Source organism: Lycium ferocissimum, chromosome 4 (genome assembly GCF_029784015.1).
Source record: "Lycium ferocissimum isolate CSIRO_LF1 chromosome 4, AGI_CSIRO_Lferr_CH_V1, whole genome shotgun sequence".
Lineage (NCBI taxonomy): Eukaryota > Viridiplantae > Streptophyta > Magnoliopsida > Solanales > Solanaceae > Lycium > Lycium ferocissimum.
In genome coordinates, this window is record NC_081345.1 from 14007312 (window position 1) to 14079400 (window position 72089).

Consider the following 72089-nt stretch of genomic DNA (forward strand, 5'->3'; position numbering starts at 1 on the left):
GGCAGAGAGAACTATTCAAACTTTGGAAGATATGTTGTGTGCTTGTGCAATCGATTTATAAGGAAGTTGAGATGAACACCTACCTCTGGTGGAATTCGCTTACAATAATAGCTATCAGGCGAGTATTCAGATGGCTCCTTATGAGGCTCTTTCTAGGAGGCGTTGTCGGTCTCCAATTGGTTGGTTTGAACCAACGAAAGTAGAGTTGTTGGGTCCCGATTCAGTTCATGAGGCGATTGAAAAGGTAAATCTTATTGTGCAGTGACTAAAAATCGCTCAGAGTAGACAAAAGTCTTATATGGACATGAGGCGTAGGAAATTGGAATTTGTTGTTGGTGATAAGGTTTTCTTGAAAGTGTCACCTATGAAGGGGGTAATGCGTTTTGGCAGAAAGGGCAAGCTTAGTCCTCGCTATATTGGTCCTTACGAGATTACAAAAAGGGTTGGGAAGGTAGCTTATGAGTTGAGATTACCAGCTGAGATATCCATGGTTCATCTGGTGTTTCACATTTCGATGTTGAGATTGTACAAACCTGATCCTTCCCATGTGTTTCACCATGAAGTTATTGAAATTGATGAAGCTCTGTCTTATGAAAAAAAACCAGTTCGGATTTTAGATCGCCAAGTTAGAAGGTTGAGAACAAAGGATGTTGCATCGGTTAAAGTTTTGTGGCGAAACTATAATACTGAGGAAGCTACTTGGGAAGCAGAGGAGGACATGAAGAAGAGATATCCTTACTTGTTTCCTATGGAAGGTAAGATCTAGCATATTAAATCCTTCATAGATGAATCGTTGTATTGTTTGAAACAACTTGTGGTTTAGTGAATTCTTTCTAGGCCATGATTCTCATTCAAGGACGAATAATCTTAAGGGGGGATAATGTAACACTCTGTAAATTTGTGAATGTATTAAATGAGAAGTAATGTGACATTTTAGGCATATGAAGTCCTATCAATATGAGTTTGGCTGGAAATAGTTGATTTAAGATCAATACCAAATAGTGAAGTTCGTAAGAGTTCTCAAGCTCGTCTAAATTTCAGTAGGTCTAACTTCTAAGCCAGTTTCCTGAAAATAGGTTGAGAAATTGGGAAAACTTCCTAAATCAAAGTTTTAGATCTTTGAAATACCTTTCCAACGGTAGGTTACCCAACTCCAACAGAGCTCTGTACTAGGCGTTATGCCCATTTTACTGAACATCATCTGTGTACTGCGAAAAATAGGCGTGTGTGTAAAATTTTGGCGGCGTGTGCCAAATATTCAAGAAACTCAAAATTTTGACGCTGTCTAAATGGATACACTGTGTACGCCGCCCTGGGCGACGCCCCAGGCGGCGCACCAACCCATTTTACCCCTGAAGCGACTTTTCCTGAATTTTATAAAGGCCTAACTTCGTTATATTCATTCCCACTTCGTTTTGGCCGACATCCTGAAGCAAAAAAACCCTAAAACATTTCCAAAACATATAAGGTATGTTCTTGATCAATTTCCATCATTTCAACATCAAATTAACACTAGTTCATCTCCCAAAAACCCTAGATTCTTGAACCCAAGAAAGAGAAGAAGAAAGGGACGTTTGAAGAAGTTAATATAAGGTAAGATCCCTGACTTTTGTGATGTTATTAAAAGGGTTTTAGACTAGTGTAGGTTGTCCTATGAGATTAGAATCCATGATTGATTCATGAAGTGTTCAAGAACACGTTCTAGTCATGAAAACCCTAGCTTTCGTTGGTAAAAAGGATTTATGGGTGGAAATAGGTTAGAGTTCTAATCTCTCCTATCTAAAACTATTGTAGAATAATTGTTGGATTGTGGGAAGTACGCTTGAGCGGGAATTAAGGTATGCCTCTTTTTGGAAACTTGTTTTGGATGTATATTTTTTTTTTTTTTAAGGTTCTTTATTGAATAAAGGGTGAACTTTTCAGGCTTTTGAACTCTATTCCTTGCCTTGATTATGGTTGGTGTGCGTGAGGGGGCAAACCCACACTAAACCTTGATTGTATTATCCTCCATATACGTATATGAAATCATAATCGTTTTTTTTCTTCTATAAGAGATAATCAATAATGATTGCTAAGGATTGGTATTAATGTTTTCATGATGAATTATGACATTGAAATCTTGGTTAAAGAAGTGTAAACGTTTTCAAGACATTCATTGAAATGATTTATCTTTACGATATGGCATAATGAAATTTAATGCTAATTGATGGTGTGACATACTTTGAGACAAATTGTGAATCGGCTTCTATGCTATGAACTTTGTTGTTGTGTTTGGGCCTAGCTACTCGGGAGGAAAGGTAGCCACTATGGATCTTAGTGTGGTAATTGCCTAGCCATTCGGGAGAAAGAGTGGCCACTACCAGGTTCGCTACCTTGAGTGCGGTTAATGCCTAGCTATTTGGGAGGAAGGATAGCCACCGAGAATTCCATATTCCGGTGTGGTGCGCTGTGACAAGGGAACCTCTACGGTCACCCCTTCAACGTGCTTGATTCTTGGGCCTGTATTGGCATGTGTCATATTCTTATTCTTTCATGGCACTGTTGTTGACAATCTTGATCAATTGTAAAAGGCATATTTAAAAGTTGTAATTGACAAGAGGCTTCCTAATTGGTTTTGATAATGCTTTTTGAGATACACCCGTTGAATAACTGTTTTTACACTGATTTCATACGATTTTTAGAACTGACTTCTTTACTTATTATTGTACTCTATTTTCGTATTACTTGTTGTCCCCGAGGCACTCACTGAGTACGAAGTACTCAGACATACCATTGTTGTTTTTTATGGTATGTTAGGTAACGGAGAAGAGCAGATTCTTGATACTTCAGGCGCTTAGGAAGGACTTGCTGTTGCTGCTGATTTGGTGAGCCCACACGATCATTCGTGGGACACCCTATTTATTTGTTTATTCATTATTAGTTTTCCGGGCTGCGTCCCGACGAGTCAAACTATTATTCCTTTATCTTAGAAGCTCCATAGTATACATTCTTATGGGTAGTTGTTGAGTTATTGATTAAGTCTCGGGCACGTTATTACGTTTGACTAAGTATTTGAGGAATAAAGACTTCCACTGATTTAATTCATATATTCATGATTTGTTATATTTATTTTATAAACTGTTAGAGGCGAATATTGAACTTGGTGGGTTCAAATATTGTTATTGCATCTTTTAGGTTCTTCCGATGTTGTTTATGACGTCGGATGCCAGTCACGTCTAGGGTGGGTTTTGGGCGTGACAGTTATCCTCTATATACGTATATGAAATCATAATCGTTTTCTTCCATAAGAGATGGTCAATAAGGATGGCTAAGGGTTGGTAATAATGTTTTCATATTGAACTATGACATTGAAATCTTGGTTAAAGAAGTGTAAACGTTTTCAAGAAGTTCTTTGAAATAGTTTATCTTTACGATATGGCATAATGAACGTTAATGCTAATTGATGGTGTGACTACTTTGAGACAAATTGTGAATCGGCTTCTATGCTATGGATTTTATTGTTGTGTCTAGCCTAGCTACTCGGGAGGAAGGGTAGCCACTATGGATCCTAGTGTGGTAATTGCCTAGCCATTCGGGAGGAAGAGTGGCCACTACCGGGTTTGCTACCCAGAAGGTGGTTAATGCCTAGCTATTCGGGAGGAAGGATAGCCACCGAGACTTCCATATTCCGGTGTGGTGCGCTGTGACAAGGAAACCTCTACGATCACCCCTTCGATGTGCTTGATTCTTGGGCATGTATTGGCATGTGTGATATTCTTATTCTTTCATGGCACTGTTATTGACAATCTTGATCAATTGTAAAAGGCATATTTGAAAGTTGTAATTGACAAGAGGATTCCTAATCGCTTTGATAATGCTTATTGAGATACACCAGTTGAATAAATATTTTTACACTGATTTCATACGGTTTTTAGAACTGACTTCTGTGTGTATTATTGTACCTTATTTTCATATTACTTGTTGTCCCCGAGGCATTCACTGAGTACGAAGTACTCAGGCATACCATTATTGTTTTTTATGGTAGGTTAGGTAATGGTGAAGAGCAGGTTCTTGATACTCCGGGCGTTTAGAAAGGACTTGCGGTTGCTGCTGATTTGGTCAGCCCATATCATTCATTCGTGGGACACCCTATTTATTTAATTCCATTTACTTATATTAGTTTCCGGGCTGCGTCCCGATGAGTTAGATATTTATTCCTTATTTTTAGAAGCTCCTTAGTATACATTCGAATATGGGTAGAAGAAGAGTTGTTGTTTAACTCTTTCGGGCACACTATCATGTTTTGGTTGAATTATTTAAATTATAAAGACTTCCGCTGATTTAATTCATATATTCATGATTTGTTACATTTATTTTATAAATTATTGGAGGCGAATATTAAACTTAGCGGGTTCAAGTGTTTTTATTGTGTCGTTTAGGTTCTTCCAATGTTGTTCATGACGTCGGATGCCGGTCACGTCTAGAGTGGATTTTGGGGCGTGACAGCAAGTATGAGGATCCCATGTTAGTTCATTATCGAGGTACTTTCCCTTAGAACAAAAAGTCGCCATTTGAGACTTCTGCAGATGGAGTTCTCAGATATCGAGGCAGATTATGTGTTTCTGATGTTGCAGAATTGCGCAGCCTGATTTTAAGAGAAGCCCATTTTTCCCGTTATTCTGTTCATCTGGGAGTAATAAAGATGTATTATGATATTAAGTCCATTTATTGGTGGGCCGGAATGAAGAAAGACATAGCAGAGTTCGTAGCTCAATGTCCTAACTGTCAGTAGGTAAAGATCGAGCATCAGAAGCCCGGTGGATTATTGCAAGCTATTGAGATTCTGACTTAGAAATGAGAAGTAATTAATATGGATTTCATTACAGGCTTGCCTCGTTCTTCTCTAAGTATGATTCTATATGGGTAATTGTGGATAGACTTACAAAGTCGGCTCATTTTTACGCCTGTCAGGACTACGTACTCAGTTGGAGATTATGCAAAGCTTTATATTAAGAAGATAGTAAATCTCCATGGTGTTCTGGTAGCCATTATCTCTAACAGGGGTGCTATCTTCTGGAAGTCCTTCCAAGAGGGTTTGGGGATTCAGGTAAATCTTAGTACAGCATTTCACCGCCACACTGATGGACAAGCTGAGTGTACCATTCAGACTCTTGAGGATATGCTACGGGCATGTGTGTTAGAATTTGGAGGTATTTGGGATGATCACTTACCGCTTATTGAGTTCTCTTACAACAACAGTTATCATTCCAGTATCCAGATGGCCCCGTATGAGGCTTTTATATTGGGGAAAGTGTAGATCACCAATTGGATGGTTCGAAGTAGGGGAGACTAAGTTAGTAGGGCCAGAATTGATCCAATAGGCCGTGGAGAAGGTCAAGTTTATTCAGGACCGATTATTGACAGCCCAAAGTCGACAGAAGTCTTATGCAGACAATCTCCGACGACACCTAGAGTTGTGAGTTGATGATTGGGTATTCTTGAAGGTGTCACCTATGAAAGGCGTCATGAGATTTGGTAAGAAAGGTAAGCTTAGCCCTCGGTACATTGGGCCTTATAGGATTGTTCGCAGAATGGGCCAGGTGGCCTATGAGTTAGATCTACCTTCAGATTTAGAGTCAGTCCATCCGGTTTTCCATGTATCAATACTTCGCAAGTGTATTGGAGATCCTTCTATATTTATACCCGTAAATAATGTTCAAGTTACCGACAATCATCTTACGAAGAGGTTCCCATTGCTATTCTAGATAGACAAGTTGGAGATTGAGGACTAAAGATGTAGCTTCAGTGAAGGTCCTTTGAAGGAATAGGAATAAAGAAGAAATGACTTGGGAAGCTAAAGAAGATATGAGGTCCAGGTATCCACACTTGTTTCTATTCCCAGAGGAGGTTTAGACAGAGACACGATTGTCTTCAGGTGCGTAATGTTTTCTTTTTATGATTTCTTGGTCGTGTAGGGCCATTATTATTAATATTATTGTGGCCCTGTGAGGAATTCTATATTTTGGGTTGTTGTGACAGGATGATAGTGGTATATTTACAGGGAAAACTCTGACAAAATTTTTGTAGGATCCCTAAGAGTCTAACATTCGAGGACGAATGTTCTTAAGGGGGGGAAGATGTAACACCTTGAAAAATTTCACGACGTTTGCATTGTAAGTAAACTAACGTAAGACTAAAGTGGACATGAATCCCTTACAAGGTTAAGTAGGGTATCTAATAATTTTAAGTATGTACCTTAAGGTTTTGGAGTTAAATGAATCAGCGGAAGTAAGTTCGTTGAAGGTTAGGATTGGTTTCATGTTTTTTGGAAGATTTTGTGTCATTTGAGCACATTGCTTAGAATTACCTTGATAGAGAGTTATAGGGCTCCTTAGATAGTTAATTAAGATTTATACAAGTGCCAAGAAGGTCCCATAAGGATTGGAGGTCAAACGAATCGAAAAGAACGCATTTTCGCGAAAATTGGAATTTTTGGGCAGTATGTGGCTGCAAACTAAGTTTTTTGTGCAGCATACTGGCTGCAAACTCCCAATTTTGGGGCAACTCACTGCCCAAAACCACCCAAAGGAGAAGAGGGGAGATGGCGCCGCAAGTTGTAACTTGCAGGGACGTATCTCCATCGTAAGTCGAGGCGGAGGGGCGGTTTTAAGTTCCAAAAGATCCCATTTTTCACACCCACTTTCCACACTTCTCTCCCCACATTATTAGAGAGTTATTGAAGGTTCTCTAACATTCCAAAACCTTCCACACCATCAAAAGAGAAGATCAAACATTAAAACCCCTAGAAAATCCATGGAAGATGATTTGGGGTTTTACTCAATGTTCTTGCTTCTACTCAATGTTGTGATGAACTTGGTCTTGGAAGAAGTTGAGTGAGGTGAAGTTTTTCTATTATAAGGTATGTTATTCATATTATTTATATGATTAAGTTGGTTTAAAGGTTTAGCAAGTCTTGGGAAGGAAAAGAATCATAGTGGAGAAGTCACAAAGTATTGAATTGAAGTTGATGTCTATGAGGTCAATTTAAAAAGGGGATTTTGGATCAATTTAAGTTTAGTTTGAAGGAAACTCTTAATTATGGAATTGTTGATGTTATTATTGTCGTTTGGGAGTTGTTTTGGAATTTGGCGGAAGTAGACAAAATAAGGGAAGTGCTGCTCAAATTCCGCTAGCTCACTAGTTACTCTAGTTCGAACTTATGAGTGTTTTCAAGACTTAACTCTAGTATGAATCCTCATGAATGTAGATTTGCGAGCTTGGGAGGAGAAACACTAAGTAGTTAGGGAAATGAAAAGTTATGTTAAGGCTAACCCTTTCCTTCTTATGGCATGATCACTTCTATACGAACATATATACAAATGTCCTCTATGATGACTATTTCTAGAAAAGCTAAAGCTTATGATTCTTGAGGTCCATATGATATTGTTTATAATTTTCCCATAATTATTGATCTTTCTCATATGATTATTGATTTTATTTATTGTTGTTGATCTCATCTTATGTAATGTGTTCCTCCAAGGTGAGATATAGCGAAGATGATGATTCCATAATGGCAATCGAAGGTTTACCGACCTTACGTCACTCCGATAGAGTCAAAGCTTTTATTTGGGCTCTCATGCATACTTTATATATATGTATGTATTTTCTCACACCGCGCCGTGCTATAGTCGGCCGGGGAGGCATGTAGATGTGCACACCACTGCAGTGGGAAGGTTATGATATTATCCAGGACCCGGGATGCCCCGGGCGCGGGATGATGATAATACCGAGCCTAAATGGCCGGACAGGATACTATATATATGTATGTATTAAAATGTTTTTCTTTAAAAGCTAAGCATGCATAACATCCGCCTTAAGAGGCATTCAGAGGTACAGATTGATCTCTTTATCTTATGTTGTCTTCATACTTTCCTTATCTTATTACTCATGCCTTACATACTCGGTAAATTATTCGTACTGACATCCTTTTTGTTGTGGACGCTAGTTCATGCCCATAGGTAGACAGGGAGACAGACCAGACCCGTAGGCTGCTTCATCAGCGATTGTACAGGAGCGCTCCATTTGTTTCGGAACTACGGTTCAGCTGGTATTATTCTTTTGTGTATATGTATGGGCATGGCGGGGTCCTGTCCCGCCTTTATGATGTTATGCACTCCATGTAGAGGCTCGTAGACAGATATATATATAGTTAGATGCTCTATAACTTTATCGGTTCTTAGTTTGTATATCATTTTTGGCAACCTTGTCGGCTGGTACGTATGGGCATAGATGATGGTGATTATATAGACGTGCATATATTTATTGAAATCGTGTCTCTTATAGTTTAAGATATTTGTGAGTTAGTCATGTGGCCCACCTAGATATGATTATGAGATGTATGTTAGGAGGTGCTCGGTAGGTTAGCTCCCGGTGCCCGTCACGGCCTTCTGGTTGGGTCGTGACAGTCCATGCCCAAGTGGAAGTAGGAGAGGATAGCTATGGATTAGTGGTTGGTCTACCGAAGACTTTAGTCAAGTTTGACGCCATTTGGGTTATTGTGGATAGGTGGAATAAGTCTGCGCACTTCATTCCAGTTCAGACTACCTATAACTCGGAGAAATCAACAAGAATCTACATCAAGGAGATTGTCAGATTGCATGGGGTTACCCATTTCCATCATTTCAGACTGAGGCACTCAGTTCACTTTCGATTTTTGGAGGATGTTGCAGAAGGAATTGGGGACTCAGTTAGACCTTAGTACTGCTTGTCACTCGCAGACCGATGGTCAGTCCGACTACTATTCAGGTGTTGGATAATATGTTACGCGCTTGTGTGATCGACTTTGGTGGTCATTAGGACCAGTTCTTACCTTTGGCAGAGTTCGCGTGCAACAACAGTTATCACTCGAGTATCGATATGGTTCCATTTGAGGCTTTGTATGGTAGGAGATGTCCTTCTCCAATTGGTTGGTTCGACACATTCGAGGTGTCACAATGGGATACAGATTTGTTGAGAGAGTCCTTGGACAAGGTGAAGCTAATTCAGGAAAAGCTTTTTGCTGCTCAAAGTAGGCAAAAAGATTATACGGACCGGAAGGTCCAGGATTTGGAGTTCATGGTTGGTGACCAGGTTCTATTGAAGATCTCACCCATGAAGGGTGTGATGAGATTTGGGAAGAAGGGCAAGTTAGGCCCGAGGTTCATTGGCCTTTTTGAGATTCTTAGATGTGTTGGTGAGGTGGCTTATGAGTTGGCTCTGCCACCAGGCTTGGCGGGTGTTCACCCGGTGTTCCGTGTTTTAATGTTGAAGAAGCATCATTCAGATGGGCCCTATATCATCCAATGGAACTCGGTATTGTTTGATCAAAATCTGTCCTTCGAAGAGGAGCCGGTAGCAATATTGGATAGGCAAGTGCGAAAGTTGAGATCGGAAGAGATAGCTTCAGTGAAGGTGAAATGGAAGCACCGTCCGATTGAGGAGGCTACATGGGAGACCGAGGCCGATATGCGTAGTAGATATGCTCTGCTTTTTTACTGACTTAGGTACTTTCTTTCTCCGTCTCTCTTTTCGGTTCGAAGACGAACGATTATTTAATTGGTGTATGATGTAACGACTCGTTTGGTCATTTAGACCCTTTGACCCATTTACCCTTGCTGACCTTTACCCTAGCACCATTAGAGTGATTTTTACTGGTGGGGATGGGTGGCACGGTTCCCGGCTAGTCGGGAGAGTCTTGATGGAATTTGAGAATGTAGAAGCTTTTCAGTTGAATAAGTGAAAAGGGGTTGACCAATAGTTGACTTTTGGGTTAACGATTCTTTGTGTTATTTTCGTCTTTTCCATTAGTTTCCGAGGGTCGATTATAACTTGGTAGGGTTTCTGGTTCGGTTCCCGAGGCACTCGAGGGCGTTTTGGTTTTTAGGTTGGAAACTTGGTTTTGGGGGGTTGACCGGGTCAGGATGACCTCGTTTGGGAATTTCGAGGGTACAGATGTGTTCGTAGCATGTTTTTATAGTGGGTTGCATACTTGGTTTGTATCCGGGAGGTCTCGAATAAGTGTCGGGTTTTGGGTTTAAGTTAGTGAAAAACCAAAAATTTTTGGTTTCTGGTGTCCGCATATGCGGACTTGGGGTCGCATCTGCGGGCCCGCCTATGCGGGACATAGTCCGAAGATGCAAGTCTGTGAGTTGTCAAATAGGCTGCACCTACAGATATTTCTCTGCAAATGTGAGGTCGCTTATGCTGGAAATGGGTCCGCAGATGCGAGATCGTTGTATCAATAACTTTAAATCCCCAAATTCGAACCATTTCTTTTCATTCACCATATTGGAGACCTAAAGGGTTCTTGAGGGGCGATTTTGGGAAGCGTTTTGAGGATTCTTCCATTAGGTAAGTTTTCTACCTTCTTATATTGTTTATGTTACCATTAAAGTGGGAAAATCATGTTAGAGAACCATATTTAATTAGGGGGTTTCAGAATGATTAACCCTAGGTTGATTTTGAACCATCTTTCATTCTAAATCATGTTTTGTTGGAAAATTCCCTTGTTTCTAATCATTGGAGTAACTAGTTGATAAGCTTGAATTTCTCTTTTACTTAAGATTATGATTATGGAAAATAACGGTTTTTTTTTTTATAAATTGGGGTTTTTGATGGAATAGCGAAATTGATACTAAATTGAGAATAGTTTGTGATGAGAGTTGGTATTTGAACTCCCTAGACTTTGGGTAGCTTAATTTTCCTATGAATTTTCGATTTTACCCTTGTGGGCCTGGGGTCCTCTTTTAAGGATCATTTTTTTATTGCGATTGGTTTTATGGCTTTATGGGTGTCATTAGCATCGTAATCTAATGTAGTCTAATAATTTGTTAGACTTTGATCGTTCGGAAGCTCTTCGAAAGGGAAAGGCTCTAGCGGACTAGTTCGTGGCACCTGTTCGTCTTCGAGGTAGGTTACGGTTTACTTATGTCTAGACTCCGATTAGCGAATTGTATGTGTATAGTAGTGATCGACAGGGAAAACATGATAGGCCTTCACGAATGGTGTGGAGTTATAATCCAACTAGGTTGGTATTGTCAGCTATTATGTTGGCTTGTCGCTATACCTGTGATTTCCATATCTGTTTTTCCCTAGATGCTCTACAGGAATCCATCGTTATTTCTTTTCTCCACCAATAAAGGTTTATCCCTAGTCACAAGAGAAATTTCTTTATATTGATGTGACTCTCTGTTTCTTGATATCTCACTGACTTTAAGTAATGTGGAAGGATTGATACTGATAAGTCGGATTATGATTTGCATTTATGGTAATTGTTATGGCTTCTATGATTGTGATATTGATGGGGTTGAGTTATTCATAGCATACATTCCATATTTCATGTGTTATTGATTTGACATGGTTACCCTTGAAATGATGATAAGTGAGAGAGTGGAGCCTCCGAGGTTTTTACCGGAAAGCATAAAAAAGAGAGAGTTCCTCTGATCCGAGGTTACATACCGGAGTGGAAGAGAGTGCACGTGATCCGAGGTATATATCGGAGCGAGCGTGGTACATGGACTTCGCGGGCCCCCCATGGGTCATGACTATTGTGACTTTATCCTTAGCATGTGTGTATGTTACGGAGAGGAGGCCTTGGGGGGTGAGGGATAGCATATTATAACATTCATTCCACATCATCGCATGGCACATTATTTATTGATGTGTGGTTGTTGATATACTGAGTTATTGTTTTTGTGAGGGCTTAATTAATGATTTCACGAACTTGTGGATTAGAGGCTTCACCTAGGCCTATGACTTGAGTTGTTGAGATCCATTGTGACTATATTTGTGGTGAGACTTTCCTGATTACCGTTGTGGTGTGTTTGTGTTGGCTGCTTATCTGTTCTATCTGTTATTTCTATCTGTGTCTATGCGTAAACTAATCGTTGTCGGCCTATGATACCTACGAGTATGTGTGTTTGTACTCATATTACTTACTCTTGCTGCACTTTTCTATGAGTGCCGAGTACGTCTAAGGTCCAGTTCCTGTCCTTGCATGTGATCCCGAGGCGTGCGTAGTTTCCAGGGTAAGCCATTTTCTAGATCCGCAGCGCGGAGGCTCTTCTATATATATATTTGTCCTTCCTTTTCCTAGACAGTATTTATTAGACTTGATTTGTATTACCTATTCATACTATGTATTTATTTAGTAGTGGCTCTTGTACTAGTTTCTGACCAGATTTTGGGTATTTATGTATTAGTACTTCTGCACTGTTTATTCATATATATATATTATATATATATATATATATATATATATATATATATATATATTGAGATTGTTAGCATATTATCTTCTTAATTCTTCTTGATGAATGTTAATTACAATTAATGATTAAGTTCAGTCGAAGGGTTCGCCCACCAGGAGAGTTAATGTGGATGCCCTCACGATTCACGAGTTGGATCGTGACAATATGTCGACTCTTTGTGTTTTTAGTGATTGAGGAAGAGATGGTAGCATTGATTCGCATGCTAGAATACTATGGATAAATCATGTGCTTGATGATATTTGAATTGCTAGAAAAAATTTATAATATTTCTCCTTTAAGCCATAACGGATAAGAATGGAAGAGAATAATTGGAAAAATTCTACCAAAAAAAAGTGTACAATACCCCTCTGTCCCTTTTCAGTTGTCATGATTACTAAAAATATTTGATCAAAAATACTTATTATTTTAGAAAATCAAGATAAAATTAATTAATTAATTTCCATTTTCCTCTTAGGGTGTGTTCTATGAAGAAAAATATTTTCTTGAAATTTTTTTGAGAAAAATAAGTGGGTTTCTTACTTATTTTATTTGTGTTCGGTACGTAAGTTAAAAATACTATCCTAAAAGCATTTGTATACAAATACTTTGGGAGGTGGAGTGGTTGGCTGGGATGGATGTTACAAGGATGAAGGAGGGGGGGGGGGGGGAGGATATAATCAACGTAACGCTTAACAACTGTTTTCCTTACTTTCACTAGGAAAATCTTTTTTTTAATTTTTAAGGAACTTGGTTTTTTAAGAAAACTGTTAACCAAAAATTTTGATAAATCAAACATGAAAAAATTTAAAAACACTTCTGAAAAATGTTTTTCTCCAAACCAAACACACCCTTAATATTAATTATTCTTGAAAGTAAACAATATTAATTACATAACATAGAAATTATAAGTTTAAAGAGTACAATGCCAATACATGATTATTGGTTGATGTTATAATATTGTTCAAATACAAATATAACAGTATGATGGATAAGACACATAAATTGAGTGCATATATTTATGGGAGAGAGAGATAACTGCCCATTGAAGATATCAATTTAGATTTCTATAACTTGCAATAGATAATGTTTTCCTGTCACAATACTTATGAAAATCACGAGTGAAGAGAAACTTTCACAATCTAGTGTCAGATCAACGTATAATTTTTTTCACGGTCTAATGTAAATAAAATCGAAAACAAGTAAAAGGGAAAGAAAAGAAGACAGAGAAATTTGAAATCATGTCCAAACGAGTCCTAAATTACATCAACAACATGATAGGACGACTCGGAATCGTAAATGGACAGTTGCTCATCGGACATGCGTCGACAATTATTCTTAATAGCCGTTAGCCCATCTGGAAAAACATCAGCACCAAGCCAATTTTCCACTGTAAACGCCTGTTGGTTGCATCTTTTGTGTTCTGCTGTAGAGGTAACTTCAACGTAATTACAGTACCAACCAGGGTGTTGTCCTGTACCATCAGAAGTCAAGTTCATTTTGCAGATAGGACCATTCAAACATGGACCACGACCAGTAAACATATCCAAGTTATCCCTTTCAAAGTAGTCGTAACCTCGGCCCATTAGACCACCCCACGCCTCTAGGTTCTTGATTCTAAGTCCATTGCCATCGGCACCGTAAAGACTCAGAATAATTTTTGAGTCAGTTCCAGACCCAAAGAATTGCCCAGTCCGAACGTAAACTGAGTACACACAATTTAGTTCCTGCATTAAATTCCCATCAATTCAATAACATAACGGTATTGTAGTATAGTGAGAGAACTAAGATTTAGGGTGTGTTTGGTACGAAGGAAAATGCTAGCTTTTCGCTGAAAATTGTTTTCCTGGAAAATACTTCTTGGAAAACAAGTTTTGTTTCTTACTTATTTTTCATTGTTTGATAAGTAAGCAAATAATATTGTCCCAAAAGCATTTATATGTAATCTAGCACAATATTATGGGGTGGGATGGTCAAGCGGTTGGGGTTGGGGAGGAATAATGTGGAATCACACTTGTGAAATTTGTTTATCTTACTTTCATAAGGAAAGGGAAGTCATTTTCTTAATTTTTAAGAAATTTATTTTCTAGAAAAAATATTTTTATATTTTTCAAAACATTTTGACCAACCAAACATGAAAAAGTGTTGGAAAATGTTATCCTCCACACCAAAAACACCCTTAGAATCAACGTTTTCTGTCTTTATATGTACCTATTACACACACACACATATATATATACACACACTATAGAAATAGAGAAGGGTGACTTACAGAAGCAGCAATAGAAGAAATGGAGATGGAGAAGAGGATGATGAGAGGGAACCAGATTTGGTTAACTTGTGCTACTCCCATGGCTTCTTCAGCTCTCGTTCTGTTTAGTTATTTCTTTCTCTAGAAATAATGTGAAGAAAAAGGAAAATGCTTTTGAGATAGTGGGAGTGATATAGTATGATAATTTATATATAGATTGTATTGAAGTTCATAGAGGACGATATTATATTGAGTTGTAGGGTCAAAAATTATATGGCACTCGGCCTGCCCGTGAACCACACTATAAAAGTCCTAGTGGGAGAATAATTTTTCAAAAAATATTACTCCATGATAAACTAATGGCGGCTAATCGACCTGCAAGGTATATTGCAGACGTTATTGACATCTTTCCATTATAATATCCGCACTTTTTTCGGCTCTATCCTAAAATGTTTATCGCACTTCTACTATATATTGTTAAGTGAAACCGAGCATCAGATCTGCTCAGAAGCAGCCATGAGAGAGAAATATGCACCATCTTTCGTGAGGTTTTTTTAATATTAATGATTTGTTGCTTAAAATGCATTATGTGCACGAAATAAAACAAAAACTATACTATTGCTAACAAAGATATATTAGCAAGAGGGGAGAAACTTAATTATGACCGGGAACGATTTTATTTGTAATTTTGGATCACGTGAACACATGGTCTCTTCATAAAATTAGTTATTTTATGTATATATTTTTTAAAATGGATATAGTATTAACTGTTGAAACACATGCTACAAGAAGGCTAAATGGTGCACTTGATTGAAGGTTGAGTTATTTACCTAAAAGATTAGGGATCAATTTTCACTTAATATATAAATATATATTATTTTTATTTTTATAATAATGAACGTTCTAGAAATCCTAAATTCGTCGCCTCTGATCGTGACAACTTGGTGATTGCCAAATGAAAAGCTTTGACCTTTATATATAGCGAAAGAAAGTCTTCAAGTACATCATCGATGACACCGCTTTAGCGCCACTAATCATGCCCACCAAAAAGTGTTACTTATGAAAGTACAAGAGGGGGGGTGAATTGTAAGCCTGTTAAAAAATCTAGTCGACTACTGTTCGGTGCCAGTCGACTGATAGCGAGACAGCCTGCACAAAATTATTAGTCCTTCGATTTGCACAAGTATAAACCACAACAAATAGTAAGGGTGTGTAATATAATATGAGAGCAATAAAATAAATGACACCAGAATTTTTATACTGGTTCGGAACCAATGTGGTATCCTAATCCAGTCCCCTTGGGTTGCAAGGAGGTTATCTCTTTAAGCTCTTTGTAGTTTGAGTTGAGTACAGCCTTTGTGGTTTTTCTCGTTCACCACAAACGTTTACAAGGTTGGTTTTCACTCGCTCACCAACAACGAACAAGGTTTGGTTTTGACACGCTCACCAATAACGTACAAAGTTGGTTTTTCACTCGCTCACCAACAACGACTCTTTGGTTTTCACTCGCTCACCAAATAAACGAACAATGACACAACCTCTCAATACAAAGCCTCACCAACTATACTATATCTCTCCTCTCTTTTTGTTTACACAAGTAAGTCACTCAGGATTACAATGCTTATGAAAAGTAGAGCAAAGAACTTGAGAAGGTTGAGACGAAAGTATGAGTGGCTGCGTGCCTTTGACTGTTGCGGTGTCTTCACTTTTGTATTTGGTCCTTGAGTATTCTAGTCGTTGATCTTCAAAAATGCAGTGATCTTCCAATCTTGGAATATTCCTGATATCGCTCCAATCTTCCTTAAATTCTTGAATGCCTCCCTTGGTCCGTGACTTGATTCATCCAAATCCTTGATTTCCATATAACATGCTTTTATATAGCTTTATTATTTGGAAAGGAAAGCTTTGTGCATGTACAATATGATCTTTGTAACATAGAGAATATTTTCTCTTATTTGTCTTACGTAAAACAAGGCCTTCCTTATATGCTCTTTCATAATTTTTGACACCGATGCTAGTATAGAGGAGATCTCCACTTTGTTGATCATAATAGGAAAATACATAAAAGAATATAATTTCCTTTCTCTCTTCAATTAAATATTTTAAGAACGGATCCTTCCTTTGCCATATACAAATCGGTCCCTTTATGGAATAATAAAATAATGTTCACCATTGACTCATAATTTCCAACTTTTATAGACCTTCCTTTTTGAATCCAGTACCAATCTCTCTTTGGATTGGAGCCTTTCCTTCTTTGGTGCAGTACCAATCTTCATGATTTATTCTTCTGCCGAATATATCGTCATTGCTTGTCGAAGTGTTCTTCATATGACAAGTTTACGGCTATACAAATTTGAGCTCTTATTTAAACAACCCAAGAGAATTTCAAGATCCTCTTCATTTCACCTTGGATCTTTATATTATTTTGAATGTAATCACATTCATCTTCTTGAATTCGGACTTTGATAACTCTGAATGTGGACACTTTTGTAAACTAGAGACATCTTGATACTCCATAGATTTTGGATCTTCCTTAAGCAACAAATTGATCTTGATCTTTCCTTTTGTAGAATTGTAGTAAATATTCTTTCCATAATTCTTGCACCTTGATTTGAGTAAGTATTTTCCTTCCACATCTTCTTCCGTAAATTCCATCTCGTAATACCTTCTTTTCCATATTTGATTAGATCTTCACCAAATCCTTCTTCATCAAATAAACCTATACCAAAAATAAATTTACCACAAGTAAATATTCTTTTATTAATAATTATATTGGTTTGTTATCATCAAAATTAATAAGTGAAACCTTGGACCTAACAATCTCCCCCTTTTTTTGATGATGGCAAACCATTGAGTACAAAACTTTCAATTTTAATAAAAAGACGAACAAAGATGATAAGAAGGATGTAAACTTCCCAGAACCAGTGAGCTCCCCCGAATGTATGTTCCTTGAGCTTGAAGCTCCTCTTGAAGGAGTGGCTCCCCTCACTTTATGCTTTGTCGCTCTTCTTGTGCATTTCTGTCGAAAATACTAACGAAGCAAATGTTTTGTACAGGAAAACTTCTCCCCCTTTTGGCATCATCAAAAGGGGTGAAATAGATCATATAGTCAACTACTTATAGAAAAAGTATCGACTAATCAATACAAATTAGTGATCAATACAAGTCAATTGAGAGTGGTTGAGAAATTCCCATTAAAAAATTCAATTTTGAAAAGAAGGAATTTCGCTCTAGTTTGAGAAAGATAACAATTAATCGTATCAATCCTCTTAACGAGTTGCTAACCACATAATGCATAAGAGTCAATTGGTGAAAATATTTTGAGTCAATTCTAAGAATATGTTATAAGAAAAGAACCACAAATAGACTATCATGTGCTTCCAAACTCACAAATAATAAAAGCATACGGGTTAAGAGAAAAAAGAATCCTTCTCACCAGAAAAGGATACAAAATTATCCACCATATATTATCATACTAATTCCTTTCTTCAAAGTGAGAAAATATCTCCATTTGATATTCAATGTCCTCAAGGCAGATTTCCATGTAATCTTTCATCCGCTATAGATAAGATTGTGAATCTTTGCTCTTGAATTTTCATGATATTCCAGTCAACTTTGTCTCCTTGACACTTCATTTGATTTGTATACATACTGATGTTCTTCTTTGCAAGGATGAACTTACTAGAGTATTCATGATAATGAAATTTCCTTACACAATCTCCTGAGTAATCCTTTTGAATACTTGGCTTTCTTTGAAGAACCTTTCATCTACCTTTGCATTATTTGAAACTTGAAGAAGAATGTTAACTCACCCTCGTAGTCATCTCAAGTTCGAATACCTCGTAAAATCATTTCTATCAGGTTCATCTGAATATCCATAATTTCAACTCGTCTGTCTTGGCAATAAGTTCTCATATGTCATTTCCTCCATTTGCATTAAACTATTCTTGCATTGCTGGAATCTTTCATTTACTTCAATGCTTCATCTCTGGTTAAGCTTGTACATACATACATATTCATATCAATCGATTTCTTGTTGTCCAGAGTACGCTCTTCATCTTCATGCTCAATTTCACTTCAAGAAACATTAGTCTAAAGAGAATGCGCATAAAGATCTTTATAACTAATTGTTTAAAAGCCATAAGAATTATAAGTAATAAAGATTACAGAATATACCATGAATTTTACCACTTGGTCCTTACCATGACGATAGACATTTGCAACCAAAAGGATGAGACTAATCAAGAAATGATTTTTCTTCCTTTTCATATCTCATATGAAGAGTTCATTAAGATAAAAAATTATAACTCATGTAACTTGTGAATAATTATCAATCGTAGAAATACATACCTCTTGCCTTCAAGATTTTGAATAAGTCCATATGAAGAGGTTATGAAGGCTTCAAGTTATACAACGTTCTTGGGCTTTGAATGAGGCGTTAGTATTCTTACCAAGAGAGCAAATAAATATCATACATATGATTCCTTCAAGAATGATCTCAGACCCACATATATGAATCAAATTTGTATGATATCAATAAAGATTGCATGCTTGCTTGTCCTAATAACTTATGACAGATATAGATTAAAAAAAATGCACGCCATATATTCTAGTTATTATAGTTCAAGGTTATAACCGTATCAACAAAATAGCAAAGCATGGTGCAATTAGTCGACTCAAACCATATATAATTGACTAATTAAACAACGACTAGATATACATCACGTAATGCAAAGAAGAGAAACTTGAATAATCTTGAAGAATACCATTTAATTTGTAGAGTACATAAGAACTTTGAAGCAACTTTGATCTCGTTCCTTGACCGGCCGCTATGCAAATGTCAATGATTCTATTTATGGCTAGACTCAAGGAATTCCTACAAAACAAATTAGTTTGTGTTTGGCACCCAAGTCTTTTTTGGGTCCTTCATGATTAGTAAATTGTGTAGTTGGGGATGCATGTAAGTGTTTGGGTCTCCAAAAATATTTAGATCTTACATGATTTCTAGCATAATTGCATGCAAATGCTTTATGTCCAGAATTACCACAGTAATGACATATAATATGAGAATAAGAGTGCTCACCTGCAGTTACCTTATTAGTCGACTTGAACCTTACCAGAGTTGACTTAGTTGAAGTAGGGCATCTACTAGTGGATCCCTTTTCAGTCAACTGGTAGTTCTTAAGGAGATGAGTCGACTTCCATTGATCAAAAGGGTGTCTAGAAGATTTGTGCAAAGTCTTCATTTGCTTGTGCAACTCAGAATTTTCTTCTTGAAGTAAGTCATATTTAGTCGACATTCCTTAAGTCGAATATCCAAGTCTTTCTTTTCTCGTTGAACTTTCTTGAATGCACCAAGAATTCTTTGCAAATCTTTCAAAGCTAGATCTAGAGTTTTCACCGCAAATCATCACAATTATTACAAGTCATGATAGGAGTATGACATACCTCGTCGGTTTCTTCCTCATCACTCGAAGAAGAGGTTCGTGATTTTTTCGGTTTCTTTTCCTTCCGGGAAGCACACGAGCGCCATTTCTCCGTGATTACTCTCTTTATCGATTCATCCTCGTCGCTCCAACTTGAAGTTCGGAATTCTTTTTTGTTGTTGTTGTTAGGACACTTTAATTTAATATGTCCAAGTTTACCACATTCGTAGCGATGTATGTTCTCTCTTTGTTGGACATCTTGATTGGATGGTTTGAGCTCTCTGCTTCTTTCTTCTTTTCCTTTTGACGTTGTTGGATGCCTTATCCAAGTTTTCTTGATATACCTTATCTTTTATGGTGCCCTCATGGATGGCTTCCAATTTGTCCCATATTTCTTTAGCAGTTTTACAAGCGGATATTTTCTCATATTCTTCTTCACCAAGAGCACAATGGAGCAGGTATATTGCTCTAGCATTTGTTTGCATAATATCCAATTGTTCTTTTGTGTAGTCAAATATGGATGTCTCTTTTTCGACCTTCTTTCCACCACTATTGTTCGGAATAGGCCTCGGCCCATTCTTAATAACTAGCCGAGCTCTATAATCTGTTGATTGAACATAGATCTTCATTCTATCCTTCCATTGATTGTAGTATAAACTATTGAAGTAGGGTGGCACGCTTGTTGAGGTTCCCTTGAAACATAACTTCGTAATTTGATGCCCTCGCTACGGATCTTTCCTCACTCGTCGTTAAGCAAAAACAAAAATGTGAGACGAGGCTCGATACCAATTGAAAGTACAAGAGGGGGGGGGGGGTGAATTGTAAGCCTGTTAAAAATCTAGTCGACTACTGTTCGGTGCCGGTCGGACCGATAGCGAGACAACACTCGCACAAAATTATTAGTCCTTCGATTTGCACAAGTATAAACCACAACAAATAGTAAGGGTGCAGAATATAATATGAGAGCAATAAAATAAATGACACCAGAATTTTTTATCCGGTTCGGAACCAATGTGGTATCCTAATCCGGTCCCCCTTGGGTTGCAAGGAAGTTATCTCTTTAAGCTCTTTGTAGTTTGAGTTAGTACGACCTTTGTGGTTTTTCTCGTTCACCACAAACGTTTACAAGGTTGGTTTTCACTCGCTCACCAACAACGAACAAGGTTTGGTTTTGACACGCTCACCAATAACGTACAAAGTTGGTTTTTCACTCGCCACCAACAACGACTCTTTGGTTTTCACTCGCTCACCAAAGAAACGAACAATGACACAACCTCTCAATACAAAGCCTCACCAACTATACTATATCTCTCCTCTCTTTTTTTGTTTACACAGTAAGTCACTCAGGATTACAATGCTTATGAAAAGTAGAGCAAAGAACTTGAGAAGGTTGAGACGAAAGTATAAGTAGGTGCGTGCCTTTATCGTTGCGGTGCCTTCTCTTTTATATTTGGTCCTTGAGTATTCTAGTCGTTGATCTTCAAAAATGCTTGTGATTTTCCAATCTTGGAATATTCCCGATATCGCTCCAATCTTCCTTAAATTCTTGAATGCCTCCCTTGGTCCGTGACTTGATTCATCCAAATCCTTGATTTCCATATAACATGCTTTTATATAGCTTTATTATTTGGAAAGGAAAGCTTTGTGCATGTACAATATGATCTTTGTAACATAGAGAATATTTTCTCTTATTTGTCTTACGTAAAACAAGGCCTTCCTTATATGCTCTTTCATAATTTTTGACACCAGTGCTAGTATAGAGGAGATCTCCACTTTGTTGATCATAATAGGAAAATACATAAAAGAATATAATTTCCTTTCTCTCTTCAATTAAATATTTTAAGAACGGATCCTTCCTTTGCCATATACAAATCTGGTCCCTTTATGGAATAATAAAATAATGTTCACCATTGACTCATAATTTCCAACTTTTATAGACCTTCCTTTTTGAATCCAGTACCAATCTCTCTTTGGATTGGAGCCTTTCCTTCTTTGGTGCAGTACCAATCTTCATGATTTATTCTTCTTGAATATATCGTCATTGCTTGTCGAAGTGTTCTTCATATGACAAGTTTCTGGCTATACAAATTTGAGCTCTTATTTAAACAACCCAAGAGAATTTCAAGATCCTCTTCATTTCACCTTGGATCTTTATATTATTTTGAATGTAATCACATTCATCTTCTTGAATTCGGACTTTGATAACTCTTTGAATGTGGACACTTTTTGTAAACTAGAGACATCTTGATACTCCATAGATTTTGGATCTTCCTTAAGCAACAAATTGATCTTGATCTTTCCTTTTGTAGAATTGTAGTAAATATTCTTTCCATAATTCTTGCACCTTGATTTGAGTAAGTATTTTCCTTCCACATCTTCTTCCGTAAATTCCATCTCGTAATACCTTCTTTTCCATATTTGATTAGATCTTCACCAAATCCTTCTTCATCAAATAAACCTATACCAAAAATAAATTTACCACAAGTAAATATTCTTTTATTAATAATTATATTGGTTTGTTATCATCAAAATTAATAAATGAAACCTTGGACCTAACAACTTATTCTTTTCGTAAAAAAGTAATAATTTCAACTGTGTCAGATAAAGTGGTGAAGACTTTCTTTTCATGTTCTTCAGAAAATATACTCATGCGTGGGAGGACATAGAATTTAATTCGTAACATTTTCCCTCGAATGTCCATGCATTAAATGATATGTCTCGTTATAGTATTAATTTCCAGGAGAACACCAATAAAAAGAAATTGGACGAAAGAGATATATATTTCTTGTGTAGAATACATTGTGGATCACCGTCTCAATAGAAACTTTTAACAAGAAAACTTCAGCGCAAATAAACGTTCATAGAAAAAAAAGAGTATAATTAATCAGTATCTAATCCCTCCCAAAAATATCAACGTATGTTGACTCGTGTGATGATGCATGTTTTGATGTTAATAAACGAAATATACTTAAACGAAATCAATATATAGTTAGTTAAGAATTCAAAACACGTTCCTTTTATACTGCGCAAAGGGGAAAAGGGAGGAATATTGAACTTAGATAACGGAAAGATGATCCTCCCCGACCTCCCTTTTTGCCCAATTCCAATCATCATCTAAGACACATTAGGTTCACGATGCCAATTCATTTTGGGTGTCAACCTAAATCTTTGCCTTGCGTTTCCATTTTAATTTTTAAACCTAAAGTCATGTGAATTATACTGGAAAATAGAGTTTAGTAAGTCCGAATGTCCTTTAACTAAAATGAGAGAAAAAAATGATTGAATTTAACAAGATAGAATGGTGATTGACATAACTGCATCCACACTACAAGGACATTATATGCATTGTGTGTGCGTTCGTTGTCAAAGATTGACCCTCCCAAATATTATCTAACTCGCCTTATAATACTTCAATATCTTAATCCTTTCGTTTCATTTCATATGAAAGTGCTTTTTTTTTTTTTTTTTTTTTTTTTTTTTTTTTTAAAATCTAATACGTACATAACTAAAAAAATGTAAAGTATCATAAACGTTCTTACTATCAATAACTAATAAGTTATGATAAGATATGTCCTTTCATATTTCTCTTTTCTCATAAAAGGTTAAACTTTTAAATAAAAAGTGACTCTCACAAGTCATGTTCTACCCTGTTATTTAAGGGTAAGTTAAGTAGAGTTAATTACATTAAATAGTTAATTCTGAAATATTCTGATGACTGGGACATATTTTCTTAATTTATTCATCCAACTTTCAGTTCGAGCTAAGAGCCGCCATGAATCAAATTTCTTACTTTATTCATCCAGTCCCAATATAATAGAATATTGTCCCCTCTTAACTTTGATCCACTAATATAAATAAACTACATATATCATACTATCACTCCAACCATTATATCTCCACATCATTTGCCTGTATCCTCTCACTTTCTAGTTCTAGAGAAAGAAACAACCAAGCTCTTGCCATGGGAGTAGCACAAGTTATTAAGTTTTGGTTCCATCTGATGATCATCCTCGTCTCCATCTCCATTTCTTCTATTTCGGGAGCTGTAAGTCACCCTTCTCTATTCTAAGCCCACCGCGTTTAATCTTAACCTTATACATATGTACACACGTGTGAGCAAAAATTTAAAAATACTACCAACAAGAGTTGTGGTGTTGTGGCTGGTACTACTCCATCCTTAACCAAGACGTCTCGAGTTTGAGCCCCTTGGGTACGGAGTCACCATTGTTAGGGAGTGCTTTTCCCCCCAGTGTGGGACTACTCGGCACGAATCCGGATTTAGTCGGGCCCCAATGTGGATACCGGATACCGGATAGAAAAAAAAAATACTAGGTGAATTAACAATATAAAGAATAAAACTCGCTAATTCTAAATTATGTCACTGTTTATTTTATATTTTTCATTCTGCGCTTGTTGATTCAGTATTCAGTTACTTCTACTTTGTAATTTTTTGAGGACTTAAATTGAACCGACACATTTGCTCATGAAAGGTAATGACTATCCTGAAAAGTCATCTCTCAAATTCTATAAATAGAAGAACTATCCTGAAGTAGCATAGTTAACTTGCAGTATATTCGGACTTTGTTGAATCCTGAAGAGGAATTGGTTGTAACCTCCTAAAGAATATACGAGCAATATCCCTTTACAGTAAATTTTCATGGCAAACCCTTTCTTTTTCAATTATATTTTTCTATTTTTCTAACATTTGGTAGGAAAAATGCAGGAAACAAACTGCATATACACAGCTTATGTCAGGACTGGATCATTCGACGAGGATTCAACTGACTCAAAAATAACCTTAACTCTCTATGATGCCAGTGGCCATGGAATTAGAATCAACAACTTAGTTGCTTGGGGTGGGCTTATGGGCCAAGGTTACAACTACTTTGAAAGGGATAACTTAGATATGTTCAGTGGCAGTGGCCCATGTTTAACTGGGTCAATCTGCAAAATGGTCTTAACTTCTGATGGTAAAGGTCGAAGCCATGGATGGTATTGTAACTACGTTGAAGTTACCTCTACAGGTGACCATAAACAATGTAGCCAACAATTGTTCAATGTGGATCAATGGCTTAGCACTGATCGTTCGCCGTATCAGTTGACGGCTACTAGGAACAACTGTAAACGTATGTCCGATGAGCAACAGTCTGTTGTTGATGTAATTTGATTCGAGTTTATTTGGCATGAGTGCTCTGTATGGCCCAGGAATTCTATTTCTCTCTTTCAATTTTATTAATGGAGCGTGAAATTTTACGTTTATCTAATTTAAAGGCCATTTTGGGTAAAGTTTGCGTACTTCTTATACACCTCAGACTCCGGTACTTATGGTTGTTGTTATTTTGGACAAGGCATCATTTACTGTTATGAGTCTTACATAATTGAAATCGAAAGTTCTTATTCAAACTACTGATCATTTGAAGAATTGTGACACGAAAACATTTCCTATTGCAAGTTATTAATGAAAAGATCGATAACACTAATCAAACTTATCAGTAAAAAAGAAGAAGCATTACAAGATAATAATGAGCAAATGGCTTAAAACAATGCCAAACTTACCAACTGATTCTCATTTAAGTTTAATACTGTAGTTATTTGGCAAAACACAGTGGAAGTTATCCCACAAGGGAACTATACAACTGGCGATTACAACTTAATTATTTCAACACGCATAAAAGGAATATAATTGTGTCCCCCTCCTAAATAATTAAATAGGGAAAAGAAGTACTAGTACTTTTTTATTTCTTTACTTGCAAAACGTAATTTTACAACTAAAATAAGCAAGCTAGAAATACGATAGAGAAAAAAAAATGTGTTCCCTCTTAAAACAAAATCTAGAGATACGTATTCAAAAGAGGTCGGAAATGAATATATAGGGCAAAGGGTCAAATTTACCCTACGTGGATCTGACGTGACTAATTTTTTTGTGTTGTGGAGTCCAAGTCAGACTTCCATCCACAGAAGGGCAAATTTATCAAGTATTCTAACGGGGAAGACAAATTTGATCCCAAACTTTGAAGGAGGCAAATTTAAACTATAAACCATACTTGAAGCGTAAATTTGACTGTTTGCCCATATATATATCCGAATTAAGTATTTTGAAGAACAAAAAGAAAAAATAAAAGAAATAGTCCAATCAAGTTTGTTTGCCACCATTGGAATAATTTATCGGAGGAAAGAAATAACACTAGGTGGAAGGAGAAATGCAAAGTGGTGTCATGAATAATGTATTTGGAGACTTTCTTTCTCTATACATAGGGCTATTTTTTCTTTCCATCCGATGTACAATTTTTTTTTTTTTGTGGTTTGATTATTTTGAATTTGTACGGATGAATTTCACTTCAGAATAAAATGTTTCTTATAAAAAACATAACGATATCATTTCTAGAACTTAAATTCGAGGTTACCATTATTTATTTGCGATTTGCAATAACGAACTTATCAAATTTATCATATAAATTCTCCCTCTCTTAGTATTATATTACGAGAAAATTTATTTTATGAGTCACATAACCAACACTACTTATGTGAGGCTCCATTATTACTTGACAAGTGAACTTATGGGCCCCACTTGCTTACTTCTGACATAAAACTTAAAAAAGGCAACTTAATAGTCTACATTTTTTCCTCTTTAAACTAAGCACTAAAATAAGTAATAAAAATGATAAACGAAATAAACCATCAACTAAACGTTTATCATTACAGCATGATTGTTTTTATTTTCTGTCTACTTTGTGTTAGGAGTAGTAATTTTGCGTCCTAAATCTATCAAAGTTAGATTAATTTTACTACTACTTTTAAAGATCATGTTCATTGCTGAATGCAGAAAGTGCCCAATCATTCGCATCGACTTTTTCATGAGACGACGACATTGCAATTGATAGCAGTAGCACTATTCATAATACAGTCTAAACTATATTAGAAAAAAAGAGGAAAGACGAAGGAATATATTTAGTTAAAATACGGAAAAGGCTCATAAATACCCCTAACCTATTCAAAAAGGTTCATAAATACCCTTCTTCCATCTTTTGGTCTAAAAATATCCTTCCATCCACCTTTTAGGTCTAAAAATACCCTTAAGGTTTGTTTTTGGCTCAAATATACCCCTCAAACTAACAAGTTAAAATTAACTCTTTTAAAAAGCCAAATGGCATTTTGTAATTGGTCAATAATAAAATTTCGTAATTTAAAAAAAAATCCAGATTTAAAAAAAAATCCAGATTTAAAAAAAAAATTCCAGATTTTTTTAAAAATTCCGTAATTGGTCAAAATAAAATTCCGTAATTTAAAAAAAAAATTCCAGATTTTTTTAAAAATTCCGTAATTGGTCAAAAAAAAATTCCAGATTTAAAAAAAAAAATCCAGATTTTTTTAAAAATTCCGTAATTGGTCAATAATAAAATTCCATGATTTAAAAAAAAAAAAATCCAGATTTAAAAAAAAAATTCCAGATTTTTTTTAAATTACGGAATTTTATTATTGACTAATTACAAAATGCCATTTGGCTTTTTAAAAGAGTTAATTTTAACTTGTTAGTTTGAGGGGTATATTTGAGCCAAAAACAAACCTTAAGGGTATGACACAGACCAAAAGGTGGAAGGAGGGTATTTATGAGCCTTTTTGAATAGGTTAGGGGTATTTATGAGCCTTTTCCGGTTAAAATAAAACAAGAAGGCATTCCTTTCATGGATATTCCTTTTATGTTCAGCGAGGGGATGCAAGTGGGATCTCCCAAACAATTTCTATAATTTTCATATACATATTTCTAGTTTATTACTTTCAAATATATGTATTTTGTACGTAAATAGGTGGTGTTTCTCTCTCATGGCGGCTCTTCGCAAACTCTGAACAGATTCAAAGCTTGGTTTCATTTGTTAATATACAAGTGTACGTGATGATCTAACTATTAGGATAGACCCGATGGAGAGGCCGCAAGTGCATATATTATAATTGAAAACAACCTCTGGAATATATCTTGTTAAAATGCCGCCATGAGTCATCCTCCCTTAGTATGTGATACATATTTTTTTAGTCCATCCAAAAAAGAATCATATATTTTTATATGTAATAATAAATTAAGTTGAAACTTTTCATTTTACTCTTAATATATAGAATATGATGTAATTTACAATTAATCACACAAATATTTATTACTTGTTTTAGTCCACACATTTCTAAAAAAATTCTTTCATCCTTAAATTTTGTGCTCAGTCAAACAACATCACATAAAATGAGATTATTCTTCCACTAGGACTTTTGTAGTGTGGCTTACGGGTAGTCCTATAGTGCCATATAATTTTGACCCAAAGACTCTCAATATGATATCGTCCACTACGAACATTGATCCAAATGTATAAATAAACTGTCATACTATACTATATATCACTATCCCATCTCAAAAGCACTTGCTTTTGGCTCTCACTTCTCTAGAGAAAGAAACGTACATCACTAGACAAAAAGAGCTTAGCAAGATGGCAGTAGCACAATTTAGCCAATTTTGGTTCCATCTCATGATCATCCTCCTCTCCATCTCCATTTCTTATATTTCTGGAGCTGTAAGTCACCCTTCTCTATTCATATAGTAGTGGCCGAGGAGCCTAACTTTAACCTTATTCTTATATATGTATGTATCTAATATGTACCAAAAGGAATAAATAGGCCGTAACCCCTTAAATTTCTTTAGTAAATTTCATTTACATACTCGAACTATGGTATGTTCAATTGAGAGCCTGAACATATGATAAAGTGTTTCTATTAGACACTTCCTAGCTGCTAAAATTTTGGAAAAGTTTCTCCGCATGTTTTCAAGCACCCATTACGTAGATAAGTTAATTAACCACTTAAAACACGTCTCCTTCTTTAATTATCCGCATTAGCCTCAGTAATCTGTAAAACCTCAGGTATATTGGATGTTTATGATTAAAGCAGGTGACATATTTTATGTGTCTATATAATGGATGGTTGAGAACACGTACAAAAGCTTTAAAAAAAAAAAAAATTGAGTATGAAGTGTCTAATAGAAACACTTTACTATATATTTAGGTGATCCATTGCAACAAATCATAATAGTATGAGTGTCTAAATAATATTTACTGGAAAATTAAAGGGCTATCGATGCATTGAGTCAAATGAATATGAGTACCTATACAAAGAACACCACTTATTCTAAAGTTTGAATCTACCACTATCCTTTATTTATTTTTTTGTAATAGCTGATTTGATGGGAAACAAAAATGCAGGAACTAAATTGTGTGTACTCAGCTTACGTTCGGACAGGGCAATTCGCAGGGGCTGGAACTGACTCAAAAATTACCTTAACTCTCTATGATGCTTGTGGTCATGGAATTAGAATCAACAACCTGGAGGCGTGGGGTGGGCTAATGGGCCAAGGTTACGACTACTTTGAAAGGGATAGTTTGGACATGTTTAGTGGACGTGGTCCGTGTTTAAATGGTCCGATCTGCAAAATGAACTTGACTTCTGATGGTACAGGTTCAAGCCATGGATGGTACTGTAACTACGTTGAAGTAACCTCGACAGCAGACCATAAAAGATGTAGCCAACAGTTATTTAAAATGGAACAGTGGCTTAGTGCCAGTACTTTCCCTGATGGGCTAACGGCCACCAGGAATAACTGTAGGCGTATGTCTGATGAGCAACAGTCTGTTTATGATTTTGAATCCAATCCTGTTGTTAATGTAATTTAATTCGTTTATTGGGCTTTAATTAGTGGCAGATCTTTGAATTTCTTTTTCCTCTTTTTGTTGATTTAATTCTGATGTATAATATGTGACCGTTAAAGCCATTAGGCCAAGGCATGATGTGTACTGTCGGGCGACATTGTGGAAATAACGAATTCGTCCACTCTTTTCCTTTTTGCTAGTTTCATTTCTTGTTTCTTCGATGCATATATACGGCTCACACAGCCGATGTAACTCAATATATCATTGGTGTATACATAGTGTATATATGTTGCTCACACATCTAGTTTGGGGCCGATGTAGCCCAATATATCATCGGTGTTTAAATAATGTATATATACGGCTCACGCATCTAATTCACAGCCGATGTAGCCCACCATATCATTGGTGTATATATAATGTATTTGCTCTGTATATCTATATCTAGACATTACATATACTCTGTACATATAATGTATATACTTTGTATAATCATTTATAAACACATGAAATCAACTTAAATTACAGTGTAAAGATAATGTATCTGTTCTGTATAGTATTATATAGGTTGCTCAACTTCATTTGTAACTTTACATATACATCCTTATACACTATTATACATTACATATACATTATTATACTCAAGCATCGAACTTGAACATGATTTCCTAATCCCCAACCTATTTTAGTAATCCCCAGCCTTTGTTTGAACACGCTCTGATGTGCAACTAAATGCCTAATAGCTTGCGATGTGGAAACGAATGAGGACATTGCAAAAAGAATTATAACAATTCAAAATTTCACCTTTTTTTAAAGAACTTTAAGATATTGAACCTATTATGTTTATTTCCTATATCGTACGCAAAATATGTAATCTCAGCCATCAAAACCACGACAATGTTTGTTACAGCATCACCCATCTAAAGAAAAAACATGGCACACCTAATTGAGCGCAAAAAAATAAATTGATATTGAACTTCATCCAATAATATTTTAATTGAGGTTTAAAATGAATGTAGAAGTAACACAGATCGCAGCGCCCACCTCCCAGCAAAGTTATCGCACAATCCAATAAGAAATCTGAAAGAGTTAGCATCATGAGCTTTCACTATTTTAATTATTCTACAATCAAAGGCAGGCCCAGTGAGATGCTCTCGTTGAGGAAAAGATATTGAAATCACTTATGATAAATGAATTCTTGACCTAATATGCGAAAATGAAAATATAATTGAAATGAGCAAAAACAGTGAAGAAAAAAGGGAGAAACAAAGAGGAGCGGAGAAGGGAAATTGGATATGGAGAAGTCATGGGATAGATAGATCCAAAACATAGAGCGTGGGAGATTTGCAAACTAAATTGCCGAAGGGTTAATTGGGGTAAGAAGTGGATAATTGGGCCAAAATTGAAAAACTAGATGTCCTAATGGACACCCAGATTAATTTTACCTAAACTTTTTACACTGAATTTTTTAACTTTAAACCTTTTGTTTTATTCTTACAAAATACTCTAGTAAGCATAAAAATGTAATGATATCTTTAAAAAAAAAATCTAATAATGTTTTGGTACATGGCCGAAGTCTTAATTTCTTTTGTTAATTATAGTCCTTGCTTAGTCAAGCATTACCATGTAAAATAAATAAGAAAAAAGTACGGGATAATTATGAGTTATGTAAATATATTTCTTCTTTAACATCAAAAAAGTACTTTCTCCATCATTACAAAACTTGAAATTTAATTTTAACATATACTATATTATATCAGTGATGACAAAATAAATATTACTCCTATGATAATAGCTGAAATGTTAGTCTAATACAGAGAAAGTTCTTGTTGAACTTTAAAATTTGAATTGATAACAGGAATTCAAATTTTTTTTTTTTTTTGAAAAAGTTCTACTACTACTCCCTCCGTTACTACTCCCTCCGTTTCATTTTAAGTGTCTTAGTTTGACTGGACACAAAATTTAAGAAATAAAGGGAGACTTTAGAATCTTATGGTTTTAAATTAAACATAGGTGTAGTCCTTTAAATCTGGTGGTATTAAACTTGCAATGTAAGATGTTGGAATTAGAAAACTTATTAAATATAAAAAGAGACACTTCTTTTGAGATAGACCATAATGAAAAGTAAAATACTTAAAGTGGGACGGAGGGAGTATAAGATACTATTAATACATTATTGAAACAGCCAAAACATATAGACACAAAAAATATCATACGAATGTGTCAAAGATACACTCCTATTTGTTAGACTTCAGAAAGCGAAACAGGCGAGCTTGCATGGGACCTATATTTTTCTTGAAATGATGAAATTATTGTACCCTCTTCTTCTTATAAATAATTTTCACTCTTTTGATATTTTAACATTATTTTATTAGTATTATTATTTTATTGCATTCACATTTGATATGATTATTCTATAAATGTGTTAATTTACTTATGGTTTAAATGATCAGGCAAATAAAGTAGCTATAAAAGCTATGCTTATCAATATATTGAGTAGGTGATTTGGGATTAATTCATAAAATTTGTGTTGTTTTATGACTTTTTATTTTAAATTGGAGAAAGTGTTACGCTTACATAATAATGTTTGTTGACACCTAATTTTGGCTCGAAGTGTTTAAAATTAACGTTTTGGGGGGCCCTGATTCGTTAAAGAGCGCGAAATACATTTTTTACACATTTTTACATTTTTGATGATTTATCGATAATTGTCCTCATTTTAGGAGTTTTATCAATTTATTGTCATTTTTAAAGAATCATTATTTTTGCACATGTACAAATAATACTACCACATTTTGTGCAATTAATAATTGTTTTTAATTTTATAAGATACATTTTCATATCTTATACATTAATAATTACATTTTATACTTACACGTGTATCAATTAACTATATTTTAGTACAGTCCGTCAGTGCAGAGAAAATCGAAACAATTAATTTTTAAAACGCAAAGCAAAATTCGATCAAGTTAAGGTCTCGTCACCTTTTTAAAAGTTGACATTTGAGGTGATGGGTTGGGTTCTTGATCCATTGATATTGTATTTTTACATAAGGGTTAAAAGAGGTAAAGGGGACAAGGGGGTGCATTCTTTTATTTTTTGGACAATAGTAGGAGCTATTTTACACTATAAAGAAAGGGAGGGCCTTTTATTTCACAATACAAAAATATTTTCAGATTTTTTACTCCTCCCTCCTCTAAAAAACCCTAAGCATTTTTCTCCTTCACCTTATTTCTCCAACAGCCGCACCACCACTCTTGCCCCTTCGTTCTCCTCTCCCACTACTCCGGCGAGGAGCTCCAGCTCCAGTGAACCGGAGCAGCCCCGAAACCACCACAACCCCATTCGTCTTCTCTCCCCATTAACGCCGACCAACTACCCCCTCACCACCGTCGGAGCTCCGATGAACACCACCGCCACGAACGAAACAACACCACCAGCCGCGACACCTACTCTCTCGCCCTCTTCTTCCCACACTGCTTCGTCACTATCAACGACACCCCAAACAGCCCCCCTTTTTTATGTCTTCTTCACTGCTCCGGCGAGGAGCTTTATGCTCCAGTGAACCGCAGCAGACAACCACGACCCTACACACGACGAACCATCTCCCACTTCGTCTCTTCTCTCTCTTAAAAAAAAAAAAAAAAAAAAAAAAAGCTTCCGGTCTCCACCACTGCTGGAACGACACTGGACAGCCACCGGATGGCGAAAATAACGTCGTGGAAGCAACGCCATCGACCAGCCGCCAACGACGGCCCTCTGTCTTTTCTTCTTCTTCGCTGCTCACTCCCTTCCCCTCTTCCCCTTTCATATTTTTTGCTTTTGTTGTTGCTTTGTTGCAGAACCCATTCAAATACTTGGAACCACACTTTGGTATTCAATTTATTTCCTTGTGGTGACAAAAATTATTTTAAATGGTTGTCTTTAGTTCTGTATGTTGTTTACTATTTCCTCTTCGTATGGGATGTTTTGATTGACGTACATATATTTCTTGGTAAATTTTGTTTCTGTTGATATTTTAAGCATGCTAGTTGCTTGGCATTATTTCTTGTTGCCTTCTCGTTGCTCCAATGTTTCATTTCTATTCGGGTCTACTTCACTGTTGCTATTTGTTGGACTGTTTTTACATTATTTTATGTTAAGTTTTCGTTGGTTGTGTGCTCGGAAAATACTACTCCGGAGGCTAATGTGACTGTCATTGACACTTTTACCCTTTTATCATTTATTTAAACTCATTTGGGCGAATACTAGACCCAAATGGCCGATGAAGAAATTTCCGTCGATTTTCAAGGCCTCCCATGTACAAAAGATGGATTTTTTATTTAAAGTTTATTCATTATTTCTTTAATTCATCCGATAGTTATTTATTCTCTTACTAACATTTTTAATAAGTTGTTTATATATGCAGATCTCGAGATACATCCCGAAGACAATACTTAAGGAACCCGAAGACTTCATCGAATCAATCGTTTGTATTTACTTTCGCATTTTTTTTTATAATTGTACAAAACATAAACTCATAGTATAGTGAAAACTTTATTTTTTTTGAATGTCCTAAATGGAGATATTTATTTACTTGTCATCTTGCATGCTTACTTTAAAGCTTGTCGTTCGCTTTGGTAAAGAATTGGCCATCAATACTTTCATAAATAGATTAAATTGACTTGGTATAAATACTTTGTTAATTAATTCACACTTTTGGCGTTTAAGCAAAGATAATAGTTCATCCTTTATTTTTATACAATTTTTATATACATTTTCTACACATTTTTTACAACATACATTTTACATTCTTTCGTACACACTAATATACCTTTTATTCAAGTTAAATCCACATTATTGACGCTAGGTATTTATTAGGTTGTCTATTTACAATCTTTTATTCTTTAAAAACATTATATCTTTTCACTCATTTTTATACATAATTTCTTATATTTATTTTTTATCAATACTTTTACCAATATTTTTTTTTTACAATTCGTTTGTCCCTTATTCTTTTGGTAGGATATTCATTAAACAAACACTCTTTTACTTAAACTAAGTAGAAATAAGTCAAATCGACTTCATTTTTTTTGAATTCCTTTATTATATAGGCTCTTTACACCAATGAATACTTGGGGATTCCTTTTACATTCTTTATTCACTAATATATCTAGTTATACAATTCTTCATATATTTTATGTTTGATATACACCTTTGTAATTGAAATACATTTTTTATACGGAAAAGGGTCAAATATACCCCTGAACTATCAGAAAATGGTTAAATATACCCCTCGTTATACTTTGGGTCCAAATATACCCTTTCCGTTATACTTTGGGTTCAACTATACCCTTCTATTATATTTTGGGTCCAAATATACTCCTCCTCCATTAAAATTGTCCAGAGACATGAGATACGACGCGCATCGACAACTCCCAGCTGAGGCTGATACCACATAAGATGCCACCTCACCACGCCAACCCATTTACCCTCTCTTCTCCTTCTTCTTCCACCACTACCATCTCCTCCCTCCACAATCTTTGCCACAATTAGCACCACCACACCACATAACAGAGAGGTTCCTGATTATGCGTTATCACGTTAAAAGAACCGAGATTTTTGATTCCTTTCCTTTGATCTCAATGTTCTGTGGTCGTGTTCACTTTAGAAGTATATTGGTCGATTTGAACATCGACACAACACAATTGCCGAAATTGATTGGTCTCAAGCAATAGTATTTGGCGAAGTGTTTTTCTTCTTTTCGCATCTAACCTAAGGCATGTATCCAAATTTTAAGCTCTTCACCAAGAATAGGTATAATTTTCCTCTCCAACTACATGTAATAAACATTTTGTCGCTATCTCGAAGAGAACTTATTCATTTGCAATTGCCCTCTATCATGATATCACCGTCATAGCCTAAACAATTGTATCTAGGTTCTTAGTGTGCGATTTTCCATTCTTCTAATCAATTGCTTAAAAAATATGGTTGCTTCTTTCTCTTCATCGTCAAGTTTCACGCACTTAGTCGGGCACCATCGAATCAGCAAGGCAAATTCCAATCCCAAAGTGTAAGCGGTAAAGTTAATCAGGCAAAAGTCATGAGGTGTGGCGAGATGGTATCGTGGGTTAAGAAAGGAAAGGGAGGGGTAAATAGGTTGGGGGCGAGGTGGCATGCCATGTGGTGTCCACCTCACCGAATTTGCGTTGCCACGACGTCATATTTCATGTCCACCATGGACAATTTTAATTTGACGAAGGGATATTCGGGGACCCAAAGTATAATAAAGAAAGATATTCGAACCCAAAGATAACAATGTAGCGTGATATTTGGATTCAAGATAACGAGGGATATATTTAACCCTTTTCTGATAGTTCAGGGGTAGATTTGACCCTTTTCCGTTTTTTATATGTTTAATATACATACATTCTTTTAATATACATAGCCGCACATTCTTTATATCATTGATATATTTATTTTTACATAGTCTCACATTTTTTTTTTTTATATTCTTAATATAGTTACACATTCTTTACACTAACATATATATACACTCTTTGTACTAACAGATATACTTTTATACTTATTTATGACATTCTCTTTATACTCTTTTATATATTCTTTTTTATTATACATTCTTTATGAATACTTGACACTTGATATAAATACATTTTTATACACTCGTATATATTTAGTATATTATCACCTAGTGTAGCTTTTCATAAAGTCATAACATTTTGAAAAAATGTAATAATAATGATAAAAAGACAGATAATCCCCTCTAAAGTGTTCGCTAAACTAAGTCTAAGGACTGTTTTCTTGGATGTGCTCTGGGAATGCTTAATACCTTCCCCTCGGGGTAAATAAAATCCTTGTACTCTATTTAAGCAAAATATTGGACAATGTCCTCGACTTTGGTTAATTTGCGGAATTTACATTGAGAATTGATGAGAAATTTGGAAAAGAAACAAGTTCGTATAGAGAGCAAAGTAAATTCTAGAGGAAGAAAAATCGTATTGATTAGATGAAAGAATGAATGTGTGTAAGTGTTTTACAAGTGTGGGCCGGATCTACTTTATATTAAATCTGGACCAATAAACTAATAGGGCCAATATAGAAATTGGCCTAATAACCAACTACATCAACTCATATAATTACAAAACAAGAATGAACTGCAACTACTAAATTGTAAACTACAATTAACCAATTCCACAATTAGTAGTAAATCCAAAACCCCGCTACTCCCCCCCCCCCCCCACCAAATCGAGGGTGATAAAACATCCAACTCGGCAAGAAGTGAATGATGAACAGTGTCGGGGGAAATTTTGGTGAAAATGTCAGCTAATTGAATAGCACTGGAGGTGTGATGAAGACTTATCAACCCAGCTTGAAGCTTTGTGCGAACAAAATAACAATCAAGTTCAATGTACTTTGTACGCTCATGAAAGATTGGATTCTTTGCAAAATGAATGGAGGAAAACCAAAATCAGTTAACAATCTAGACAACCAAGTAATTTCACCTACAGCTTTGCTCAAAGATCTGTATTCTGATTCAGCAGAGGACCAGGAGATCACAAGCTGTTTCTTAGCCTTCCAACTGATCAAAACTACCACAAAACAACACACAGAAGCAGGTAATGGACCTCCTACTGTCAGGGCAAGATGCCCAATCACTACCACAGTAGACTTTAAGGGAAAGATCAGCAGAATTATTGAAGAACAAACCAAGACCAGAAGTGCCCCTTAAATATCTGAGCAGATGAATAGCAGCTCTCATATGAGGGACAAAAGGATATTGCATGAAGTGGCTGAGATCCTAGACAACAAATGAGAGATCTGGTCTTTTATGAGTTAAGAAGTTCAACTTACCAACCAAACTTCTATACACATCAGGCTTGGGCAAAGGATCCCCAACACCAGATTTCAACTTTTCATTCAACTCAAGTGGGCAAATTACAGGAGAACAAACCTCAGGCTGAAACTTTTTGAGTAAATCACCAACAAACTTACTTTGGTGAAGCAAAACCCTATTAGGAGAACACAAAACTTCAATTCCAAGAAAGTACCTAAGTAATCCCAAATCCTTGTTCCTAAACTGCTCATGAAAAAAAGACTTGAGAGCATTAATTTCTTCCAAATCAGTCCCAGTCAAGACAATATCATCTACATACACAACTAATATGACTAGAGAATCCCCAGAACCTCTAGTAAAGAGAATAGTCATTTAAAGAGTGTTGCGATCCTCTAGAATGTAAAGCTTGAGACAACTTTGCATACCACTGCCTAGAAGCTTGCCTTAAACTATACAGGGATTTCTGAAGTTTACAAACCAAAGGGACAGAGGAAACATGGACAGAAAGTCCAGGTGGAAGCTCCATGAACACTTCTTCATCTAAATCACCATGGATAAAAAGCGTTGTTCACATCTAGTTGAAACAGCTACCAATGCTTTTTAACAGCAACTGCTATCAAAGGTTTTATTGTGGACATCTTGACAACAGGTGAAAAGGTCTCATGAAAGTCAATTCCTTCAACTTGAGTGTTCTCCCTAACCACTAATCTTGCTTTGTACTTCTCTAAACTGCCATCAGCTCTATATTTGATCTTGTAAACCCACTTGCACCCAATAGGTTTCTTCTCAGGGAGTAATTCAACAATGGACCAGGTATTGTTAGCCTCTAAAGCATCAAATTCCTGCCTCATAGCATCTTAATATTCAGGAATTGGTGCTACTTGAGAATAAGTGTAAGGTTCAAAAAGAGCTTGTTTAGCTAACATAGAAGAACATAAGGTAGAGCTGGAGCTTGGAATAGAGGATTGACAGATGTAGTCTTGAAGATAGCAAGGTGGTTTGTGAGGCCCGGAAGATTGCCTAGTGGGAACAGGTGGTTGAGGTGGGCAAGACTGGGTATTATCAGTTGATGTTAGTGGTTGAGGTGTAGGGGAAGAGAGTGAGTTTGAGGTGCAAGGGCTAGTGGTTAAGGTGTAGGGAAAGATGAGTGAGTTTGAGGAGTAGGGGAAGCTATGGAAATATCATAAACAGATGAGACAGTAAAAGAGGAAGTGAAGGGAGAATCAAACACAGAAAAGGGAACAGTTTGAGAATCATCATAGAAACTGGAAAAAGGAAAGGGAGATATAGAAGTGGAGGACTTGGAAGAATGAAAGAAAGGAAATATAGTTTCATGAAATACCACATTCCTAGAAACAAAACAGGACTGAGAAGCTTGGCAAAAGGAATTATGTAACTTTTATCTTTTCTTGGCAAAAGGATGGCCTATAGACATACATTGTAATGCTCTAGGAAGAAACTTATCTCTATGAGAAGAAGGAACAGTGGAGTAACAAAGGCAGCCAAATGCCCTTAAATGAACATATGCATGAGACTTCCCATATAAGAGCTTATAAGGGCTCTTGTTATACAACAAAGGAAAGGGAAACCTATTGATAAGATAAGTGGCAATTAAGAGACAATCACCCCAAAATTTGATGGGAAGGCTGGATTGAAATAACAAAGCTTTAGCAGTTGCAGGTAAATGTCTATGTTTCCTTTGTACCACCTAATTTTGTTGTGGAGTATAAGGACATGAGGTTTGGTGCACAATCCCTTTATCAGAAAAAAAAACTTGGACCCAGAAGAACTAGAGCCAAGCTCCAGGGCATTGTCACTCCTCACAATTTGGACTTTAGTATTGAACTGAGTTTCTATCAAGGCAAGAAAAGCTTTCAAAATGTCAAAAGCATTGATTTTGGCCCCTAATAAGTGAGTCCAAGTAGCCCTAGTGTAGTCATCAACTATGGTGAGGAAGTATTTGGCTCCATTATAAGTAGGATCATGATAGGGTCCCCAAGTGTCAATATGAATAAGTTGAAATTGGGTAATGGTCTGAATAGAACTATCAGGGAATGGCATCCTGGTTTGTTTTGCTAAAGGACAAATTAGATAAGTAAAGGATTGTTTAGAAGATAATTTGGAACCAATAGGAGAAATAGTTCTCATTTTAGAGAAAGGAACATGCCCGAGTCTATAATGCCACAAAATATCATTTTTATTTATTTGACACACAGATGGATCAATATTTACAGTGGAAACATCAACGGAATCATCGGCAGAAGAATGTGAATGAACATTAGGTGAGGAAGCAAATGGAACAGATGAATTACATGAAAAAGAACTAGAAGAAACATTAGACAAACTTGGAATAGCAGCAGAATGGAATAGCTTGTAAAGGCCACTCTCAGAGTTACCAAAAGCCACTAGCTTCTTCAGTGAAGGGCCCTGTAAAGTACAACCAGTGTTTGTGAATTGAACAATGTTACCATCAGGCTTTACCAGCTCATAAACAAATATGAGATTGAATTGGAAACTGGGAACATAAAGTACATTATGGAGTACCAAATCAGGGAACAAAGTCAAAAAACCAATGTGAGAAACCTAACTTTGTACCCATTAGGGAGTGAGACAAGGCAAGGAATAAGAAGAGTTTTCACATTAAAAAGAAGGGAAATATTAGATGTCATGTGATCAGATGCTTCAGAATCTATGATCCATATTGTTCTATCTATCTTAGTAAGCAAACAGATTTTGAAGTTACTGTGCTCAGGCAGCATCTTACCAGCAAAATTGGCTGAAGACATGAGGTGTGAAGCAGGTTGGTTTGAAGCAGAATCAGTCATGTGACTCCTTTGCAACAAATGGATTAGTTGACAAGATTGTTCCATGCTCAGATCGTAGAATTGGAGCTTGAAGAGAGAAATTTGAATGATGAGGAGTCATATGTGGTTGAGACTCAGAAATATTATTGTTAGCACCTATGTTGTGATTTAGACCAGTATCCAAAATTGATATACCATGAGAACCAATATTTTCAAGCTCAACATGAGCAATAGTTTTTGTATGTGGAACATTTTTGGTGAACTTGAAGTTGGATGGATAACCATGTAGTCTTGACATTTTTCCATGACTGCAATGATCTTTTACAGCATTTACAGTAGAGAGATGATTTATGAGGGTCAAAGTTAACTTTGGGAGGATAATATTATTACTTGGATGTCCCAGCATGGAAAGAGGCAGAATTGGTAGACAAATGAGAAGTGGATGATAGATGCCTTTGCTTCTCATCAGCCAGAAGAATACCATATACAGTACTAATGGAAGTAAGAGGCTTCATCATAAAAATGTTACTTCTAACTTAAATATATGTGCCATTAAGTCCCATGAGGAACTGATATACCTTATGCTCATCCACCTCCTTCTTATTACCACTACAAGTACAAACTGTGAGGTGATTAGCAAATATAGAGGCAATCTCATCCCAGCCCCGTCACCCTTGCCATACCTCTCTTCCAATTCAACCCGAATTTCCCTAGCATGAGCTGAATATTCCACACTTTTAGCTATATCTTTGGTAAGGGAATTAGTCAACCAGGAAACCATAAGATCATTGCACCTTTGCCATTGTCTAGCAAGTGGAGAAGTTTCAGCAGGTTTAGTTGTGGTGCCATCAATGAAATCCAGCTTCTTACGAACGGACAAAGCAACCAGAATTCGCCAACTTCCATAACAAGTTGGCCCCATCAAATGGAATGGATGCCAATGATGCCCCCAAAACATCGGATGGATGCGCATACAGAGTATGACAAGGATGCGTATAATCATCAAAAGCAATGCGATTAGTAGTACTGGAAGATACAGGTAGAGTCCCAATGGAAGATGATTTTGGAATAGCATTAGTAAATTCACTATTGACCGTCATATTTGTGACAAAAAACACTCAAAATATTTGCAATGGATAAGAATCAAACAAAAATTGTTGCACCAACCTAGATATACTCACACTAGAGGGATATACCAAAGAAAAAAAGGGAAAACTACTGTTACCATCATCTTCGCAACCGAAAGGAGGCGGCCTTGAAATTAACTGTGCAAATTGCTCATCAGAACCCTAGATTCTAAAACGAACTCGCCGGAACCTTAATTGTTGATCAAACAAAGAAGAATTGCACACAAACCCTAGAATTGATCAAATAACAGCAAATCCCAAATTTACAACTTCAAAAGAAGGGAAAAAATGATGATAGGATCAATGAAAATTAGAACACAAGATCCATCAAGATCGTCTTCTCTGATACCATGTTAATTTGCAGAATTTACATTGAGAATTCATGAGAAATTTGCAAAAGAAACAAGTTCGTATAGGGAGCAAAGTAAATTCTAGAGAGAGACAAATTGTATTGATTAGATGAAAGAATGAATGAATGTAAGTGTTTTACAAGTGTGGGTCGGATCTCCTATATGGAATCTGGACCAATAAACGAATAGGCCCAATACGTTAAATGGGCCCAATAACCAACTACATTTATATTATATATAAGTGTGGAAGAGGGACCAATACAACATTGACTGCTTGTACCAAAAGTTTTATAAATTGTACACGCAATGAATGCTTGTACCAAAGGCTATATAACTTGTACACTTTAACCAACTACTTTTTTATCCTATGTGGACATATGTCATAGTACTTAATATTTATTCCCTTCTCTTGTATAGATGTATGCACTTCAATTTTAATTCGCCGACACATTTATTTCCTCCGTGCACTTTTACTTGTTCACTTTTGACTTTTCATGTTCTTGCTGAATATTTATTCTCTTCTCATGTATAGACGTATGCAGTTCAATTTTAATTCTCCTACACAAATTTATTTCCTCCGTGCACTTTTACTTGTTCACTTTTGACTTTTCACGTTCTTTAAGAATTAATAAATTCCACGTGGACATATGTCATAGTACTGAATATTTATTCTCTTCTCATGTATATACGTATGCACATCAATTTTAATTCTCTGACACATATTTATTTCCTCCATGCACTTTTACTTGTTCATTTTTGACTTTTCACATTCTTGCTGAATATTTATTCTCTCCTCATGTATACATGTATGCACTTCAATTTTAATTCTCCGAGACATATTTATTTCCTCCGTGCACTTTTACTTGTTCACTTTTGACTTTTCACGTTCTTTAAGAATTAATAAATGAAGTACTCCTTCCGTCCCATATTACTTGGCCACATTACTTGACTTTTCACGTTCTTTAAGATTTAATAAATGAAGTACTCCCTTCGTCCTATATTATTTGACCACATTATTATACTTGACTTTTCACGTTTTTTAAGAATTAATAAATGAAGTACTCCGTTCGTTCCATATTACTTGGCCACATTACTAAAAATATATGTCTATTTTTATATTCTATATTTTTCTTATTATATATAAACGTCCAAGGTGAACGAACACAGCAACAACAAGTTGTATAAAAAGTAACTGAAATTGTACTCTAAGCAGGGACTAACATGTGTACATTTCAGAAGTTAAACATTAATTCTACCTCTTGTGTGTTTACTTTTTAAGTCCCCACGGGTCCGCAGTGTCTTAATTGTCCTTTCATTTTCTTCATTTGGCATATACTCCCTCTGTCTCAATTTAAGTGTCTACATTTGACTAGACACGGAGTTTAAAAAATAAAGATAGACTTTCAAATCTAGTCGTTCTAAATTAAAACTGTGTATAATATAATAAAATATCCTTTAAATCTTGTGATTATAAACTTGACATATAGGATATTTGAATTGTCAATTACCAGATATAAAAAGAGGCGGACGTAACCAAAATAAGACAATTTTTTTTATTTAACAATAAACACCCAAGGTGGATGAACACAGCAACAATAAGTTGTACAAAAAGCAACTAAAATTGTACTCTAAGCCGGGACTAACATGTGTACATTTAAGAAGTTTAACATCAATACTACCTCTGGTGTGTTTACTTTTTAAGTCCTCACGAGTTAATGAGTTGTCTCAATCGTCCTTTCATTTCCTTCATTTGGCATATACTCTCTCTCGTCTCAATCTAAGTGTTCACGTTTTTACTGTATAACGTAGCTTAAGAAATAAAGATAGATTTTCAAATCTTGTGGTTCTAAATTAAAAATGTGTATAATGTAATAAAATATCCTTTGAATCTTGTGATTATAAACTTGACATTTAGGATATTTGAATTGTCAACTTACTAAATATAAAAAACGGCGGACATAACCAAAATAAGATAAATGTTAACAACAATTGAGAAATTAAGGGGAAAAATAAGAGGAAAAGAAAAAATATGGAGACTCAGTAAGGAGAATCGCAGTATCCTTTGCAAAATATACAAACCATAAAGACTAACTAAAATGAGTAACCAAAATATACAAATCATATAATTTGAAAACAAGAATGAACTACAATTACTAAATTGTAAACTACAATCAACCGATTCCACAATTAGTAGTAAATCCAACAACTTTCTTTGCTTGGTCACTTATCATTACGACATAGTCAAGAGGGACCCTTGCGCTTCAAACTTCTATCAATTATTATTACGGAAAGATCTCTTGACCACACTACTTTGGCCATAATGGTATATGATTATTTAGGTCAAATTTAATAACTTATGCTTACTTAATATCATTTCTATCTTTTCTTCTCAAAGCTTATCTTAATTTAAAATTGTATAATAAAGGTTATGGTGATTTTTACATAAGTGTAGCCAAATTTGGATCAAATTGGTGTGGCAATTTAGCAACTCTCTTATTATCATACATGTCTTATTTCACCTCCTGTCTTTTACCACTTTCAATTGTCCTTAGCTCATAAATTAAGATTGACGAAGAATCTTTACCGTTGTTGACTATAGTATGTAAACGGGATTTTAAGAAATATAGTAGAAGAAGACTGCCCCCAAATCCCCGAAAAAAAAAAAACAACTTGACACGACAAATTAAAGAGCTTAAAAATTCATCAAAAGATACATGAAAAGTAATAAAACTCAACTGTTAAGAGAAAATACAGATGAATAATTAAACTGTGATTGGATATTTTGACAGTATAAGTTACAATTCTCAATACTAGAAAAATAGAGTTTTGCCGGCGACATTCAGTGGGAAATTTATGCTATAAAATATGATTTTTCCACCTCATTCCCACCGAACGATCTCACTGGAAAAACGCATGGTGGAAAACAAGTTCCCATTGAAACGCTGGGAAACTTCCTAATTTTTTCGTGTGAGAACTCTACTATTTAGATTTTTCCTACCAACAATCAATGGGAAATAGCCACTGAAAAATTTTCAGTGGAAAATCAATGAGAAAATGGTGATTTTTTAATAGCGTCTTCTCATGTAAATATATTGAAAAAATAAACTTTAAAATGTTTAAGATTTATTGTTAGCTGATCTTACCTTCGCATTTCAGTTTTTAGCCAATGTGCTTAAGTTTTACAAAAATAGGTTTTAAAATGTCCAAAAGTCCTTATAAGCTTATTGAAAATTGAAACTATAATGAGATAAAATAACACTCCCTTGGGTTCTAAATTGTCTATTGAAAAGGTAGGTGTTTTGACAAAATTATTCTAGGTGTTTTGACTAAATTATCATTAATTAGTAAGACTTTTGATTATTTATTGTCTTGAGTAAATAAGAATAAATTTAAAAAAAAAAGATTAATTCCTTCTTAATTATGTAAGTGGACATTTATTTTGAACCAAAATATACTTATTTTGAACCGAAGGGAGCATCCCATTGCATAATTGCATCCAGACTGCAACTACTTTAATTATTAGCAATGGTGCGTTCAATTTTGTATATGATAGTACCTACCATATGCGTGTTGAATTGGTGGCACTAAAATGTCTATTCCTCTTAAATTAAATGTCACGTTCCTTTTATTTAAAGTTTCGTCGAACATAAACTAATTGGAAAATCTGAAACTATATAGATTTTTGTTTTGATTAAGTTTATAATTGGTAACTTTTCTAATTATTCGTTGGCAACTAATTGAGTGGATTTTACAAACAAAATAAATGGAGTACTAGATATAATACACAGAGCTGCCACAACCCCACCACGATGATGCCTTGTTTATTTTCGTAAATATAAGATTCAATGCTTAAGATCTTGTAGGATATTTCTTCCTTCCATTTTAACTGTTATAGTAGCTCTTTTCACGTCATTGAAAAAATACATGATGTAGTTTACTAATTTATCAACAACAATATATCCAGTGTAATCTCAAATGATATTGCATGTAGTAAGGGATGTACGCGGACCTTATTTTACCTTTACAAGAAAGAAAAGGTTGTTTTCCGATAGCTTGACTCAAAAGAAACATAATCGATGCAGGATTGCCAGGAAAATAAGAAAGCTCAAGATACAAAACAAATGAAGCAACAGATGAGTAAGAAATCAAGCGAGACCTAAATAATATTACTAAAAAAAGGAGAAGAAGAGCTGAGGAGACTAGCCCGCAGCCTCTCCCACACAAAGTGTGACAAAACCCAACTATCTACTAACCTTCCATCTTAATCATCAACCTCCAAATCTTCCTATTTAGGATTATCCTTATTTAATAAAGGTAGATTGTGCGTACTTTTTTTAATGTTAAGGATATAGTTAAAAGTAATTCTCAACTTTAATGTTAAATTCCTAAAGTAACAATTATTTTGAGAAAATTTTTTAAAGCTAAAACGATAGTTAAAATTGAATACATGGAGTATAATGACACGTGTGAATAAAACCTAGAGACAAGTTGCTGAAATTATAACGAGAACAGCGTCCCGAGATCATTTATATGCTGTGCATGTCGAATTCATACATTACATAATTTATTCATCTACTCCGACTTCAATAGTACTGTGTGGCTCACGTGTAGGCCTATTGCCATCTAATCTTGACCCTGCAACTCTCAATATAATATGGTCCCTTCTGAAACTTGATCCAATCTATAAATAAACTACTATTGTATCATACTACTCACTCCACTACTATCACAAATCATTTGCCTTTATCCTCTCATTTTCTAGTGAAAGAGACAACCAGCTAGACAGATCGAGAAGGTGCCATGGGAGTAGCTCAAGTTAACCAAATCTGGTTCCATCTTACGATCATCCTCTTCTCCATCTCCATTTCTTCTATTGCTGCTTCTGTATGTCACCCTTCTCTCTCTATTCCTATATATAATAGTGGCGGATCTAGAATAGACGCAATGCATCTAATTCTAATATCTTGTTCGTTTCAATATGTTTGTTTTAGTTTGACTTGTGAGGGAGTTTTAAAAAGTAAATACAGTAAAAAAAAAAAAATTAATCTTGTAGTCTTAAATTAAAATATGTATAATATATCAAAATATTCTTTAATCTTATGGTCTTAAATATTTTATGTGGGATGTTAAAATTAAAGAGTTGTCAAATTAGAAAAGAGATATTTTTTTTTAAATAGACTAAACAAGAAAGTAACACAAACAAGTTAATACAGAAGGAGTAACATATGTGTATATATTATTGGTAATTTTCTATTTTATGGATTCTCTTTGTCCTAATTATGTGGCACTTTTTTTTTTCTTGAGATTCAAAATATTTGAATTTTGACTCACATTTTAAAATGTATTTTATCATTATATTGACAAGTAAGAATTGTAGCTTATATACTTATCGTATAGTTTTTAAATATCTAAGTTTTAATGTTAAAAAATTAAGTTGATTTAATACAATGTAAGTTCAAAGATTCGTCAAATTGACCCTCGAGAAGCAAAAAGTGTCTCATAAATTGAAACGGATTCGGTAAAAACAATGAATAACACCCTCTACTGATTCTATTATACCCTTCTGTTATTCTACTTTTATTTTTCACATGGCAATTGCTGATTTAATGGGAAAATGCAGGAAGATGATTGTGTGTACACAGCTTACATTCGTACTGGCTCAATCATAAAAGCTGGAACCGACTCAAACATTAGTTTAACTCTCTATGATGCTGATGGTTATGGACTTAGAATCAAGAACTTAGAGGCTTGGGGTGGTCTTATGGGCCAAGGTTACGACTACTTTGAAAGAGGAAACACAGATATCTTTAGTGGTCGTGGTCCATGTTTGAATGGTCCGATATGCAAAATGAACTTGACTTCTAATGGGTCAGGCCCACATCACGGATGGTACTGTAACTACGTTGAAGTTACAGTTACTGGTGCACACAAACAATGTAACCAACAGTTGTTTGCTGTGGACCAGTGGCTTGGTACCGATGTTTCACCGTATCAGTTAACGGCCGTTAGGAACAACTGTAAGAAGAAGGCTGAGTCTGGTGTGCAACAGCCTGTTTATGATTCTGAATCTTATTCTGTTGTTGATGTAATTTAATTCGAGTTTGTTGGGCTTTAATGAGCCAAGGCCCAGTGTTTTCCTTTTGTTATTTTCTGAGTGGGATCTGGTATGATTTGTGAAGGCTAAGGCCTGTTATGTACTGTCGGGGCCTAATGGACAGTTTGGAAAATAAAGAACTTTTCCTCTCACTTTCTCTTCCCTAAATTGGTAATATGTTTTGTTAGTCTCTGATTCTGTAAAGAATTTATCCTCACAGGGCTATATTGGTCAATTTACTAGAGTTTAAATCACAACGAAGAAGTGACACGTGTTGAGTTGTCCCTTATTTTATAAGTAGGTATTTCAACTCCTTAATCTTTAGACGTGGCTGTAATTGGTATTTTTCCTGTAAATCATTTTGAGAAAATTACATCATAAGTCAAGCTTTTAGAGTTAAGCACATAAATAGCACAACTGTTAAAGTTATTCAAAAATAACAGATTTTATACCTTTATGATATATTTAAGAAAATATTGTACCAAAAAGAATCCCCCTAAATTAGGGGTTCAATGATATTTACTGATTTTTTATTATCATTTATCTCCCTTCTTTAAGGGATAAACCCATATCTAGTATATCATTTATCTCTCTTCTTCAATAGATAAGTATCTATCTTTATCAATTCTCTTTCTTATACACCCCTCAACTGCTACTACATCTTCTTATTCATTTCTATTTTTTCTATTGGCGGTTGAGAGTTTTCAAAAATTTGAGCGAGGCTAAGGTTATAAAAAAATAGATTGAGTTATATTAAAATAATTATTACAAAATCTTTAAAAAATCATATTTATTAAAAAATAATATATCCAGCAAATTCACGACAGATTCGATAGAGAATTATTATATTATGTATACTGCATATATAAATATTATTTGGAGAACATAAAATTATATGTGGTACAAAAATTTATCACACAAGATATGATAAAAGTATACGTGGTATATGAAATGTATACAAGGTTTAATAAAATGTATTATAAAATTATACGAGGTATATAAAATTTATTATACAAGGTATAATAAAAGTATATGTGGTATATGAATAGTATACAAGGTTTAATAAAATGTAAACAATATATAACAAAAACTTATACAAGGTATAATTAAATGTGTATAAGATATAAAAAGCAATTAGTGCATATGCTTAAAATATATGTATCATACAATTTTTATATATATTAATGTTTTGTTTACCTTTTATATGCATTTAATAGGGATGAAGAAGTTATGGTATTGAAACTAGATGTAACCGATTTGGAAGATATTACTAACAAAAAAGTAGGAACATGGGAGGTTTCCTTATACATAGGAAGTTGCTTTATTATAGAACTCTTAATTAAAGTGCTACTAAATGTTTACTGCATTTACCTGTTAACAATATGTAAATATTTTTATATTCTTGTCTACTTATGTTTTTTTCCCAATCATTTTTGCCTTCATTTATTTTATGAAGCCCACTCCCAAATGGGCTTTTACAATTGGTGTGTAGTGTAACTATTTAAGGATATCTTTATGCCTCTATCCGATTCATATTATATTTTTCGCTTTTATATTTAGTTTAAAGTAATTAATTTTATATAATTGAGAAGATATTAATTATTTCTTTAAAATTTACTCTTATTTTTTAAGTGAATTTTTACGAAATAAAAAATTATATTAAATACATACTAGATAATTAAGGGTAATTTAGCGAAAACACCTTTTACTTTTTAGGAGTGAGTTAATTTTTTAAAAGGTGTGTGCAAGCTATTAAATTAATTATGCGGTAAAAAAATAACTGTATTATGAATTGTTCATGGTCCTCACATACGTTGTATTCCCACGCTTGATTTTATTCCTTTCTTTCCTTTTTTCTGGTATTGCCAATGAATAGTTGTATTATGAATTTGTTTCTGGTATTCTTTTCTCGTCAAATATTTAAAATAAAATTTACATATTTTCAAAATACACAAAAAGCACTACAAGTCACCATAGCTAATGATTCAAAATATGTTTAATTTTTTTATAATCAATGAAAAATTGTTTGACACCTCAAATAGTAACATCTTCACATCAATTGAAATGGAGAAACCATTATTTTTCTATCTTGAGTTGGCCCGGGCCTCCTGCGACTAGTTGTAAGTAGTCAAAGATATATTTGCTTGAGCTCAGAAGAGCGAAACACCGTCCTATAAAACTTTTTTGTTGATAACTACCGGGTCATTAGCACAAATATCCTTATTTTGGGCTGGTCTTTAATTTTTGTCCCTCCTATCTCATTATTTTAGTTTTTACCCTTCAACACTTTAAGTTAATAATAAGTGGACGAAACTATCCCTCCCATCCCACATAACTTAGGTTTCTTCTCCAACTCATCTTCTTCCCCAACTACAATAGAACTTTAAAAAAAAAAAATGTTAGTCAATCAAATGGCAAAACCTAATTATGTTTTTAGCAAAACGTGAATTTTTGGATGCTAACAAAACTTTAGATGCAAAATAAGTTCAAACTAAGGATGTAAGATACAATCAGAAGCCAATTTAAGATAATGAAAATATAAGTCAAAATGTTGATAATTTAATTGATTACCTTGGAGTTTTTCCAGGCTTATTTGGTGAAAATTTCTATTAATTCAGAGATCGAATAGCAGTGATGATATGAAGCTTGGAGAAAAAATGAAGGAGAGAAATATATAAGGGTGTGTTTGACACGACATATTTTTTATTTTTGTACAATGTCACTAACAAAATAAGGCACATATATTTTTTGTTTGGAAAGTTACACAGAAAGATAATCTTCTAATCATTTGATTAAAAACTAGCACTAACGCCCTCCGCTTTATTTTACTTTCCTGACATAACTAAATCTTCTCTTGTCGTTCATTTTTAACAAATTAAGAAAAGATTAATTACAAGAAAAGATTAATTACTTTTACTTTACCGTTAATATTAAATAATTATATAAAGATAGGTTTTCAGGCCTAACTTGACTAAATTTTGAATCTAAAATTAGGCCTTAAGCACTAACTTGACTAACTTTGAAATATAAAGTTATGACTTAAGGCCTAACTTGACTAACTTTGAAATCTAAAATTATTCCTTAAGGCCTAACTTGACTAACTTTGGAATATAAAGATAGGCCTTAAGACTTAACTTGACTAGCTTTGGAATATAAAGTTATGTCTTAAAGTCTAATTTGACTAACTTTGGAATCTAAAGTTATGTCTTAAGGCCTAACTTGACTAACTTTGAAATATAAAGATAGGTCTTAATGCCTAACTTGACTAACTTTAGAAAATAAAGTTATGCCTTAAAAGCCTAACTTGACTGACTTTGGAATCTAAAGTTATGCATTAAGGCTTAACTTGACTAATAGCTTATTTGGCCAAGCTTATTTTTCCTCCAAAAGTACTTATTTTTTCAATAAGTGCTTATTTTTAAAAAAGTGAGGTGTTTGGCCAAGCTTTTGGGAGAAAATAAGTGCTTTTGAGGAGTAGCAGAAGCAGTTTTTCAGAAGCTAAAAAAAATAGCTTTTGCCCAAAAGTACTTTTTTGAAAAGTACTTTTGAGAAAAATACATATAGAAGCACTTTTTAAAAGCTTGGCCAAACACTAATTGTTGCTCAAAAGTACTTTTTAAATTAATTGGCCAAACACAAACTGCTTTTAGCCAAAAATACTTTTTTGAAAAGTACTTTTGAAAAAAGTACTTTTTAAAATAAGCTGTTTTTAAAAGCTTGGCCAAACAGGCTATAACTTTGGAATCTAAAGATGGGCCTTAATGCCTAACTTGAATAACTTTGGGATCTAAAGTTATGCCTTAAGGCCTAACTTAACTAACTTTGGAATATAAAGATAGGCTTTAAGTCTGACTTTGGAATTTAAAATTATGTCTTAAGGCCTAACTCGACTAACTTTGGAATCTAAAATTGTGCCTTAAGGCCTAACTTGACTAACGCTGGAATCTAAAATTATGTCTTAAGACCTAACCTGACTAACGCTGGAATCTAAAGTTATGTCTTAAGGCTAACTTGACTAACTTTGGAATATAAAGATAGGCCTTAAGCCCTAACTTGACTAACTTTGGAATCTAAAGTTATGCCTTAAGACCTAACTTGATTAACTTTGAAATATAAAGATAGGCCTTAAGGCCTAAGTTGACTAACTTTGTAATCTAAGGCCTGACTTGACTAACTTTGTAATATAAGGCCTAACTTGACTAACTTTGAAATCTAAAGTTATGCCTTAAGGCCTAACTGTTAGAAAAAATTTCTTTTTCTTTTTAATATCTCAAAAATAAAAGGACTTTTTGTAAGGTCCCTTTTAGCCTTTGAATACGTTTTCCATTCCAACCATTTCCTAAACGTCTTTTGCCAATTGATACTCCTTTAATAGCCTTAATGGCTTTATTATTACTTCAATAGTGAGATGTTCTCATCCATCATCAGAACGTTAGACCTCATTCCATGCATTGCCTATATATATACTCTTGTGCGCTCATGTTTGGTATAGTGAAAAACAAAGAAACAATCTTTCTTCTTCTAATATTATCTTGTCTTTGGGTTTTATATTATTTTATTTTTATTAGTTTTTGGCTCCTAATTTTGTACTAGAAGAGCTTGTTGAATCCTTGGGAATAGACCCATACCGGATGAAATATCCTTAAGAACAGTGTCTTAATTGACATGCCTCAAGCTATGAGATTGTTCAAGAATTCAGTACAGTGTTCGTGATCAAGTAATTTCTGTAAGATTTCCAACAATCTTAAGGATATTTCTCCCTCTATTCTTATGTAAATTAATAGATAATAACTTAGTACAATATGTCTAAGTTCCAGATATGTTTCTGCAAGTATTTGATGCTAAACGTACTTTGTAGTAGGTAGATTTGGCGTCAATATGATACATATAATCTCCTTTCTATTTTAGAAGTATTTATGATTGTAAATTATTTGCTGGTGTGGATTTGTAGATTGTTAATGTGAATTTAGTGCACATCAGACCATACAAATGTTAAATATTTCATATTCTGTCAACATTTAACAGGTTTGTAAAGTCATTGGATAAATCTGTTGTTCTAGTTTTATATATGATATTTTCCATGGTCTTGTTAATAGCAACTTGGAGGCAGAGACTAAATGTATGATTTAATTATGTGACTTTTGAGATTGAAAATCTGATTTAATTATGTGACTTTTGAGATTGAAAATCTGTTTTGGCTAGGATAACAATGAGCTCCTTCTCGGTGGAGTATTTTATCTCTATTTGTTCTGAAGCAAAGTAAATTCAATGATTACATGGGTTATTGTTAAGATGATATTATATTTTGTTTTTAACTTTGATTTGTGAATAAGTTATATTTGGATTATCACATGGTGATTTATGAAATAATTATGGTCTTGTGTGTGGCAAATTAAGCCATAATAACCCTAAATGTGGAAAAGATTCAAGAGATGATAATCCCGCTAAGTTAAAATAAATTTGAGTAAGCGGATGATATATAATTGTTGTGGTTATTTCTCAAGTGAACATTGTGGCTAATGTGAGACATTGGGTGTTAAGACTTTAGTGGTACTAAGAATATTTGTGCTAACATAATTTTGTGTTCTACACCCAAGGTGAAGAAGAAAAACAATTTGTTTATGTTGACGATTCATGAACTACTCAAATTCTTGAAAAAAGAGGAAGTTCTTCTTAAACTCACATCTGAAAATATTGTCATTACATGAGGTGATACATGTTTCTTAAATTAATTTGGTTCCAATGGGATTATTAGAAAAACATTGTGTGAAGGTGTTATTGGAGTTAATAGAAAAAACATTGTTGCCGATGAATATTATAACATATGTTATCTGTGCTTAGCATCTTTTAAATTATAGGTGAAAATGCTAATTATATGTCTGTTGTATTGTCTGTTTATAATGATTCGATCTGTGAGTTATTTACCATTTATGTATAATAGCTTATATTAGAGACAGCAACTACTCCAAGGTGCTATAGGTCTTTGATTCAATTTCAATGTGTGTCGTTTATTTATTTAATTAAAAATAAATACCATTGTATTAGGTAGTATTCTACTTATAACCATTTTTTTGTTTGTTTATGAACATCATTTTATTTAAAGACTGTTACATCTATTTTCACTTTTTTGGTGGATATGTAAAAATTAACTTTTTGTAGAATCTGAATGCACTACAGTTCTTTAAAGGAAATGTATAATTGGTGAAACAAAAAGATTACTTCTAAGACAAAAGTATGAAAGTGTGGGGGTGTTCAATTAATGTTATGCTACTTAATTGTGTGGGAAAATAATAATATTTGAGATGTACCACAAATATGGTATTAATTTGGTGTATTTTTCTTTGTACTAAAAGGGTTCAATGATGCTAAGTGAATCTCAAAATACACAAGTGATTATGTGTTTATCCTTTGTGGGGGGTGCCATAACATGAAAATCAATTAAACATAATCTATTATTTTGGAATTCGTCGGTGATGAGGCTAAGTGGTTAAGAGACCTTTTAGTGAGTATTTCAATTTGGCATAAAACCAACATCTTTTGTGTTTATACATTGTGGTTGCCAAGCAGCAACAGCTGTAGTGAAAAATAAATTTTCAATGGCAAAAATAGACACATTTATTTGAGATATAATGTGATAAAGCAGCTGCTATGAGATGAAATTAATTATGTAAATTATGTGAAGTCGGAGGTGAATCTGATCAATTCACAGATTATAAGAAACATCGAGGGGAATGAAATTTTTTAGTCAATTTGAGAAGGTCAACAATGATAGTAACCCAACCAATGTAATTGGAGATCCCATGAATTAGGTTCATATGGGTAATAACAAGTCATTAGTTGATCAAGTGTGCACTATAAAAATTACGTGCCTTTCTATGGTGTGTGAATATAGTGCAGTTCTGCAAGGCAAAGTGAGGCTGAATTATAAACTCTTAATCCATTACCATATCATTTATAGGTGGTATATTGCTCTGCAGAGTACACTTGACGGGTGGACCTATATGAGTATGGAGTGGTGCCGCTCCTATGAAATTGTGACGGATTTCTAGAGCACTCATGAATACGAGGATACGCGCATGGCCTCTTAGCACAAAACCGCGATAACGACAAAGATTGTGCAAGTATAATATGATAGAATAAGACAATGGGCTTACAAAAGAAATTTTGGTTCATAAAAGTTCTAAACTTCACTAATTATTTTATAAGTTTAATCTTGTTTTATCTAGGTCTGGTTCATAGTTTACGAGACATCAGATTCGACACATTATGCTCATATGTGAAAACCCAGCAAAACTTCTCATTTTATTCTATTCCAAAACTGTTATGAAATATTAGAATAATATGGTGGATGTCCAACTCCTAAAGAATTAACTCCCACTACTCTTCTACATGATGTATAGTTAATCCTCCACTACTTCCTCACCATTATGTGGTTATTACTCCCACACCTCCATGATCTCCCCATAACTATCCCATGATGTCAATTGGTTAATGTCATCTTTAAGACATCCTTTGTAACTCTACCTCTATGTAATAGTATAAGTAGAGGTATGTGATGTGATATGAATACACACTTGAACACATTTGGATGAATAAGAAATCTCTCCTCTCTTGTCTCTCTATTTCTATTGTTTTCATCCTTTACTATTGTTACTCTTTTAGCTTAATTTACAGCACGTTATCAGCATGAAACTCTAGCCAAATTTGAAGTTCTAACGAGATCTATCGTCTCTAAGTTGTGTTTCTTTAGAAGAAGATATAATTTTCTTGGCATGCGTTCTATGCTGGCTGCTCTCTACCAGCAAAGACCCCTCTTTGGGAAAAGGTATGAGTTCCCACTAATTACCATTTGTTACTACTCTGTGGAATCATCAGGTATGCTTTATATCTCATTCTTTTGTAGTTGAGTTTATTATGTGATATTCAAGATTGCACTTATAAATATTCTTCATGTGATAACTCATTACACTTATATACGTAGCCTTCTCTGAAATTTCTTTTAAATTGACCTTTCATTTCCCTAGCAATTTTTTAGTCACACCCAATCCTTGCTTTCTAAAGAAAAAGGATTATTACATGACTATGGAAAGCCTTTACTGTTATTTTAAGATGGTAGAAGAGACAAATGTTTTATTAAGATTTACCGTAGAGATTCATTTCGTTAAATGAAGGTCAATATTTTTTATGAACATAAAAGTGAAGGTCAGTATTTCATTTATCTGTTTTTGGTAAAACTTACATTTCATACCCTATTAACTTGTTATACCCCGTACTTTGTACGTTGGAATATTCTAAGTCGGTTGCGACAAGTTAAGGATAAGGTTGTAAATTTTTCCGATTTTGTTAAAAGTGCATAAGTTGCATATTCATCTTTTTATTGGTATGGAGTGTGAAGGGTAAATTTGGAATAAGGAAAATTTGGGACCAAAAGATGAATTATGGAAAGCTAGACATTTCATGAAAATTTGGGGCCAAAAGTGAATTTTTAGAAACTTAATAATTCATGAAAATGGCCATATGTGGCCATGTGTGAGATGTGGGCCATAGGGCCACTTGTGCAAATTATATATGTAGAGAAAGATGACTAATTTAAGTCATCTTCATCATTTGTCACACTTAGAAATTTCAAGAAAAATCAAGAAGATTTGGAGAGCATGAAAGAGAGAGGTTCGGCCATGGCACCAAAAATTGGTGACCATGAATAGTGATCCAAAAAAAATATTTCTTCTAGTTTTCCCACTAATTGAAAGGCTCTCGTTAACGTGGAGTGGTTGTTGGAACAAGAAAACTATTTTGTGCCATGAACAAGGCCTAGCCGTGTGGTGGAGTTGAATGGAAAAAGGTGAGGTTTAATCTTCTTTACATGTTTTAGAGGTGTTTATGCATGTTGTGATATGTAGAAATGGATGGAAATCATGAAAATATGGTGTTGTGTGTGTGGCCGTGTATGTATGGTTGGTGTAGAAGTGAAGAAGTAAGTTTATTTAGCATGTTTAGATTGTTGTTGTTGTGGATTTATGATGAACAAAATGAAGAATTAATGCATTAAGTTGAAGGTAAAGTTGTATATGGGCTGTTTTGGAAGTCAATGTAATCTTAATATAGTTTCTTGTACTTATGAGATTAATGTTGTTAAAGTATGGATTGTTAGTATGGTTTATGAATTTGGAAGAAAAAGAATGTGTTTGGTGTTGTTCTCGGGTTTGGAGACAATTTCGGGTGAGTTGGGATATGGTTTTGGTTGTTTGGAAAATTGTGTGAAATGTTTAAAGCGTTCTTGAATATTGTGCATGTGGTTTTGGATTAGTAATCGAACGTATAAACGTTGATATTGGTTTGAATGTAAGTGATTGAAGTAAGTATGTCGGAATATTATGAATGTTGTGAAGTTATGTAAAAAGAGCTATTAATGTTAGAATGCAATGTGAATTGATTATTGATGTGGTAGTTTGGTTGTTGGTGTTGTTGTTATTGAATTTGGCGAGTTGAAATCTCGGGGTTGGTGTATTTACAGGGAAATCTTCAAAGTTCTGTAGAATTTGATATTCGTTTGGAATTGAATTCCTAAATGTCTTCAACTAATGTTCGATATCTATTGACATCATGTAGACCTTGGAGAGCCGAGATTTGAGTTGGGTTAGCTTAGGGAGCGACCGAGGTATGTAAAGCTTACCTTTCCTTCTTTTGGCATGTCTTAGATATGGCTAAGTTATGATATGTTATGAGCTTCGGGGGTAATCCTATTCTTAACGTCCGAGTATGTTTACGATGCTTACTTGCTTCTTGACGATGGCATCCTTATATGGGTTATATGTCCTTGATACGATTGGATTTGAAATGCTATGTATCGGTTTGTTCGAAAGGATCTTGTGTTTAAAAATGTCCGTAACTTTCATGGACAGAACCGATTTCTTTGATAAGTTCGCAAACGATTCTTATTTGGTTCTTGATATTCGTATTCTTAATGCGGTGAATCATGATCCTTATGTCTTTTGTGTGATTAAATTTCTAAGGTTTTCAAAAGAGAGTTGTTTTCAAAAGAGATTTGTTTTCAAAAGAGTTTTGTTCCTAAATGATTCCGAAACTACGAACGCCCGTAACTTTCAAGAAAGGGCTCGGATCGCCTTGATACTTTTGCAAATGACTTCATGACGAGTAAGGACTTTAATTTTTATAGGCGGGCCCGGGTTGGGTTGACGCTCGTCCGTGGGTCCCGCGACCTTTCTATATTTGGTTCTAATGATCTATTTTTGGAAAGATTTTAATATGACTACCCTTCCGACCCCCGAGTATGATTACTTATTTATCCGTTAAGTCTGAAATGAGGATTTTCATGCATGTGATTTGGATACGTGGTTATGATTTCTGAAGTTCGGTTTGAAATGTTCCGAGGGACATTCGGAGGAAATTTGATTTGACTATTGTCTTGGTTTCGAAATAATAGTTCGCTTTGGTGATTCTGTTGAGTTTGTAATAATGATTTGTATGCATATGGCTACTTACGATTCTGCTCGTGCGTTTTGTTGTTACATCCTTCACCGGATCCCGGGCCGGTTATTATCGTGCGCACAATCTGAAGTATGATGTGATTCCGAAGTATGATGTGATATGTGATATTGACCGCTGGACTTTTGACCGCGGTATGTGATATGTGATATTGCTCGCTGGACATTTGACCGCGGGGGCTGCGACATTGACCGGACTTTTGACCGCGGTATGTCGAGAGTTTTGGAGATGTTCGAAGATATAAAACCTTAGAAGTATGATGTGTTGTGGCGTCCGGATGGAGTGGCGACCACGTTAATGTCGCGCCGGGTCCCATTGCGGACCGTATGTGATATGTGATATGATGTTTGATGATATGATAATCTGATACGATATGATATATGATGGCGTGATGTGATGTATGATTATTATTTTATATATGGATCGGGCCGTACGTTCCTCGGCATTATTATATGATATATGGATCGGGCCGTACGTTCCTCGGCATTATTATATGATATATGGATCGGGCCGTACGTTCCTCGGCATTATTATATGATATATGGATCGGGCCGTACGTTCCTCGGCACTATTATTTTATTTATGGATCGGGCCGTACGTTCCTCGACATCCGGTTAACGTCAGTTTATATGATATGTTCTACTTTCTGTATATGTGAGACAGAAATGTTTTTCAAAATAAAGCTAAGCATTTTGGGCATTATGATGGTTATATTTGCTCTCTGCACTGCTTATGTATGACTTGTATTTCGAATATAAGTACTATGGTATTTGGGTTATTATGCTCACGTTCTGTACACCTTACTTCGGTTATGATTTCGTCTTCTGTATTTTCTCGCTTTTGCATACTCGGTACATATTCATCGACCGCTTCTCTTCGGGGGCGCGTTTCATGTCGCGCGGTACACGGATGAGTAGATGATGTTAGCGAGGAGACGTTCCGGTGGATTGGCGAGCTCCATTTCCTCCGGAGTCTTCCCTTGAGAGTACGAAAGTGCGTTTGTGTGGTATACGAGATGTTGGTAGAGACTTTGCGACGAGTGTCGTGTGTGTGATATGTCGATTTGTAATCGGCTATGTAAGCCGATGTATTATTATGCATTATGTTACAGATTTGTTATGACTACAGATTTTATTTGATTCGAAAAAGGCGAAAAGAATGTTGTTCTTTGAAAAATTTTCACCATGTGCTTATGTTATGTTTTGTGGGCCCAGTATGGTTATGAGTATTATGAAAGTCTGCGTGTTCGCTCGGCCCTAGGTAAGGGTCGGGTGCCCATCACACCCTATCGGATTAAGGGTGTGACAAAACTGTGATCAGTATTTGTCATGTTCTTTGTAGTTGAAAATATACTGTCTATATTTCAGATGAGATACTACCATAGTTATTCTTATCTAGTTTGCTATTTGGGAGATCTTATAGTAAGTATATTATATTGACACATCGTTTTTGTTTTTGACTTATACGCTACATGCACCTAAGCCTGGTTATGATTTGCCTCTTCGTCCCTGTCGATGTTATGGTTTGTGCAATTTTCACTATAGATTTGATCGATGCTCATTAAGACTTGCTTATCCATACGTTTTATTACTAATTTGCTTATTGACAGTGGTGTTAACGCCTCACATTAGATACAAAATGAAATTGCATGACAAATAGTTTTCTGTATATTAAAACTTATCAACAGTAAACAAACGGGGAAATTGGACAACTGGTTATCAGGCTAATATGTTTATTAAATATTTAATTGTTTGTCATTTTGTCATTAAGTTTGGCCCGTTGTTGGATGTTGACTTGCCTTAGTAGTATTTACATTTACAATAGGTAAATGCAGTAGACCAAATATTTTGCACAAAGGATGCTTTATTAAATTTCCCGAATTACAAGTTTGTTTCTTTTATTTAATATACCTTGTATAATAATTAAAATTGGTTTGTTGTCAAAAATGATAAAAGTGACAGTACATGTAAGCTCTTCGTTTTACAAGTTAGCACTATAATTGTAGAAGTTTTCGTTGATAATATTTCAATAGATCAAGGGTGAGTGCCATTTCACTTTGGCTCATTAGGCCATACGTTGAGGGTAAGAAGGTGAATTCAAGTCTCATAGCATTAAAAGGGTAAAACATTGGGTTAAAGTCCCTGCACTATGATGACAAGATATTCCATCGATCTATGGCGTAACACGCCTTTATATGGGTAAGACGTTGGGTTTGAGTCCCAATGCACTTTATTTATGATATAATGATGACTAAGACAACATAATGTGTATTTGATGAAAAGTTATGAAGCCCGCTATACTGATGAATTTGCTCCATTCTCTTAAGTGAATGTGGAAGCAGTATATGATACGTCTGAAAGATGACAAAATAATTACAATGGTTATATGAATAAACGTGGGCGTGATAAGGACAAAATAATAATAGTCATCATTGTGGTAATTATAAAAGGAAGAACACTATGGGTTCTCCAAATAGTCCTTCGAAAGGTGAAGGTAATTTTTGTCATCAATATGGTATGAAAGGTCATCGGGCACGCGGTTGTCGTGCGACCTAACTTGATGAAATTTTATAAATCCTTCATCAAAGCAAAGGGTACAATTTCAAAGTGATGTCGAGGTGGGTCTATGAATATGGTAAAGACAATGAGCTTATAATGAAATTTATGAAGCCCGTATATATGACTATAGTCCATTCCTTGAACATAATATTGTGACTTGTGATGAGCATCGTGAATGCTCGCCCATTGAAAGTGAAATGTGAATACATTATGGATAAGGACATGCTCATGTATAGTTGGATAAATACCACAACTCGCCTCTACGGGAGGTTTGAGAAAAATAAAGAAATTTATAAAGAAATTTTGTATTGGCATAAACGGTCATTGGTCACGTATTTTTAGTACGTCATAAATATTGTGGTATGCCTTATCACGAATTGCTGAAGGGTAATAGCAAGAAATAAATATTCCCTATAAATGTTTTGACCATGACCATAATGACAATTACTCCCTAAAAGGAGATGTTCACCATATGGATGGCATTATGAAATATGTGGTAGTACATAATTAATTGGGAGCTTTGGAAAAGCTAATTTGTTACCACCCGGAGGAATGAAATTGTTCATAATATTGGTATTGTAGTAAGTCTCAAAAGAAACTTTTTTAATTTTCAAAGGCATTGACCAAATATAAATTATATTGAGACTATAAATTATGGGAAGGTTTAATATCTTCATATTACTACAATTATAGCGGGTAAACAAAATGTATGTGTTATGTTGCCTGTTTTTCCTCCGAATTTGTACTACATAAACACAAGCATGATGGAATCACATGCTACGGAAGTTGGCATGACTAGTTGGCCATCCGATTCAAATATGATGCGAAAATAATTGAGAATTCATGTGGTTATATATTGAAGAGATAAAATATTCTTCAAGAATTCTCTTGTGCTGCTTATTCTCATGATGACAAATTGATTAATTTACCAGCTAAGGTTGGGATTGTATCCCATGATTTTGGAACATATAAAAGGTGATATATATATGGGCCCAGTCACCTGCCTTGTGGACCGATTTATTATTATATGATTTTAATAGATGCATCTATGTTATGGTCACATGTGCATTTGGTATCAACTTGCAATTTAGTTTTTGCAAGGTTGTTTGCTCAAAATTAAGAGCATGATCCCAAATTATGAAATGATGTTGATAATGCTGGTTTATATCTAAGTTGGTTTAGCAGAAATTTTATGCCTCCAATTATAGCTAAACAATTGGTTATGAGAACAAACTCACAAAACGAAATTTGGTATGAGATATGTTATATGTAGCAGCACTTGTACGCATCAAGCCAATAAGTTATAATAAGTTCCCCTATCATAATTGGTTCAGGGTCAGGAACCAAATAATTTCCATTTTAAAAATTTGAATGTGCGGTATATGATTTAATTGCTCCACCACAATGCATAAAGATGGGTCCCCAAATAAGGTTGGGTGGTAAATGTTAGATTTCCTAACATTAGGGGGAGAGATGATAAGCGGCTGGAAAATAACGTATATATAATGAATTATCACTGGTATGATCCTCGTTGAAAAGATAATTCAAGTTAACTATCAGACGTTTACTGACCCAAAAGTGAATATTATATTCCAGCTGCAAATGCTCCAATTTCAATTAGAATTAAAGTCCTTGAAGGACAGAGTCTATGGGGATAGACCGATCGGTTTCAAAGATGAAACTCCTTGAAGAAGGAGAGGAGCAAATGATCAAGATGGTCATACTAATGAGGCAAGTGCTTTAAAATAGCACCACGACATAATATTTCATACAACCTTTGGTTTGGTTCAGGTACCTGAAAATGATGAAGAATAAAGAGATCTCGATAAGTTATGTCGTATTGGAACCGATATCAAATGACTGTCGATGGTATCTTTGAAATTATATAGCGCTCAACATTAGATGGTGATGGAGATCTTGAATTCAAATCTGTCAAATGTGTACAGATATAATGATTGGAAAAATAAAATGCGGAGTTCAAGTATATTTTGTTTCACTTGGAAAAGTGATGTTTTGGACCTATAGTCCAAGGACCTCAAGGTATAATGTCAGTGGGGGTACAAATGGGTTCTTGTGCGAAAAGTAAAATGAGAAATAAAAATCGTAAATATAAAGTACGTTTTGTGCCTTGTGGCATAAAGGTTTTTCGCAAAAGTCCTGACGTTATTGTATGGAGATGTATGTATTCTCCTGTGGTGGATGCAATGGGGTTTCTTATCGGTCTGGAAATACATGAAAAGTTTGAATGCGTATAATTAATTGTTGTCAATATGGCTATAAAACAATGAAAGAAAATCCGTAGGGATTTAAATTGTTCTTAAGCATACAAGGTTTACGAAAATAAAGCTTTAGCAAATCTTTATATGGTGCGATTGCATTGAGTACCCGATTTTGTGATGTCGCTGAGATATAATAAATATAATTTAGACCTCATGAAAATGATGGGTATATTGGATCATGAACAATTATAGAGATTATTGATATAGATTTGTTTATCCTAATAAATATTATCAGGGTTTTGTTGGTTGTGTAAAATGCAGGGCATTATTTTTATTGTTACATGAAGTTTGGTCTTCAAGAAGGTTACTGATTTGCATGTGAGGAGGATACTATCACATTATGACGTTCTATATGACAATCAATTATTGATACTTATTCAAGTCCTGCCAAGGTGATAGCTACTTACAAAGCAAGTCAGGAATGCGTGTCTGGCTGAGATCAATAATTCGGCATGTGTTGCAATAGTATGATGTTTATTTGGAAATGAAGATTTCAACAATATTGTACGAAGCTTGCATAGCTCAATTGAAAGAAGGATATAACAAAAGGAGACAGAATACAACACATTTCGTCAATGTTCTCTTCCAGACATGATCTTCAATAGAAAGGTGAAATAGATGTTCAACAAATACGTTCGATTGATAATTTGACGGATGTGTTCATTAAAGAATTACCAACCTCGACATTTGAGAAGTCGGTATACAAGATTTGGATGTGTCGTCTCTAAGTATTAAGTGATATTTTAATCAGGGAGAGTATAATACGCGTTGTACTCTTTTTCCCTTAGTTGAGGTTTTGTCCCACTGGGTTTTCCTTGCAAGGTTTTTAATGAGGCAGCAAGCAATGCGTATTACAAGATATGTGTGCTCTTTTTCCTTCATTAGGATTTTTCCCACTGGGTTTTTCCTAGTAAGGTTTTAACGAGGCACATTATCTATATGGACATCCAAGGGGGAGTGTTAAGAAATATTAGAATAATATGGTGGATGTCCAACTCCTAAAGAATTAACTCCCATTACTCTTCCACATGATGTATAGTTAATCCTCCACTACTTCCTCACCATTATGTAGTTATTACTCCCACACCTCCATGATCTCCCCCATAACTATCCCATGATGTCAATTGGTTAATGTCATCTTTAAGACATCCTTTGTAACTCTACCTCTATGTTATAGTATAAGTAGAGGTATGTGATGTAATATGAATACACACTTGAACACATTTGGATGAATAAGAAATCTTTCCTGTCTTGTCTCTCTATTTCTATTGTTTTCATCCTTTACTATTGTTACTCTTTTAGCTTAATTTACAACAAAAACTTCTTATTTATTTGTTTTATTATTTTTGAGATATAAGGGGGATTGTTAGAAAAAAAGTTCTTTTTCTTTTTAATATCTCCAAAATAAAAGGACTTTTTGTAACGTCCCTTTTAGCCTTTGAATACGTTTTCCATTCAAACCATTTCCTAAGCGTCTTTTACCAATTGATACTCCTTTAATAGCCTTAATGGCTTTATTATTACTTCAATAGTGAGATGTTCTCATCCATCATCAGAACGTTAGACCTCATTCCATGCATTGCCTATATATATATATACTCTTTTGTGTGCTCATGTTTGGAATAGTGAAAAACAAAGAAACAATCTTTCTTCTTCTAATATTATCTTGTGGTGGGTTTTATATTATTTAATTTTTGTTAGATTCTGGCTCCTAATTTTATACAAGAAGAGTTTGTTGAATCCTAGGGGATACATCCATACCGGGTGAAATATCCTTAAGGACAGTGACTTAATTGACATGCCTCAAGCTATGAGATTGTTTAAGAATTCAGTGCAGTGTTCGTGATCAAGTCATTTCTGTAAGATTTCCAACACTAACTTGACTAACTTTGAAATATAAAGTTATGCCTTAAGGCCTAACTTGACTAACTTTGGAATGACTTAAGTCCTAGCTTGACTAACTTTAGAATATAAAGTTATGCCTTAGGTCTAACATGACTAACTTTGGAATATAAAGTTAGGCTACTAATTTTAAAATCTAAAGTTATGCCTTAAGGCCTAACTTGACTAACTTTGGAATAAAAAGATAGGTTTTAAGGCCTAACTTAACTAACTTTGGAATCTAAAGTTATGCTTTAAGGCCTAACTTGATTAATTTTAGAATCTAAAATTATGCCTTAAGGCCTAACTTGACTAACTTTGGAATATAAAGATAGGCCTTAAGGCCTAACTTGACTAACTTATTGTTTATGCAATTATCATTAGATGAATGGATCGTGTACAAATTAAGTCGTGCCAACTGCCAGTATCATGATGTTCGCTTAAATTAATTTTAAGTATGCCACTAATTTGAGCCATAGGTGACAAGAGTGTTACAAGGATAAATTTGAGTGGAAGGCTTGTAAATTTATTTCAAGAATTAAATGTAACTTTTTTGCACTATCATCTAAGCTTCAGACTACCTCCAGTAAAACTGCTTCCAATACTTCTCTATATCCTTTTGGATTAAAGTCAGCTGCTTCCCTTAAATTGAAGGTATGTATTAAAACCTATTCCATTTTTATCTTCTATCAAACCAAGTTCTCATTCTCTTGTAAGTCAAATGACGTAGACCGAAAAAAACCCACTATTCTCTCTTTAATTTATTCTGTAGTAACGCGACCCAACCAAAGTTTTACGGTTGAAGAAAAATAATTGAAAGGTAAACACGATAGAGTCATTTCATTATTTGGAGTTTGTTCTTGGAGGCTATAAATAGCAGAGAGCTCTTCCACCATTGATAGAATAAAAAGGAGGATGAAATTGCAAAAGAAGAGAAGAAAGGGAGGTGAAGAAGAAAGCTACGCTATTTGGGATGGAAGGGTATTAGCATCACAAAGTTTCATTAAATGAAGGTGAGGACAAAAGTTAACTATTTTAAAACGAAGGGTAGAAATTAAAAACCACCCCTTTTGAAGGACAACCAGCGCAAAAACTTGATAACTATCCTTAGCATGTGTTGGCATATTTTTAGCCAACTATTTGGCTTAACAAACAAAAGTCCAAAAAGATTGGCATCCTAAAGTAAACTTCATTTGTTACTATGTATTTTCTGGGAAAGTAAAAGTGATCTTACTTATTTTATGCTCCATAAATATCTATCCATTAGTAACATTCCTAACATAAGTTCAATACCTATCTTGTTACCGTATATATTTACTAAGAAGGTAGACGTTCTCTTCCTTATTTCGTGCTCCATAAATATCTATTCATTAATTACAATACCTATCCTTTTGGTTCCCAACCAAAGACGCCCAAGGACCTCCGTTAATGAAATCAACCAAGCTTCCATACTACTTCATAAGATGTATAAAGTTTATCGTGAATTAGCTAATTCTGTATTTCACAAATTAGATCATGTATATTATGCTTGAATTCTGTTCAATAACTGATCTAAGTCAGTTATAAAAGTCTTTTAAGAGATATATATTCTGATACACATGTATGAAGGACAACTTATATAAATTATACACATTCTGAAGGACAAATAAATTCATGTATATCATGCTCAAATTATATTAAATAACTAATATACATAGTTATACAAGTTTTATAATAGATATACACTTTAATATAAATGTATGAAGGACAACCTATAGAGTCATACACATTCTAAACATTCTGAAGGAAAAGTCAGTTTTTTTTTGGTAATTCAAAGAACAAACTAATATCATCAATTACTTCATACTTCACATCTAAACGTCTAGATAGTCCATAAGAGTCCATATACTCAACGAATGTCTCAAAGTAAGTATGCTAAAGACTGAATATCAACTAGAAAAAGTGTCCATCTTCCAAATCTTTAGGATGAAGTTAGTATGAGGAAGCCAAGAAGAGATGTCATTCATGACATTGGCAGTTACAACAAGCTAATGCCTTTGTTGAAAGTTGATTGAAAGAGCATGATCGAACATTTGGAAAGGAATTCGGTAATGGAAGTGAATAGGGTAATGATACATAAACAACGTATCCAGTCGTTTTGAGTGTTTGAATCTTTTTTTCCCCAAATGGTACTTCTTGTAGGATCAACATGCATATTATGACTTGCAGGGACAGTTGGAACAGTCCCAAGAAAATTGTAAGCGTATCAGAGAAGAAACCCAAAAACTAGAGATTTTGAAATAAATAAATAAAATAAAATATGAGTTGATCAAAGTTAACATTCAGGTTAAACATACTCGGAATCGAGGTTTGAGAGTTCTCGTAGTTCCGGATGGTGATTATGACTTAGTTGGATAGTTTTAACGAATCCCGAGGAGATCAGAAGTCATTCGAGCGCTTGAGTTGCATTCTAGTAGAACTGAAAGTTAAGAGTTGAACACAGTCAAATTCCTTACTTTACAAGTTCAGATTCACTATTTGAGAGTTCTAACAGTTTGTATGATGATTTGGACTTATCTGTAAGTTCTGGTTAGATTCCGATGAGTTTACTCGGGTTTTGATCATTTTGCATTCATATTTTATGTTTAGATGTCTTTTTGAGTATAAACGGTACCACGTTGAGCATATGAGTTCTAAATTGTGTTTTGACTGAACCATTAGATCTGTATTGTAATTTTAGAACCATAGAAACAAGAATCGTCGAATTCTGAGGTTGTATAAGAGAGTTATGATAATTTTACCTTGACGGGTTGTTGCTGGTACCCGTGCATCCGCAAAAGCGGCTATTGCCGCAAATGCGAAGACCGCAAGAGAGGATGGATGTCCCCAAATGCAGCAACAACAGGCATTAAAAATCGTACTTCACCTCATTCATTTAAAATTGATTTTTGACAGTTATAGAGTTCAGATTTGAGCGATTTTCGCGGTGTTCTTTTCATTTCAACGTGGGGGATAAGAATCTAACCTTAAATTTTGTATTTCAGTTTGATTGCACCAATTAATTAGTGAATTAATTTGTATTTTGATTGGGTGTTTCAGGGTTTTTTTTACCACATAGGAAAGTGAAATTTATGAATTTAGAGGTCGACTTGAAGTCGTTTTGGGCTGAAATTTCAAATATGGATTTTCGAAGGAATGGGTAATCCGATTATAGAAGAGAATTCTGGTTTTAACCCTGGGACTGGGGGTTGACTTTTTAGTTAGAATTATTTTGTATAGCAATATGTTTATTGTTGGACTCGTTTAACCTCGTAGAGTATTATTTTGGATAGATTGGAGTTGTTTCGTGAAATCAGACGTTATAGAGCTTCCGGAAGACTAAAACTTCGCTTGGATTGAGGTAAGTTAAGCTTTGACTCCAATTGGAGGAATGCTGTTGCTAATTAAATCATGTAGGAGTATCTTAGTATTTATCAACTCAAGCCTTTAAAGCAATCGATACAGTCTCATCGAATAAACAACTCCAAATTACGGTATATGTCACAAAATAGTATACATGATCTTGTACGCGCTCTCCCCACAACGTACAAGGTGTTTAAAAGACAAATAGTGAAATTTCTAAATCATGACATCCAAAACCAAGTATTCAAGAAGTTAAAATCTTACTTGCCTTACACCCGGTACGTAAACTTCTCTTGAAATTTCAAATTCTCTTCAAACGACCTCTAATAGCCTCAATATACTTAAAAACATAAGTAACGGGCCCAATTAATCCAGAGAAACTAATTCGATAACTTTAGGACACCTCGAGGTCAAAGTCAACTCAAACTCACCCCTTGAGTCAGTGGTCCTGAATCCAAAATTAAACACGTGGACAAGTTATCCATAAGCTATGGAGTCTAAATCTATAAACGAGTTTCAATCGTGATGCCAATTGGGGGATAAATCTTAAATTTTTCTGTTTCAAGCTTGGGGCTAAATCTTAACATCTTATGACTCAAATCATAAATTTAAAAGTAAAAGCATATCTCAATATCACAATCCAACTCCATTTTTAACACATTACAATAGTACCCATCTCCAAAAGAATGGAGTAATAAACATGAAAATGGAATTCATTGATACCTCTGATGAGGTTGCCGCAATGTCAAAATTAAGAGAACTACCCTGCTTCTCACGCAATTCCTGAGCAAATACTTTGTATCTCGTCCCCACAATTGACATCTATAAGTACATATTTTTAAATACATTTTTCGCATCATATTTGTTACTCTTTTCTTGTGTATAAGTTCATTTCGACCACTTTATGCCTGATATGTGTGTTTCATGTGTGTAGGATATGATTTGATGAAAAGCTGGTGATTTGATACAAAAAGAGATGAAAAAATGAGTTTGAAGTTTGATTAAAAGTCATTCCCAAGTATTCGGATCAAGCTAAGCACTCGAGGGTCAAGTACAAAAGAAGAGAAGTTGAAAATGACGCATCGCAAAATAAGACCTGAGAATAAGGCCATCTCCAACCTTGCACCATTTTTTTGCACCAAATGCTATTTTGGTGCAAAAAATGGTGTTTTGGAGCTCCAACCTTGCACTATTTTTTGCACCATTTTGGTGCATGAATAAATACAAGACCAAATTTGGTGCAACACTATTCATTGCACCATTTCTATTCATTAATAATTTTTTTTTTTTTTATTATATAACACTTTTAATTTAACATATTATAAATTTTAATTTTTACATTTAGATTCCTAATATACCTATTCATCTACACCATTACTATTCATTAATATTTTATTATTATTTTTTTATTATATAACATTTTTAATTTAACATATTATAAATTTTAATTTATAATTTTAGATTCCTAATATACCTAATTATTTTTTATGTAATATCTTATAATATTAATTTTACATCTTAATTTTGGAGTGTAAGTTTTATAAATTAATTTTCGTATATATTATTTTATATAAAATTGTAAGTTAATTTTATTATAAGTTATAATTGTATTAAAAAATATAACCATCACAAAAAATGAAAAGTGCAAATATAAAATATAATATGTTGTTAATAAATAACACAATGTTCAATAACATAATAATTTCGAATATATAACACAATTATAACACAATGTTCAATAACAACACAATGATCAATAACATAACAATGTTCAATACATTAAAATTGAAAATACATTAAACAACATAATAATTTAGAAAATTATAACAATAATTTAGTACTCTGGTAGGTCGTTTCCAGATCCACCAATATCATTAAAATATTGAGTGTATGGGGCAGAGGATTGTTATGGTTGTGGCTATATGGGGCAGAGGATTGTTGTGGTTGTGGCTGTTGAAATTGTTGACTTCTTTTATCCATTATTCATTTTTGTTCTTGTCGAATAAATTCACGAATATTTGGATCACCAATAGAATCTAAATTCGACAATAATTTTTTTTATTTTCTTCTTTAAATTCTTTTAGTTTCAAAGCTCTATCTTTCATCTCCAAATCTCGCTGCCTGTCTGCACCTGACTTTGCCAACAACTCAACAAGCCGATTATTTTCTGATTGGACCATTTGCATAGCAGATGAAAAACCTTCTTCGATTTTTCTCCTCAATTTTGCTTTCTTCACCCCAATAGGTCGTTGTGATGATGTGGAATCACCTGCAACATCCTCATTCAAATTTAGTGAAAATGATGATAAGTTAGGAGATGATACTAGAGGTGAATCAGGAGTAGGAGTCTCAGACTCTGATGATATATAAGAAGATCCTTGCTTTCGAACTTTTTTACTTCCAGCATCGACATCTTTAAACTTCTCAAAATCCTTCATCATATCCCACACATGATCAAATTTAAAATCTTTTTTGTAGTTTGGATCTTGCATAAGTAAACATTTTGCTTGATTAATCTGCAATATTTAAAAAAAAAATTGAAGGGAAACTGTAAGTAAATATATACAAATAAAGTATAAAAATTTACAAAATAAATACTCACAATATCTTTATCTGAAGCAACACTAGGATGCAAATTTTCAACTTGACGTACACAACCATTTAATTTTCTTATAGCCTTCTCAATAACTTGAATTCGACATTCCAACGATCTTTTGTTGCGATACTCCCAACACTCATCCTTTGCACTATTGTACCCATCTTCCACTCGACCCCAAAAATTATCTCTAGATTGATTTATACCCGTTATTGGATCTTAAGATACATCTAAATAAAATTGGCATAATACCATATTTTCATTGGTAGAGTATCCTGTAGATCGGGTAGACATTTTTTGCAAGTGAATAGAGGAAAAGTGGATTGTATGGTTAAAGAAAAACTAAAGCCAATTTCGTATGAATGAGTATTTTGGGACTTGAATATATATAGATAAAAGTAGAGACAAAATAGGATAGATTTCATCTTGATCTCAACCATTGAATGGATTTCATCCTAATCTCAACCGTCGGATGGATTTCATCCTTATCTCAACCGGATAATAAAAGCTCATGATACGTACTTCGAACAACGTGCTGATGCTATGGGTAGATTTGGTTTATCTACTGTACAAAAAATCACAGTTGTGTTTAGAATGTTGGCATACTATTTGCCAGCGGATGCCACTGACGAATATGTGAAAATTGGAGAGTCAACTGCAATTGAAAGCATGAAGAGATTTTGTCAAGCTATCGTAGAGGTTTTTGGCCAGCAGTATCTGAGATCACCAAGAGCTAACGATGTTGCAAGGCTTCTTCACATCGGTGAGCAACGTGGTTTTCCAGAATGCTGTGTAGTCTAGATCGTATGCATTGGAGATGAAAAAATTGTCCAACAAAGATTTGGCCGAACAATATGGTGTCGTAGCGGATCCCCAACAATAATTCTTGAAGCCGTAGCCGATTATGACCTTTGGATATGGCATGCATATTTTGGTATGCCCTTATGCACCAATAATGACATTAATGTTTTAGAATCGTCACATCTGTTTTCCAATCTTGCTAAAGGTATTGCTCCTCCCGCCCATTATGTTATTCAAGGAAACGAATATGATGTGGGTTAT

At 34.6% G+C, this 72089-nt stretch overlaps 6 protein-coding genes across 6 annotated transcripts; 3 read left to right on the top strand and 3 right to left on the bottom strand.

Moving 5' to 3' along the window:
- Positions 1-13411: 13411 nt before the first annotated feature.
- LOC132054373 (PLAT domain-containing protein 3-like) lies at positions 13412-14921 on the bottom strand. The gene is made up of 2 exons (XM_059446398.1): positions 14536-14921; positions 13412-13990 (listed from the first exon to the last, which is right to left on the bottom strand). Exons 1-2 carry the CDS (start codon positions 14614-14616, stop codon positions 13520-13522), a joined length of 552 nt encoding a protein of 183 aa, XP_059302381.1. The 5' UTR covers positions 14617-14921; the 3' UTR covers positions 13412-13519.
- Positions 14922-23815: 8894 nt separating this feature from the next.
- Positions 23816-25204, top strand: LOC132054374 (PLAT domain-containing protein 3-like). The gene is made up of 2 exons (XM_059446399.1): positions 23816-23985; positions 24664-25204. Exons 1-2 carry the CDS (start codon positions 23902-23904, stop codon positions 25105-25107), a joined length of 528 nt encoding a protein of 175 aa, XP_059302382.1. The 5' UTR covers positions 23816-23901; the 3' UTR covers positions 25108-25204.
- A 3113-nt stretch (positions 25205-28317) lies between these two features.
- Positions 28318-29814, top strand: LOC132051585 (PLAT domain-containing protein 3-like). Its single transcript, XM_059442724.1, has 2 exons — positions 28318-28492; positions 29177-29814. Exons 1-2 carry the CDS (start codon positions 28409-28411, stop codon positions 29642-29644), a joined length of 552 nt encoding a protein of 183 aa, XP_059298707.1. The 5' UTR covers positions 28318-28408; the 3' UTR covers positions 29645-29814.
- A 7162-nt stretch (positions 29815-36976) lies between these two features.
- On the bottom strand, positions 36977-37977 carry LOC132053755 (uncharacterized mitochondrial protein AtMg00810-like). The gene is made up of 4 exons (XM_059445861.1): positions 37907-37977; positions 37473-37803; positions 37243-37415; positions 36977-37196 (listed from the first exon to the last, which is right to left on the bottom strand). The coding sequence occupies exons 1-4, from the start codon at positions 37975-37977 to the stop codon at positions 36977-36979; spliced, it is 795 nt and encodes a 264-aa protein (XP_059301844.1).
- An 8445-nt stretch (positions 37978-46422) lies between these two features.
- On the top strand, positions 46423-47978 carry LOC132051586 (PLAT domain-containing protein 3-like). Its single transcript, XM_059442725.1, has 2 exons — positions 46423-46616; positions 47353-47978. The coding sequence occupies exons 1-2, from the start codon at positions 46533-46535 to the stop codon at positions 47824-47826; spliced, it is 558 nt and encodes a 185-aa protein (XP_059298708.1). The 5' UTR covers positions 46423-46532; the 3' UTR covers positions 47827-47978.
- A 22381-nt stretch (positions 47979-70359) lies between these two features.
- LOC132051587 (uncharacterized) lies at positions 70360-71245 on the bottom strand. The gene is made up of 2 exons (XM_059442727.1): positions 71034-71245; positions 70360-70947 (listed from the first exon to the last, which is right to left on the bottom strand). The coding sequence occupies exon 2, from the start codon at positions 70921-70923 to the stop codon at positions 70468-70470; it is 456 nt and encodes a 151-aa protein (XP_059298710.1). The 5' UTR covers positions 70924-70947; positions 71034-71245; the 3' UTR covers positions 70360-70467.
- Positions 71246-72089: the final 844 nt, after the last annotated feature.

Coding starts and splice junctions, on each gene's coding strand:
- LOC132054373 (XM_059446398.1), bottom strand. CDS start 14,616: ATGGGAGTAGCACAAGTTAACCAAATCTGGTTCCCTCTCATCATCCTC. Junction 13,991..14,535: donor TTTCTTCTATTGCTGCTTCT/GTAAGTCACCCT, acceptor AATTTAATGCAG/GAACTAAATTGTGTGTACTC.
- LOC132054374 (XM_059446399.1), top strand. CDS start 23,902: ATGGGAGTAGCACAAGTTATTAAGTTTTGGTTCCATCTGATGATCATC. Junction 23,986..24,663: donor TTTCTTCTATTTCGGGAGCT/GTAAGTCACCCT, acceptor GGAAAAATGCAG/GAAACAAACTGCATATACAC.
- LOC132051585 (XM_059442724.1), top strand. CDS start 28,409: ATGGCAGTAGCACAATTTAGCCAATTTTGGTTCCATCTCATGATCATC. Junction 28,493..29,176: donor TTTCTTATATTTCTGGAGCT/GTAAGTCACCCT, acceptor ACAAAAATGCAG/GAACTAAATTGTGTGTACTC.
- LOC132053755 (XM_059445861.1), bottom strand. CDS start 37,977: ATGGAGCTTCCACCTGGACTTTCTGTCCATGTTTCCTCTGTCCCTTTG. Junction 37,804..37,906: donor TGTAAACTTCAGAAATCCCT/GTATAGTTTAAG, acceptor TCTCTTTACTAG/AGGTTCTGGGGATTCTCTAG. Junction 37,197..37,242: donor TCTTGCCCTGACAGTAGGAG/GTCCATTACCTG, acceptor AGTTTTGATCAG/TTGGAAGGCTAAGAAACAGC.
- LOC132051586 (XM_059442725.1), top strand. CDS start 46,533: ATGGGAGTAGCTCAAGTTAACCAAATCTGGTTCCATCTTACGATCATC. Junction 46,617..47,352: donor TTTCTTCTATTGCTGCTTCT/GTATGTCACCCT, acceptor GGGAAAATGCAG/GAAGATGATTGTGTGTACAC.
- LOC132051587 (XM_059442727.1), bottom strand. CDS start 70,923: ATGCAAGATCCAAACTACAAAAAAGATTTTAAATTTGATCATGTGTGG.